The 72,089-nt window shown below is 37.4% G+C and overlaps 1 protein-coding gene, 1 long non-coding RNA gene and 1 other non-coding gene across 4 annotated transcripts; 2 read left to right on the forward strand and 1 right to left on the reverse strand.

The window, feature by feature from the left end:
* Window positions 1–3,588: 3,588 nt before the first annotated feature.
* On the reverse strand, window positions 3,589–3,695 carry LOC116143024. The gene has a single exon (XR_004130076.1). It is a non-coding gene; the product is annotated as a small nucleolar RNA R71 (small nucleolar RNA).
* Window positions 3,696–22,888: 19,193 nt separating this feature from the next.
* LOC116142959 lies at window positions 22,889–25,667 on the forward strand. Of its 2 annotated transcripts, none has more exons than XR_004130067.1 (4): window positions 22,889–23,144; window positions 23,782–23,876; window positions 24,316–24,420; window positions 25,401–25,667. It is a non-coding gene; the product is annotated as an uncharacterized LOC116142959 (long non-coding RNA). The 2 variants fall into 2 exon arrangements; XR_004130068.1 differs by having other exon boundaries at window positions 24,359–24,420.
* Window positions 25,668–31,305: 5,638 nt separating this feature from the next.
* On the forward strand, window positions 31,306–56,633 carry LOC116143001 (putative disease resistance RPP13-like protein 3). Its single transcript, XM_031428419.1, has 3 exons — window positions 31,306–31,428; window positions 31,509–31,632; window positions 54,370–56,633. The coding sequence occupies exons 1-3, from the start codon at window positions 31,306–31,308 to the stop codon at window positions 56,529–56,531; spliced, it is 2,409 nt and encodes an 802-aa protein (XP_031284279.1). The 3' UTR covers window positions 56,532–56,633.
* The last annotated feature ends 15,456 nt before the right edge of the window (window positions 56,634–72,089 follow it).

Here is a 72,089-nt window from a genome sequence, read left to right on the forward strand (position 1 = left end):
AAAAATAAAATCAAAAGAACAACCTACGAAAAGATCGTCCCTCGATGTGTTGAACGCCACTGCCGTATGCGAAAGCAAGGTTGCCGCTTCACACCAAATGCGTGCACCCCAACTCTGCACACCAAAATTCAAATGGGGATTTTAGAAGCAGTGCACAATAAACCCCGACCCAAAATGCATAGTATTTTATTTTTTACTATTTTCCAAAGTTTTTATCTTCGAAAAATCATTAAAAAAATCCGCTCGTCCAAATCGCTTTGTTTTTGTTGCGTTTTGTTCCTTGTGTTTTTCCCCACTACCATTAAAAAATTAGATCAAAACAACAACCTACGAAAAGATCGTCCCTCGATGTGTCGAACACCCCTATCGTGCGCGAAAGCAAGGTTGCCGCTCCACACCAAGCGTGCACCCCAACTCTGCACACTAAAATTCAAATGGGGTTTTTAGAAGCACAACGCAATAGACCCTGACCCAAAATGCATAGTATTTTATTTTTGACAATTTTCCAAATTTTTAATTTTCAAAAAATCATTAAAAAAAAATCGACTCATCCAAATCGCTCCATTCTTATTGCGTTTCGTTCCTTGAATTTTTCCCCACCACCATGCAAAAAATCATATTAAAACGAGAACCTAAGAAAAGATTGTCCCTCAATGTGCCGAACGCCCCTACCATGTATGAAAGTGAGATTGCTGCTCCACACCAAAAGCGTGCACCCCAACTCTATGCACAACAATTCAAATGGGGATTTTAGAAGCACAACGCAATAGACCCTGACCCAAAATGCAGAGTATTTTATTTTTTACGATTTTCCAAAATTGTAATCTTCGAAAACTCATTAAAAAAAAAATTTGCCCGTCCAAATCATCCGTTCTTGTTCCAATTCATTCCTTGCATTTTTCCCCACCACCATGCAGAAAATCAGATTAAAACCACAACCTACAAAAACATCGTCTCTCGATGTGCCGAACGCCCTTGCCGTGCGTGAAAGCAAGTTTGCCGCTCCACACCAAAAGGGTGTACCCTAACTCTGCACACCACAGTTCAAATGGGGATTTTAGAAGCACAACGCAACAGAACCCGACCCAAAATGCATAGTATTTTATTTTTTACGATTTTCCAAAGTTCTAATCTTCAAAAAATCATTAAAAAAATTCCGCTTGTCCGAATCGCTCTGTTATTGTTGCATTTTGTTCCTTGCGTTTTTCCCCACAACCATCCAAAACATCAGATCAAAATGACAACCTACGAAAAGATCGTCCCTCAATGTGCCGAACGCCCCAGCCGTGCGCAAAAGTTAGGTTGCCACTCCACACCAAAAGCATGCACCCAAACTCTGCACACCACAATTCAAATGGCGATTTTAGAAGCACAACGCAGCAGACCCCGACCTAAAATGCATAGCATTTTATTTTTGTCGATTTTCAAAAGTTTTCATCTTCGAAAAATCACTAAAAAAAATCCGCTCGTCCGAATTGCTCTGTTTTTATTGCATTTCATTCCTTGCATTTTTCCCCCCTACCATGCAAAAAATAAAATCAAAACGACAACCTACGAAAAGACCGTCTCTCGATGTGTTGAACGCCACTACCATGTGCGAAAGCAAGATTCCCGCTTCACACCAAATGTGTGCACCCCAACTCTGCAAACCACAATTCAAATGAGGATTTTAGAAGTAGTGCGTAATAGACCCCGACCCAAAATGCATAGTATTTTATTTTTTACGATTTTTCAAAATTTTAATCTTCGAAAAATCATTAAAAAAAATTCACTCATCCAAATCGCTCCGTTCTTGTTGTGTTTTGTTCCTTGCTTTTTTTCCCACCACCATTCAAAAAATTAGATCAAAACAACAACCTACAAAAAGATCGTCCGTCGATGTGCCGAATGCCCCTATCGTACGCAAAAGCAAGGTTGCCGCTCCACACCAAAAGCGTGCACCCCAACTCTGCACACTACAATTCAAATGGGGTTTTTAGAAGCACAACGCAATAGACCCCGACCCAAAATGCATAGCATTTTATTTTTGACGATTTTCCAAAATTTTAATTTTCAAAAAAACATTAAAAAAAATCAACTCTTCCGAATCGCTCCGTTCTTGTTGCGGTTCGTTCCTTGCATTTTTCCCCAGCACCATGCAAAAAATCAGATCAAAACCACAACCTACAAAAACATCGTCCCTTGATGTGCCGAACGCACTTGCCGTGCGCGAAAGCAAGGTTGCCGCTCCACACCAAAAGGGTGCCCCCCAACTCTGCACACCACAATTCAAATGGGGATTTTAGAAGCACAACGCAACAGATCTCGACCCAAAATGCATAGTATTTTATTTTTTACGATTTTCCAAACTTTTATTCTTTGAAAAATCATTAAAAAAATTCTGCTCATCCAAATCGCTCCGTTCTTGCTGAGTTTCGTTCCTTGCATTTTTCCCCACCACCATGCAAAAAATTAGATCAAAACGACGACCTACAAAAAGATCGTCCCGAACGCCCCTTCCGTGCGCGAAAGCAAGGTTGCCGCTGTACACCAAAAGTGTGTACCCTAACTCTGCACACCATAATTCAAATGGGGATTTTAGAAGCACAAAGCAACAGACCCCAACCCAAAATGCATGGTATTTCATTTTTTTTACGATTTTCCAAGGTCTTAATATCCGAAAAATCATTAAAAAAAATCAACTCGACCAAATCATCCGTGTTTGTTGCGTTTCGTAAATTGTGTTTTAGTCTTAGTTTAAATTGCTCCTATTAATCCAAGAGAATTTGATTGCTCCAACTTGAGAACAGTAGGAAACTTAGTGCTTAGCGAACAATCCTCGTGGGAACGATAATCACTCATCACTCTATTACTTGAGCGACTAGTATACTTGCTACATATTGCATGTTGTAGTAACAACGCATCAAGTTTTTGGCGCTGTTTATGGGGATTGAGTTTTAAGTTAACATTGAGTTTTTCTATAGTTAGCTAGATTGGAGTTTTAATTTTTGTTTTCATCATTGTCTGTTTTACTCTTGTTTTTAATTTTCAGTTGGTTTGTGATCTCACTTTCTTTCGTTTTATTTTGTGCAGTTTATGCGAAGAGCGAGACGTCAGCCAGTGGTTCCTGTTGATCTTGAGATTGAGAGAACCGCTAGACAACTTAACAGAGAGAGAAGAGAAAGAGAGGATATAGTGGTTGAATCAGAAGACATAGCTGTTGAAATGGCAGAACCAGAAAACAGGACAATAAGGGAATTCTCAGTTCCCACAGTTAATGGTAGTGGGTCGAGTATTACTAGGCCTACGGTGCAAGCCAACAACTTTGAGATTAAGCCGGCAATCATTCTGATGATCCAGCAGTCGGTAAGGTTTAATGGTGATTTGAAGGAAGATCCGAATCAACATATTGCGAACTTTTCAAAAATTTGTGACTCCTTCAAGTCGAACGGAGTGTCAGATGACGCCATTAGGTTGAGGTTATTCCCATTCTCATTGGGGGATAAAGCAAAGGTTTGGTTAATGGCACTACCATCGGAAACTATCACAACATGGAATGATCTAGCACAGAAGTTCCTGACCAAGTTCTTCCCTTCAGCAAAATCAGCAAAACTGAGAAATGATATCACATCATTTCTACAAGATGAATCTGAGTCATTGTATGAGGCTTGGGAGAGGTACAAGGAATTAATAAGGAAATGTTTGCACCATGGGTTGCCAGTTTGGCTTCAAGTCCAAACATTCTACAATGGACTGATGGGTAACGTGCAAACCATGGTGGATGCAACATCAGGAGGAGCCTTGCAGAATAAGACACCAGAGGAGGCTTATGAGTTGCTTGAGGTTTTGGCAAGCAACAACTATCAAAGACCAAATGAGAGAGCAATATCAAGAAAATCTATGGATCTTCATGAAGTTGATGCCTTCACAGCCATCTTAGCCCAACTCACGGCACTTCAGAAATAGTTGGGAAGTATGCAGGTAAACTCTATTCAAGCACCTCAACTGACTTGTGATTTTTGTGCAGGAAACCATGTGAGCAGCGAGTGTCAAGTGGGGAACACATTTGCTTAGCCATCTTCATCATCAGAGTAAGTGAACTACTTGGCAGGAAATCAGAGGCAACCAAACAAACCGTACTCCAACACATACAATCCGGGGTGGATAATCATCCAAATCTGGCTTGGGGCAATCAGAACCAGCAAAATAATCAATAGAACCAAAGGACATTGCCAAATAACCAACCAGGGATGAATAATCAACCGGGAGATCCAAGAGTGACGAAGTTGGAAGACATGTTTGGAAAATTTATGCAGAAGACCATGGGTTTTATGAATGAGACGAGGATGAATTTTAGAAATCAAGGGGCGTCCATTCAGAATCTTGAGGTACAGATAGGCCAATTGGCCGAGACGCTAAATGAGAGACCGCAGGGTTCTTTACCAAGCAACACAGTGACTAACCCACGTGAGCAAGCAAATGCCATAATGTTGAGGAGTGGGACAGTTTTGGAAGAAGTTGAGCAAGCTGGAAAAGAAGAATCTAAAAAGGAAGTTGATGAAGAGATAGTGGTTGATGAGAAACCAAGTGGTTTGGAGGAAGAGAACAAGAAGAACGAAGAAAGGCAAAAGAAGAAGGAGAAATTGCTATTCCCCGAGATACCACCAGAGTTGGCGCATCACACCCCACCCATGCCTTTTCCTCAGAGACTAAAGAAAAAGAATTAGTATAAGCAGTTTTCAAAATTTATTGAAATATTTAAAAAATTGCATATTAACATTCCTTTTGCAGATGCATTTCAGCAGATGCATTTCAGCAGATGCCGAGCTACGCGAAGTTCCTTAAGGAAATCCTATTGAACAAAAGGAAGTTAGAAGATGAGGAAACGGTGATGCTTACGGAGGAGTACAACGCCATTCTCCAGAAGAAGTTACCCCCGAAGCTCAAAGATCTAGGGAGTTTTACTATTCCTTGCATTATATGAGATATTACTTTTGATCATGTTTTATGTGATTTAGGTGCTAGTATTAATTTAATGGCCTTTTCTGTTTTCAGGAAATTGGGAATTGGTGAAGTGAAACCAACGACCATGTCATTGCAACTAGCGGATAGGTCCATAAAACACCTGAGGGGGATAGTGGAAGATTTGTTGGTGAAGGTGGATAAGATAATTTTTCCGGCAGATTTTGTTGTGTTGGACATGGAAGAGGATAAGGAAATTCCACTTATTTTGCGCCGACCATTCTTGGCCACGGGGAAAGCACTTATAGATGTGTAAGAAGGAAAGTTACTGTTGAGAGTTCAAGATGAAACAGTAACTTTCAATGTCTTTGAGGCGATGAAATTTCCATCCGAATCGGATTCATGCTTTAGTGTCGATGTGGTGGATAAATTGGTTGTATAATCTATTGAAGAGAACACCTTACAATTACCTCTAGAAGCGTGTATAGCCAAATAAAAAATAGTAAAGGTAGATGAGTCGGCGAGTAATGAATGTGCTAGGTTGTTAGAAGCACTTCAACCAATTGATGAGAGTCAAGATATAGAATTTGAGGAGTTTGATTTTGAAAAAGAGAAGGAAAAGGAAAAAAATCAAGAACTTCCAAAGCTTGAGTTGAAACCTTTGCCTTCTCACCTCAAATATGTATATCTTGGGGACTCAGAAACCTTCCCGGTGATCATTAGTTCAGGTTTGAGTAAATTGGAGGAAGAGCGGTTGATTAGGGTGTTGAGGGAACATAGACTAGCAATTGGATGGACTATTTCGGACATTAGAGGCATCTTGCCATCATTTTGCATGCATAAGATACTCATGGAGGATGATATTAAGCCTAGGGTACAACCACAACGGAGATTGAATCCTTCGATGAAGGAAGTGGTGAGAAAGGAGGTGGTGAAACTCCTAGATGCAGGGATTATTTATCCTATTTCCGACAGTCCATGGGTGAGCCCGGTACAAGTGGTTCCGAAGAAGGGAGGTATCACGGTAGTAAGGAATGAGAGTAACGAATTGATACCAACTAGGGCAGTGATGGGCTGGAGAGTGTGCATTGATTACCGAAAATTGAATGAGGCGACAAGGAAGGATCATTTTCCACTACCTTTCATTGATCAGATGTTGGAGAGGTTGGCAGGACATGCCTATTATTGTTTCCTAGATGGGTATTCAGGATACAACCAGATTATCATCGCTCCTAAAAATCAAGAGAAGACGACCTTTACTTGTCCTTATGACCCCTTTGCTTACCGAAGGATGTCTTTTGGGTTATGCAATGCACCAGCAACATTTCAGAGATGCATGATGTCGATCGTTTGAGACATGGTGGAACGGTTTATAGAAGTCTTCATGGATGACTTCTCAGTTTTTTGTTCGTCTTTTGATAGTTGTCTAACTAATCTTTCTCTTGTTTTGCAGCGATGTAAGGAGACGAACTTGGTGCTCCATTGGGAGAAGTGTCACTTCATGGTCTAGGAGGGAATAGTGCTCGGTCATAGGATTTCAAAGGACGGAATAGAACTTGATTGAGCAAAGATATAAATGATTGAGAAGCTGCCACCACCATCAAATGTCAAAGTGGTCCGAAGTTTCTTGGGGCATGCTGGGTTTTACAGACGCTTCATCAAGGATTTTTCTAAGATTTCTAAACCCCTTTGCAATTTGTTGAATAAGGATGTTGTGTTTGATTTTAATGATGAATCCACACATGCCTTTCTAACTCTAAAAAAATTATTAGCATCTGCACCTATTATTACGATTCCCGATTGGGGACTGCCATTTGAATTAATGTGTGATGCTAGTGATTTTGCTCTAGGGGTAGTATTAGGACAGTGGAAAAACGAAGTGTTGCATGTAATTCAATATGCTAGCAAAACACTCACTGATGCACAATTGAATTACACCACCACTGAAAAAGAATAGTTGGCTGTGGTTTTTGCTTTTGACAAATTTCGTTCGTATTTGTTAGGTGCAAAGGTAATCGTCTTTACCGACCATTCGGCACTCAGGCACCTATTGGCAAAGCAAGAAGCGAAACCTCGGCTGATTAGATGGATCCTACTGTTGCAAGAGTTTTAGTTGGAGATACGAGATACGAGATAAGAAAGGGTTGGAAAATGTGGTGGCAGATCACTTGTCGAGAATTGAGAGACCACTCCAGGAAAATGAGGAGGAAATCCCAATTAGAGAAACCTTTCCGGATGAGAAATTGATGAGAGTGGATGAAGCACCATGGTATGCAGATTTTGCAAATTATTTGTCATCAAGGGTACTCCCAAGTGGTATGACATTCCAACAAAAGAGAAAATTCTTCTCAGATTTGAAGTACTACTTTTGGGAAGAGCCATTTCTTTGCAGACACTTTGCTGATCAAATATACGGAGATGTGTCCCGGAGGAGGAGATGGAAAGCATTCTACGGCATTGTCACGAGAGGGAAGTAGGTGGCCATTTTGGAGGAGCTAGGACAACAGCCAAGGTTTTACAATCAGGGTTTTATTGGCCAACCCTTTTTAAGGATTCCTCCCAGATGATTTAGGAGTGCGACCAATGTCAACAGAGTGGTAATATTTCAAAAAGAGATGAGATGCCGTTGAACAAAATCCTGGTGGTTGAGCTTTTTGATGTGTGGGGGATTGATTTCATGGGTCTCTTCCCAAATTCTTTTTAGAACACATATATCTTGGTAGCGGTGGATTACGTGTCGAAGTGGGTAGCAGCAGTTGCATTGTCAACTAATGATGCTAAGGTAGTGGTTAAGTTTGTGAGAAATAATATTTTCTCAAGGTTTGGGGTGCCACGGGCAATTATTAGTGATGGAGGATCCCACTTTTGCAATAGGCAATTAGATGCACTGTTGGGTAAGTATGGAGTGACACATAGAGTTGCAACACCTTACCATCCACAAACGAGTGGGCAAGTGGAACTGTCAAACAGAGAACTTAAAGGAATTTTATAAAAAGACAGTTAATGCATCTAAGAAGGATTGGTCACAGAAATGAGATGATGCGTTATGGGCGTACAAAACTGCATTTAAGACTCCTATTGGTATGTTGCCCTTTAGGATGGCTTATGGGAAAGCGTGTCAATTGCCAATAGAACTCGAGCGTAAAGCATATTGGGCAGTCAAGCAGCTAAACATGGACTTGAAAGCTGCTGGGGAAGAAAGGATGTTGACTTTGAACGAACTCGATGAGTTCCATCTCGAAGCATATGAGAATGCTCGGATATACAAGGAGAAGACCAAGAAGTGGCATGATAAGCATATTAGGAAGAACTTTGAAGTAGGACAGAAGGTGTTGTTGTTCAATTCTAGACTTAGGCTTTTTCTGGACTAAGTCTAGATGGTCTGGACCATTCATAGTTACAAGGGTTTTCCCATATGGAGCGGTGAAGTGTCACATGAAGAAAAGGGCACCTTTACAGTCAATGGATAGAGACTGAAGCCATACATTGATGGGATGTTGAGTTGCAAATCCATCCCAATACGGTTTGACATTCTTACTTGAAAGATCGAGAGAGTCGAGCTTTCCAACTATAAAAAAGTGCTTCTTGGGGGGCAACCCAAGTGTTCAATTATTTGTCATTTTATTATGTTTGAATTTATTTGATTTTCATATGATTTGAATGATTTTTAATTTGTGTGTTTTTGGGTGTTTCAGGTGAATTTTTTAGCTTGAAGAAGGAAAGAAAATGCTCCAGACTTCGCCAGGGTGAAGCACATTGTATGAAATGAGTTTTTAAAAATCCCAGACTTCGCTGCGGCGAAGATTGTTCTTCGCCGAGGCGAAGCAACTCGAAGAATTTTGCAGCTCCTGTAAGTTTTTGGCCTGGTGAAAAATTTGTGTTCGCCGTGGCGAAGAAGGTTGGACGAAATTTTTTCTAAGGCAATTTTGCCGCGGCGAAGAGTTTTCCTCACTGGGGCGAGTAGCCACGGTAAGTTTTCACCGCGGTGAAGTATTTTTCTTCGCCGCAGCAAGACTTGGGTTTTGAATTTAGGGTTTTGAACGAAGAACTTCGCCGCGGCGAAGACTGTTTTTTATAAATACCCACTTTCGTTTTTCATTCTTCACGTGACTTTTCAAATCCATTTGAGAGAAAAATTTTCCAATTTCAATCCTTTGCCTTCTAAGTGTTTTCCCAACCAAAGTTCTCACTCCTTAACCCTCCTAAACGCCAAAACAACTCATTTCAACAACAATTTTTGCAAAAATTTCACGAAATTTTTAGGTTCAAGAAATTTGGCCTTTCCAATATGGGGTGATTCTGGGTAAATTGGTGGCAAATAATCCTTTGTATTGGTAAGATCTCAAGTTCCCTAAGCTTTTTATCACACAATTTCGAGTTTGATTTGTAGATCTGAAAAAGTTGATTATTGGTTGAGTTGTGAATTTTTCGGTGCTTGTGAGTTCGATTTTGTTTGAGGAAGGGTTGATTATGCATGTTGTGATATTGAGGAGTGTGGGTTTTGAGTTTTGGAGTGTTTTGTTGAATTTGGAGAAATCGAAGTTTCGGGGTCTAAGTGCGAATTTTTGGAAGTGTGGTAAATTTTTGCAGAATTGAATTGGTTGTTATGGGGAACCTAGGTTTGAATTTTTGGGTTGCACTGTGAGTTGAATTGTAGAAAATGGCACCCAAAGTCAAGGTACCATCCAAGGCCAAGAATAAGGGAAAGAAGGTTAACGACCGTTTCATTAATGATGCAGCAGGAAACACTATGAAGGGGCAGCCCAAAGGAAAGATAAAGGCTTTATCCCTGAGTGTGGATTAACTACAAATGAGGCCGATGATTGGAGTCGAGGGAGACAGTAGGAAGGTTTTAAGAGCGAACCCGAGCATGCGACTGTAGGACCTCTAGTGAGAGAGTTTTATGCTAACCTCTCTGATTGTGGTGAGCTATTTATGTGAGGGGTACTGATGTAGCTTTTGATGCGGATGTCATAAATAAGTTTTTCCATTTACCTTAGGTTGACCGAGATGAATATGAGGAGGTTAAGAGGTCACAAATAAGGGATGAGGTGATCCTTAGTACCATAGCACGACCAGATGCCTCTTGGGATATTTCAAAGAAGGGCAAGAAAACTATTAGGGGGACTAGTTTAACACCAATGGCTCGATTGTGGCAGTATTTTATTTGTGCTAGAATGATGTCGGAGACACACTACAGTACAGTGACGCGTGATAAGGCAGTTTTGTTATATTCTATTGCCACAATGAAGAGTATGGATGTAGGGAACATCATCCTGACAAGTATTCAAGCTACAGCCAAATCGGGGCGAGGCGGTTTTCCGTTTCCCCAACTTATTACCCAGTTGTGCACTAATGCAGGAATCGAGGTCAATAAGGATGAGTCACTGATCCATGCTACTCCAGTCCTTGACATAGCCTACTTCCGCAAACACCTTGCATCTCCACCAAATGAAGGGCCTAGATCAGGTAGGGCTGTTCAAAAAAATCTGATATCCGATCCTGATCCCCTCCACTCCGATCCGAAAAAATACGATATCTAGAAATTGAGATCGGATACAGATCGTAATTTAAAAAAATCTGAATATTCGGATCGGATACCGGATCGGGATTGTTAAAAAAGCGGATATCTGTATCCGATCCGGATTTTACTAAAAGTCTAAAACTACGTCGTTTTGATTTTTAAAATAACCCTAAACTAAAACTACGTCTCTCTCGCTCGAACACGCACAGACACAAACACAGACACACAATCACTCAAACTCTCTCAGACTCAAATCACAGTCTCTCTCGGCCTCTCGCTCAACTCTCTCACTCTCAGTCTCTCTCGCTCGAACACTCACAATCACAGACACAGTCACTCAAACTCAACTCTCTCAGATCTCAGTCTCTCTCGCTCGAACACTCACAGACACAGTCACTCAAACCCAACTCTCTCAGATCTTAGTCTCTCTCGCTCGACACTCGACAGACACTCAAACTCAACTCTCTCAGTCTCTCGTCAACAACCCCAAATCATCAGTTCCTCTCCTAAATCCCTAATTGAAGCCCCAAATCGATCGTAAGTAAATTTCTTTAGATTTGCTGAATTTTCTTTTTCCCTTTCGAAATTGTAGTGTTTTCCATTATAAATTGCTGAATTTTCTGCCTTGTCTTGTGATGGATGCTTTGACTATGGATTGTTTGTTGGATCTTCATTCATGGTTTGTTTGCTGAATTATCTTTCATAATAGAGGGATTAAGTTAAAGCTTGTACTTTTTCGTGGGAAATTTGATGAATTTTATGATTAAGTTTTTGGTTCAAATTCCGAATTGGTCACATGAACCGCCCAGATAACCTTATGCAATTAATTTTGTTGTTAATCTTAAAAGTTGTTTATTGAAATGGTTTATTTGTTTTGTTTTGTTTTGTTTTGTACAAGAGGATGATGACGAGTAGGAATTGGCAATGAAGATAGCATAGTCAATATTTAGGCTGTGACAGTGTTTGGACAACATATGTTAAATGTTTTGTGCTTCATGTTAATTTTTTTAGATACTTTTATCATGTAAGGATGAAGATAGCATAGTCATTTAGGCTGTGACAGTGTTTGGACAACATATGTTAAATGTTTTGTGCTTCATGTTAATTTTTTTAGATACTTTTATCATGTAAGGGAATTATAATTTCAATTTTATCGCTAGAATTATTTGATTTTAATAAGAAAATTTTAAAATTCGGATCAATTTCGGATATCCAATTATCTAATCTGAATAATCAGATATCCGTAAAACCAGATATCTACATAATTCGGATCGAATTCGGATCAGGATATAGCCTGATCCGAAAATTTGGATCGGATCAGAAAAAGCCCTATTCGGATCGGATATCCAGATTCTAACAGCCCTAAGATCAGGTACCAAGAGGAGGAGAACCACAGCAGTTGCCACCCCATCCGGTTCAACAGCCCCGATGAGAGAGATGATGCAGAAGATGATGGGTGAGCTAAAACGGATGGGGCGACGCCAAGATTGGTTAGCAGAGCAGACCCAAAAGACACATGATCTGCAAATGAGCTGCTGCAACAAGTTCGGGATTGATACTTTAGGAAACCAGTGGGAAGACTGGGATTCAGATGAATGGTTAGGCTCCGATTCAGAAGAGGATGATGCCGAGGAAGAGGAGGAAGTGGAAGATTGAGCACCTGAACACTTGTTCTGTTTTTGTTTTTATTTTTCTTTGTGTTTGGTTGTTTTTGTATTTCATTTCGAACTTTGAACTAATTTGCTGCTTTTTGGTTTTGGTTTGTTTAGTTTTTGTTTTAATTTCTAGTTGATGTAAAGACGAGATTAGGGTTGTAATATTTTCATATTAGTTTGTGAATTTTTCTAACACAGTGGACACCACAGTTTCAATTGTTTTTACAGATGTTTCGATAGAGGAAAAAGTCAAAGACCGGGTATGCACTGTGGAGCAATACTTCACGGATTAACCAGGGAACTATCTCGTACCTTTGTTATTTTTAATTTTCTATTCCTAATTTATGCGTAATGGGACATTGGGGACAATGTCACCTTTTGTTTGGGGGTAGGAAAATTAGAAATTTTTCAACTTTCGTTTATTTTTCCTTAGTTTGATTGTTTTTGCCGATGATGAATTGTATAAATCAATGATGAGAATAGGGTTGTTGCGATTTTATTGTTGGGAAATGTTAAGCATTGCTTCAAGTTTATGTTTATTGACTGGATTTTGATTGAAGTTTGTTGAGTGGTTCAACCACCATTTTCACTTTTTCGGCATGCTTAGATTCATTTTATGTACTTAGGTAAAGCTTTGATAATGTTGGTGGACTTTAGAACCTAGTAGAGAAGTGCTTGAGGCGAAATTCTAGGATTAGACATGGTTGAGGAGATGATTTAGGAATTCTTTTTGGAACTTTTGAGCCTTTCTAGCCGACCCATGAATGAAATTGTCCCTAGTCACCCATTTGAGCCGTATGAATTATTATGACTTTATTTTTCTTGGCAAACCAAAAATTATCTGATCCTTATACCCTAAACACTTTGTCATACCCTTAGGAGAATTTGATCTTAATGCAAACACAAAGAACGGGAAGAGTTGTATGAATAAACTAAAAGAATAGTTTGGGGGTTGTGAGAAGGGCAATAAAAACAAAAGAGGTATTCCACCTCAATTCAATTGATTTGTTTTTTTTAACCAAAAAAGAAAAAAAAACACTGCCTAGTTTAAGGGTATCTCGGCTGGAAACCAGTAACTGCTTTAAAAACTGCCTAGCAGTACTTGGCGACCTTTGGTATAACAACGCCACGTACACCTTAGACACACTTCCGCTGCCGCATATATGGTTTCAGAAATAAGAAAGATACAAGTTTGAGGGTTGTAAATTAGTGGACACGTTGATTAGTGGTTGAGAAGAAGTGGAGTTCGATTTGATTTTAGTGTTTGCGTGAGGAAAATCGGGTTCTCTTACTTTGTTATTCCTATCCTTTTTCTTGGAACCCACTACCTAAGCCTAGTGTTACCAGCTTATAAAGACCTTTTGATTCTTATCTTTGTCTAGTCCTCATTAGTGGAGAGTAGTTTAATATTTAGGCTTATGAAGTCTGCCACCATTTGATAAACTTTGCATTCCTGTATAAAATAATCCGGGAAGTCGAAAGGTGGATTGAAGTGGGGATTACCTACTCGGGGGACCAATTGAGAAAGAAAGTCGATGTAACTTTTAACTTCTTGGAGTGTTAAACATTTTTCTAATAATAATTTTGCAACAACTTTTGAGATTGGTATAAATTCTAGGCAGTTGTTTTGTGAGTCGACCCTTTCATTTTTCTTTTTCATTTTTGTTAATTGTTATTTTATGTTTTTGAACGTTTGTGTTTTTCTTTTATCTTGTTTTGTACCTGATGCTCGGGGACGAGCATGTCTCTAGTTTGGGGGTATTTGATAATCCGAGGATTATACTATATTATTTAAGCTTTTAGGCTGGATTTTAGATACTTCTTAGTGCATTTATGCCTGAATCGCTACTTAATGTAATATCCCGCTTGAGGTATGTATTTAAGATTTACTGTATTAGTTAAAAGTTTACTGTTTCGGCTTCAATTGAGTTTGTTTGTTACATGTATGTTGAGTTGGTTGAATGGTTGCCTTGAAATTGGTTGAATTTTGGTGAAGTTTGGAAATCCAATCTTCGCCGAGGCGAAGAAGAAGCTTCACCGCGGCGAGGAAGAGCTGTACCCACGGTTAGGTTCTGCCCTTTTTCGCCGGGGCGACGGAAAGTTCTTCACCGCGGCGACAAGCCTAATACAAAGTTTCTTGAGTTTTCTAGAGAATTCTTCTTTTGGGGCACAATGACCATTCTACCCCTAATTAGTAGGAAAAGTGGGGAGTAAAATGTAAGGAAATTTAGTAGAGATTGTGTTTGGATGGGGGTGTAGTTGTAAGGAATCAAAGGATGTAGATGGAATTTCCAAGGAAGGGCAAGGGCGAAATGGGAAATGATGCTTATAATATGAGCTAAAAAGGGTTAAGTGTAGAGAAACCCTTTAGTCCATCCATTCCACCGCCTCTTCCATTTGCCTAATTTCTCTCAATTTCTCCATCCAATCTTCCAAGATTTCTAAAGGATTTAAGAGGGATTTTGAGTAGAGATTTCATCTAAAGCATCCTAAGGTAAGGATTCATGCTTTAGATGTGAGTTTTCTTATAATTATAGTGAAGGCTTATTTGGTTGTTGTTGTTCTTGTTGTGGTTTTGAGTTGTAGAGAGGAGACAAGACAACAAAGGAAACGAAAAGTGCTAAAGAAGTCACCTTTTGACAAGGTAAGTAAATCCAACCAAGTTAATATTTGAATAAGCTTTTGAGTAGAGATGTATGCAGGATCAGTATGTAGTATGATTAATGAGAAATTGAGTGGAGATGAGTAGCCATTTTGTAGTTGTTGGATAGATTCCATGTATGAGAAGTGTTTTAATGTGTATTGAGAAATGGAATTTGAGATGAAGTTTGAGAGATGTTGTGTGAAGCTATTTGGAAGTGCTTTTCTTGACAGGGATTATGAGTATTTGAGGGAGTTTTCCCCCATTTTGGATGGCTAGAGAATGAAGTATAGTAGTAATTATAGTAGAGTGTTTATATGCACATGAGTTGTTTGAGGAAATGCCTAAGTGAAATCTGCCCTATCACAGCCGTGACTTTCTAAGTACTTTTTTGGCATCTTACGGATTGAACTGGGCTGAGACCAAAACATAGAAGTTATAGCCCTGTTTGTAAGCTTTAAAATGAGACCAGAACCGTAGCAATCCGAGGTGTATAATGCAAGTTATGGCCTTTTTAGTGGAACTGTACAGAATGACTGTTTTGAGGATATCTTGTATTTGGCATTTCATTAGTGCATTAGTGAGCATGAGCTAGCTATACACAATTGTTTATGCACTTAAGTAGTAAGAAGTAGCTTGAGATATAGTAGAGAATGTGAGTATAAGCTACTTTAAGAGTTAAGAGAAAGAGAATAGAGTAGGTTGTGCGATGAGGAACCCGTGAGTAATGGGTAGAGTATTCCCGCATGTACACCGCATTGAGAGAGCGGCGTGTAGCCCGTGAGAGTGCATGCGGATGAGGGCTATACCCTAGTACCCGAGAGAGAGATTATATACTCACATGGCCAAGGGTTCCGAATCCATGCATAATCGAGTCCGATCGGCTAGAATGAGTAGAGGTCACGTAGAGTGGGAGCGAGTCCCGGTCGTGCCCCCGGTAAGATGGGGCCGTGACTTACGAAAGAGTTACTAGAAAAGAGTTCTTAGAGAAAGAGAAAGAGAAAGAGAGAGAGAAGTACCCAAAGAGAAATTGAATGAGGAGTTGTAAGGAAAGAATTAGAGAGAGAGAGTTACGGGGATAGATGAGTAGAGGATTTACTTACTGAGCATTATTTTAGTGCTCACCCCGTTGTTTTCCTATGTTTTGCAGGATCCAGGTGAGGACACAGTCAGATGGACGTCGACACACGAGAGGAAGCGGTTACACTATCCACCATGTTTTAGTATCTTTTGTATACATTATAAGTTTGTGTAAAAAAATGTATATGTTTGTAAAAGAATATATGTATATATTTAATAAAAGAAAATTTTGGGCCCAATTTCTTTATATTATTTTATATGTATTTTATTATGAGTATTTGAGTAGTAGTAGCTATTACACTTAATTCCTTACATTTTGTGTTTCAGGTTAAAATGGGCAATTTGAGCGAATAAAGATGGAATTGGAATTTCTGGACTCAGAAGTAAGTGGATCTCAGAAGTTGGGAGAGTTCTGAAGCAGAGTCAAGCACGATGAAGCCTTTTCCCAAGGGAGAGCATCGAAGATCGAAGATTCAAGCAAAGAAGCAAGCGGAGGGCAACTCTGTAATTTTAGAATTCTTCAGGTTTGCTGCGGCGAAGGTTGTTCTTCGCCACGACAAAATGAGCCAGTCACGCACCAGATTCAGCTTCTTTTGTCGCCGCGGCGAGATTCCTTCTTTGCCGCGGCGAAGTCTGCATTTTCCAGTTTTTGTAAAACGCACAGTTTTACTTTTTAGTGTTTTCTTAGGATTTTGGGCGAGGTATAAAAGAAACACTTAGTCTTTTTGCCAGAGGTTCGTTTTCGAGTAGGGTTTTGAGCTGTTTACAATTTCTTAGATTCATATTGGGCGAACTTAGATCTAAAGAGGGTGAAGATTCGAGATAAGACCAGTGGATTCGTCAATTGGGGAGATTTCTTTTCTTTTCTCTTGTTTGCATTATGTTGAACTTCGGTATTTTCGTTTCTTTTGTTTGTATTGTTGATTTAGCCATGAACTAACCTATTTTGGGTTAGGGTTTTGATTGTAATTCGGAATTTCATGGGTTAAGTAATAGATTGTTTTCTTTTCATATGATTTTGCTTTGATTGTGTGTTTACTCTGAATTTACTGTTTATATGTGATGAACATGATGAGATTGAGAAATGAATCATGTTAGGCTTCTTGGGTAATCACCATTGTAGTATTGGATGCTAGAGATAGATTCAAGAACCAATGAAATCATTATAGGATTCTTGTGCTTAATAAGCTTAGATTTATTTACCTTCAATTTGTTGGGTGCGGAAGGTTAATAGGGAAGAGTAAGAAAACATAGCCTGAGAAGATATGTTTGACACTTGAGAGAATTCAATTTACAATCACTGCATGTGAATATGAATTTAGTTTAATTCTTTAGGTTTAACCCATAGAGTCCGAATGAAGTCAAAACCCTACCCGTTTGTTTGAATTGATTTTATCTATGGTTTACATCTTGCGTTCATAGTTAAATTTTAGTTTACTAAATTGTGTTTTAGTCTTAGTTTAAATTGCTCCCATTAATCCAAGAGAATTCAATTGCTCCAACTTGAGAACAGTAGGAAACTTAGTGCTTAGTGAACAATCCTCGTGGGAACGATACTCACTCATCACTCTATTACTTCAGTGACCAGTATACTTGCTACATATTGCATGTTGTAGTAACAACGCATCACCTACGAAAAGATCGTCCCTCGATGTGCCGAACGCCCCTTCTATGCGCAAAAGCATGGTTACCGCTCTACACCTAAAGCATGTACCCCAACTCTACACACCAAAATTCATATGGGGATTTTAGAAGTACAACACGAAAGACCCCCCACCCAAAATGCATAGTATTTTATTTTTAACGATTTTCCAAAATTTTAATTTTTGAAAAATCATTAAAAAAAATACGCTCATCCGAATCGCTCCATTCTTGTTGCATTTCGTTCCTTGCATTCTTCCCCACCCCCATGCAAAAAATCAGATCAAAACAACGACCTACGAAAAGATCGTCCCTGGACGTCCCGAACGACCCTCCCATGAGCGAAAGCGAGGTTTCCGCTGCACAACAAAAGCGGGCACCCAAACTCTGCACACCATAATTCAAATGGGGATTTTAAAAGCACAACGCAACAAACCCCAACCCAAAATGCATAGTATTTTAGTTTTTACGATTTTCCTAAGTTTTCATATTCGAAAAATCATTAAAAAAATCAGCCAATCCGAATCATCCGTTTTTGTTGCGTTTCGTTCCTTGCATTTTTCTCCACCACCATGCAAAAAATCAGATAAAAACGACAACCTAAGAAAAGATCGTCCCTCGATGTGTCGAACGCCCCTTCCGTGCGCAAAAGCATGGTTACCGCTTTTGGGGATTTTAGAAGTACAACGCAAAAGACCCCCAACTCAAAATGCATAGTATTTTATTTTTTACGATTTTCCAAAATTTTAATTTTCAAAAAATCATTAAAAAAAATCATCTAATCCGAATCGCTCCGTTTTTGTTGCGTTTCGTTCCTTGCATTTTTCCCCACCAACATACAAAGAATCAGACCAAAATGAAAACCTATGAAAAGATCGTCCCTCGATGTGTCGAACGCCCCTGTTATGTGCGAAAGAAAGCTTGCTGCTCCACACCCAAAACGTGCACCCCAACTCTATACACCACAATTCAAATGGGGATTTTAGAAGCAAAACACAATAGACTCCGACCTAAAATGCACAGTATTTTATTTTTTACGATTTTCCAAAATTTTAATATTCGAAAAATCATTAAAAAAACTCACTCATTCGAATCACTTTGTTCTTATTGCGTTTCGTTCCTTGCATTTTTCCCACCAACATACAAAGAATCAAACCAAAATGAAAACCTACGAAAAGATCGTCCCTCAATGTGTCGAACGCCCCTATCATGTGCAAAAGAAAGGTTGCTGCTCCACACCCAAAACATGCACCCCAACTCTGTACACCACAATTCAAATGAGGATTTTAGAAGCACAACGCAACAGACCTCAGCCAAAAATGCATAGTATTTTATTTTTCACGATTTTCAAAAGTTTTAATCTTCGAAAAATCATTAAAAATAATCCGCTTGTCCGAATCGCTCCGTTCTTGTTGTGTTTCGTTCCTTGCATTTTTCCCCACCACCATGCAAAAAAATCAGATCAAAATTACGACCTACGAAAAGATCGTCCCTCGACGTCCTGAACGCCCCTACCGTACGCGAAAGCGAGGTTGTCGCTGCACACCAAAAGCGTGCACCCCAACTCTATACACCACAATTCAAATAGGGATTTTAGAAGAACAACGCAATAGACCCCGACCCAAAATGCGTAGTATTTTATTTTTTACGATTTTCATAATTTTTAATTTTTGAAAAATCATTAAAAAAAATCCGCTTGTCCGAATAGCCTCGTTGTTATTGCGTTTTGTTCCTTGCATTTTTCTCCACCACCATGAAAAAAATCAGATCAAAACGACGACCAGCAAAAAGATCATCCTAAACGCCCCTTCCGTGCCTGAAAGCGAGGTTGCAGCTGCACACCAAAAGCGTGCACCCCAACTCTGCACACCACAATTCAAATGAGGATTTTAGAAGCACAATGCAATAGACCTCGGCCTAAATGAGTAGCATTTTATTTTTTATGATTTTCCAAAGTTTTAATCTTCGAAAAATCATTAAAAAAAATCCAGTCGTCCGAATCGCTCCTTTTTGCTGCATTTCATTACTTGCATTTTCCCCACAACCATGCAAAAAATCAGATAAAAACGACAGCCTCCAAAAAGATCGTCCCTCGACGTCCCGATGTTGCCGGTGCACACCAAAAGCGTGCACCCAAACTCTGCAAACCACAACTCACATGGGGATTTTAGAAGCACAACGCAATAGAACCCGCCCCAAAATGCATAGTATTTTATTTTTTACAATTTTCCAAAATTTTAATCTTCAAAAAATCATTAAAAAAAATTCGTTCGTCTGAATCACTCCATTCTGCTTGCGTTTTGTTCCTTGCATTTTTGCCCACCCCCATGCAAAAAATCAGATCAAAACGACGACCTACAAAAAGATCCACACCATAATTCAAATGGGGATTTTAGAAGCACAACGCAATAGACCCTGACCCAAAATGCATAGTATTTTAGTTTTTACGATTTTCCAAATTTTTAATATTCGAAAAATCAGCTCGTCCGAATCATCCTTTTTTGTTGCATTTTGTTCCTTCCATTTTTCCCCACCACCATGCAAAAAATCAGATAAAAACGACAACCTATGAAAAGATCGTCCCTCGATGTGCCAAATGCCCCTTCCGTGCACAAAAGCATGGTTACCGCTTTACACCAAAAGCGTGTACCTCAACTCTACACACCAAAATTTATATGGGGATTTTAGAAGTACAAAGAAAAAGACCCTCGACCCAAAATGTATAGTATTTTCTTTTTACGATTTTCCAAAATTTTAATTTTAGAAAAATCATTAAAAAAAATCCGCTCGTCCGAATCACTCCGTTCTTATTGCATTTTGTTCCTTGCATTCTTCCCCACCAACATACAAATAATCAAACCAAAATGAAAACTACGAAAAGATCGTCCCTCGATGTGTCGAACGCCCCTACCTTGTGGGAAAGAAAGGTTGCTGCTCCACACCTAAAACGTGCACCCCAACTCTGCACACCACAATTCAAATGGGGATTTTAGAAGCAAAACGCAACAGAGTCCGACCTAAAATGCATAGTATTTTATTTTTTACGATTTTTTAAAATTTTAATCTTCGAAAAATCATTAAAAAAAACCCACTCATTCGAATCACTTTGTTCTTATTGCATTTCGTTCCTTGCATTTTTCCCCACCAATATACAAAGAATCACACCAAAATGAAAACCTACGAAAAGATTGTCCCTCGACATCCTGAACGCTCCTACTATGAGGGAAAGCGAGTTTGCTGCCACACACCAAAAGCGTGGACCCCAACTCTATACACCACAATTCAAATGGGGATTTTAGAAACACAACACAATAGACCCCGGCCCAAAATGCGTAGTATTTTATTTTTTACAATTTTTCAAAGTTTTAATCTTCGAAAAATCATTAAAAAAAATCCTCTCGTCCGAATCACTCCATTCTCTTTGCGTTTTGTTCCTTGCAATTTTCCCCACCACCATGCAAAAAATCAGATCAAAACGATGACCTATGAAAAGATCAACCTGAACGCCCTCGCCGTGCGCGGAAGCGAGGTTGCCGCTGCACACCGCAATTCAAATGCGGATTTTAGAAGCACAACGCAACAGACCCCAGCCCAAAATGTGCAGTGTTTTATTTTTCACGATTTTTCAAAATTTTAATTTTTGAAAAATCATTAAAAAAAATCCGCTCATCCAAATCGCTCCATTCTTTTTGCGTTTTGTTCCTTGCATTTTTCCCAACCACCATACAAAAAATCATATCAAAATGATGACCTACGAAAAGATCATCCCTCAATGTCTTGAATGCCCCTATCGTGCGCAAAAGCGAGGTTGCCGCTGCACACCAAAAGTGTGCACCCCAACTCTGCACACCATAATTCAAATGGGGATTTAAAAAATGCGCAGTATTTTATTTTTTACGATTTTCAAAAGTTTTAAGTTTTCAAAAAATCATTAAAAATAATCCGCTTGTCCGAAACGCTCCGTTCTTGTTGCATTTTGTTCCTTGCATTTTTCCCCACCAGCATGCAAAAAAATCAGATCAAAATGACGACCTACGAAAAGATCGTCTCTCGACGTCTCGAACACCCGTGTCGTGCCGGAAAGTGAGGTTGCTGCTGCACACCAAAAGCGTGCACCCCAACTCTGCACACCACAATTCAAATGGGGATTTTAGAAGCACAACGCAATAGACACCGGCTCAAAATCCAAAGTATTTTATTTTTAACGATTTTCCAAAATTTTAACTTTCGAAAAATCATTAAAAAAGATAAGTTCATCCGAATCACTACATTCTTTTTGCGTTTTGTTCCTTGTATTTTTCCCCACCACCATGCAAAAAATCAAATCAAAACGACGACCTATGAAAAGATCGTCCCTAGACGTCCTAAACGCCCCTACCATGCGCGAAAGCGAGGTTGCCGTTGCACGCTAAAAGCGTGCACCCCAACTCTGCACACCACAATTCAAATGGGGATTTTAAAAACACAACGCAACAGACTCTGACCGAAAATACGTAGTATTTTATTTTTTACGATTTTCCAAAGTTTTAACTTTCGAAAAATGATTAAAAAAAATCTGCTCCTCCGACTCACTCCATTCTTGTTGCGTTTCGTTCCTTGCATTTTTCCCCACCACCATTCAACAAATCAGATCAAAACAATGACCTACGAAAAGATCGTTCCGAACACCCCTATCGTGCGTGAAAGCGAGGTTGTTGCTGCACACTAAAGGCGTTCACTCCAACTATGCACACCACAATTCAAATGAAAATTTTAGAAATACAACGCAACAGACCCTGGCCCAAAATAAGTAGTATTTTATTTTTTACGATTTTCCAAATTTTAATCTTTGAAAAATCATTAAAAAAAATCCGCTCGTCCGAATCGCTTCGTTCTTGTTGCGTTTCGTTCCTTGCATTTTTCCCCACCGCCATACAAAAAATCAGATTAAAACAACGACCTATGAGAAGATCGTTCCTCGACGTCCTGAACGCCCCTGCCAAAATGTAGCAGCAACAGCACCCTGGGTTGGTTGGTGGTTGCACGTGGTGATGGGTGTTGTAGGCAATGTCGGTGGTGGTAGTGGGAGTGTGGGCAGTGTTTGCTGGTGGGCAGTGTTTGGGCGCCATTGTTTGCAAATATCAGCCAATGAAAAAGTTACATGCATAATAAAAATTTGCGCATCTGCAACTTGAACCTCTGACCTTGGAGTCAAAATCTAAGTAAAGCTCTGAACCACTTGGACAACACCATAGTTGTCAGATTACTCCTACCTTATTACACGTATCAGTTATTTGTATTTCAAATAACTCCGATTATCCTAAAATTACATCCAATACCATATTTGGATACGAGAGATATGGTTTTGCTTGTCGAATCGAAATTTTAATTTATGTCCTTGAAGAAAAAATAAGCTTCGAAAATTTGATTTTAAGAAAAAGTTTATTTTTTACCTGAAAAACTCATTTTTTGGGCTCGTCACAAGCCCCCAATCTCCTTTGGAACCCGCCCATCGTATCCTATGTCCAAATCCGTGTGGTTTAAAAAAAAAAATCACCCCGATCTGATGCCAGATCGTAAAGTTATCGCCTTCCGAACACTCTCCAACAATCCAAACCCCCCTCACGCCTCTCACAAACAAACCAGTTGGGCACTCAAACAATAATTTCTCACACTTGAATCGGTAAGTTCCTATTTAGATTGCTGCCTATATATGGTTTGTATAGTTGGTGAAGAAGCCATATGTATATATTTCCTTTCTAATTATTTATAACTTTTCCTATTTAGATTGCTTCTTCGTTTGGTTTCTCTAAAACTCTAAAGTACCTGTAAAAAATAATACCCATCTAATTAAGACTTGTTCAGCGAGAGGAGAAATGGATGCTATGCTGGGTTTAAGTAATATTAATTATGAAGTACTGCAGTCACGCTTTGTTTATCACTTTCCATTAGGTGAAATCCTTTTCCTTTTATCTGTTAGATTGCGAAAGTGGGTTATGCATACCTTTGAAACAATATTTTGTAATTATTTGGTGGTGCGACCATTTGCTAGTTTTCTTCTGTTGACAGTGAATGAAATATACGGTTTCCTTGTGTTGACAGTGAATGGAATCCTATCTTACATGAATGTAACAAAATAAGGAGAGAGTGGCTAGAGAGTTGTTTCATAAGTATTAACATTTCTGATGAATGCATAGGCATTTCTTGATACTTGTGGTGGATTGCTCTGATCCAAAGTTAATGAAACCATTAGATCTTTTCTTAGTGGACATGAAGTTCTAAAGTGTTACATATTGCTGTTTGGTGAAATAAATTTACAGAGGACACAGTTTGGATGGTGGAATGATTGAGCTACATTTGGATCCCCATGTAAATAAAACCGGAGACATCTGGCACATGCACATATTGCTGATGGGTATCTTATATCTCTATCTATGTTTATGGGTTATGTTAATCTTGCTTTTTAATGTTCAATGATTAGGTTTCAGTTATATAAATTTTTATTAGCATTTATCCCTTTCAGTTCATTGCAATATCATGGATTGAGTTTGCAATATTCTAAGATTTGTAATAAAGTTGGAAAAAGGTAACTCAATCGAGAAAATTCTGAGGGCCAACTTTAGTTTAATTGGCAGGAACCATTTTTGTTTAAATTACAAACACCTATTTTACTGGATTATTGTTAATGCTATTTACATAGGTCTTCAGTTGTGTGAAGATTCTTTTTTCTTTTTGACAAATTTTTCTATGAGATTAAAATTTGAAAATGCAAACCTGTCTCCCTCTCTCTCTGTTTCTCATATATGTGTTTTGATGGTGAGCTGATAATGGTACACATTTCAAATTATTTGTAGAAAGATCTTGTTGTATATGAAATGAATGTTCGCACGTTTACAGCTGATGAATCTTGTGGGTTGGATCCAGACATACGTGGCAGCTACCCAGGTTTGATAGAAAAGGTAATACTTTTGTGTATCGAACCAATAACTTAAGGCACTTCATCCATTATGTAACTAAAGATTGTTGTTTTAGAATATTATGGCAACTCTGTATCTCCTATTAAGCAACATCCAATAGATTTCTAGTCAGCAGGCCTAACTTTGAAATTCTAATGGGTATATAAGGATGTCACAAGCATGGGTGCGGGTGTTCATTGTGGACACAGGATTTAGTTCAGTGACTAAATACAAACCATTAACTGAAATGGGTTATGAAAATGGAAGTAGATGGGAACTTGATCCTGCAATCATGTGAGTTCTGGACTGGAAGGTTATTAGTAACCAAGACTTTCAAACTCCTATCTGGATGACATCTAGTTTTAAACTGTCACTGAATAAAAGGAATCAAATTTTGCAAAGCTGAAAGATCTTTGCTCAACTAATTTTTTCTTTGACTATTTGGTTCATCGGTGTTTTAGAGTCTTAGAAGACAAATTTCTTTATTACTTGCTCAAAAACACGAATTTTCCTATCAAAAAGCTGAAGTCTTATGTGATTCATTTTTATACTTCTATTTTTTTTATTGAAATATTAGTATCCTTCTTTAAGTTACACGAATACCATTTTGTTGTACCAAATGAATGAATACAATTTTGAATGCACTTCACCATAATTCCGCAATTTTAATGCTGGTACTACACTCTGTACTGCTGGAGTACAAGAATTTCTTTTTAAAGCTTATACCGACATCTAATTGCTTCGTTCACATTTATCCTATGCTTTATCTAGATTTTGTCATTGTGCTTGAGACTTAAAAATTCGAGAACATAATTGTATCTTCATGTCTTCACACGAGAACTACATCCACTGCTCACTCTTAGTGCTTGAAATAAGATATTATCAGTAGTTTACCGCAAACTCAAATTTGTCCAGCTTTGAACAAATATATTGAATGTTTCAGCTGAATTTGTTTTCCAATTTTTGTTCATGTCTTCTCACAGGTTTGAATGCATCGGTCTTATTCCTGGTATCGACACAGGTTTGCGTCGGCCATTTCTATAAAGTTCCTATGTTCTGAGAATATGGAAAAGTTGGAGAAACATATATTATATTTCAGAACATAATCTAGATTAGTGTATTTTATTAATGGTTTAATTAAATCTGTGCTCAATAGCTTAACAGGTTCAAAGACATCTGACAAGGCCTGAAAATTTTATATTACAACTGTTTAATGTAACATAGTCAGGGTTGCTGGTGCAATGGATGATTCACATTTCAAACTACATATGCAAACAGCTATGTATTTGTATATTTATATGTGCACAATCACATACAAAGTTATCCTATGTGTCCAGAGAAATCATATTATTATGTAAAAGTTAAATAAAGAAACGAAAAGTAACCTTAAGAACCAGTCCAAACTTTGGCCTTTTCTCCCAGCATTTCTCTTGTTTAAGAAATCAGCACCAGAAGATTGTGGACTATCAGCACCAGAAGATTGTGGACTACTTTGTATCATCTTTAGCTAAGAACAAGCAACATAGTTCACAGTTCTTTATGAGCAATATAATTTTAAAAAGTTCCTCTCCTCGGTTCCTACAAAACAATAAATTTTAAATCTTGGCGAAGTACATGCTAAGGTATTCTTTGTGAGCATCATACTCAATCTAGAAAATGTAAACAAACGTAAAAGCAAGGGCATTGCAATTAAAATATGCAAAGATATCACATGCATTCTACCGACTATTTTGTCACAAACTTCATGGGTTTATTTATGCAGTGCAAATCTTTTGAGTAAAGAGTAAACAAGTGCCTTATGCTCTATGGTTTTGGCCTTCGTAATAATGACACGAGCACCATATTAAGCATGATTCATCTATGATCTCTAGAACAAATAATGGCACTCTCAGCAGCCAATCAAGAAGGGCAATGCCATCAGCTTATAATCAATTCTATACCTCATTAATCATTTCAAAAGCTCTGCCTATAATTATTGCCACCAAACCTGGAAACAATCCAACTTAGTAATTTGTATCTCTAGAAACATAACATAATTGCAGGATTCAGCTAATATGAACCTAAACAGAGGCTGCTCTGATATCAATTTGAAAATCAACATTTTAAGTCAAACATAGTAGGCCTGGTTTATCTCAAAACCGTTAGCTACAACTTTCTGGACCTAAACTCTGTCTACATCTTGCTATGAACTTTCCACTATCCCATTATTTGTTTATACATATTTTTTTCTACTTTATTTATCCCTCGGCGGATAATTAATCCTAGTTTACAAGAATGCACTCTACTTTTCATCCCTTTGTCTGAGGTTTCAAAAAGTTGTCACTACCTCTTTTTCTTTTTGTAAGTTAACGAGGATTGGCTGATTGTCATCTCACCTCCCAAAACAGAATAAAAAATTAAGGTTAGATATGCAAGTACATGTTTCCTTTAGAATCATGGTCATCGATAAATATAAATAGTATAATGAAACAGCGATAGAATATATAAATTCTGCAACTTCAATAAAAACCTTGTTTTCTAGATGGTTTTCAAAGTTAAATCTGCAGAACCAAGAGACTATTCCTCATTTTTTTCTTGCTACTTCTGCATTAGGCCCACATCAAGAAAACTTGACAAGCTACTTTCTGAGCCTACCAGCCAAGCCAACCTTAGGTTTACATTCGGCCCAACATTCTGTTGAATATATGATTTTGCAATCTGTCTTTAGAAGTTCCATAATAATATTTTGCTCTTAAAATTTGTCAGTGTAAACAATTGGAATAATGAGCAATAGGGAAGTTTCATCTACATTTCAAATTAATGATCGACTAAGAGGATGCATAACTAGCATACCATGTTCAAATATCATAAGAACAATATTTTATATCCAACAAAATCTAAGAACTTCAGGACCTTTAATCATATTCTTAGACAAGCGAACATGAAATATAATATATGTTTCTTCAGCTTTTTGACCTATGTATATGTTTCTCCTAAAGTGAAGTTTCTAGCTTTCTGGAATTCTGAACTTGGGAGATCTCTGGGATCTTCAAGTCTCTAAGCATTGGCATTGCATCTTGATCTACATGCCACTCCTCCAATTCATAGAAATCAAACTGTAGAATTTCAAGTCGAGGGAAATCATCTGCCGGCCACTCATCCAATTCATAGAAATCAAATTGTAGGATTTCAAGTAATTTTCCTCTTTGTAGAACTTCACGAAGAGGAACAATTTGCTGATTTTTATTACTAAAACATCCATCAATCAAAATATTATTTGCTTTGGGTTCAAACTCGTACAGGCTAATATTATTATTGAAACACTTGATCTACTATCAAGATATTATCTATTTTGGGTATGAATTTGCTTTTGACTTTCACCAAAAAATAGCCTTGGCAACTTAGGAGCTCATAGAATCTTTTACTTCTTCCCAAGTTACTTAATTTGAAGGCCATAGGAGATTAAGAGAAAAAACTGAAAGAGAATTTATTAACACAAAATTAATAATCAATGAACCAGATCAGGATTAAAAGTAGGTTGAGTTATTTATAGGTACTCTGACATCTTAACATTCAAAATCGGCAAGGGCGGGATTGATGTTTGGGATCTGCAAGCCTCCAAGTATTGGTATAACATCTTCATCTACTTAGCCACTCCTCCAATTTAAGGAAATCAAAGTTGTAGCTCAGGGAAAACATCTACGAAGCAGATCTAAAATGAAAATATGAAAGAATTTTATGTGATAGTCATACGAATGACATCATATCTTTACCGTAAACTAAAACTAACGGCTCAACAATTTTAAGAAAAGAGAAAAGAGAAATTGATTGAAAGGAACAGCACATACATGGCACCGGAGCTGCAAAAGTAGAATGCCTATCACAGAGAATTATTACTACAAGACAATTGGTGGTTAAGAGAATAAAGAGCTGGGGCCATGCATATTCCGTTCACATCATCTTTTACGTTTTTTCTTTGAAATATAGCTATCTATCTGCAATTTTTTCACTGTGAAAACTCTGTGTCTTAAAGAATTCAAAGGGTCATCCTTTTCATTTTCACAGCTACAAACACTTACAATCTCACGAGTCTCACGTCTATTTCAATCTCTCGATCTCGTTAACTAATCACCATTATTACATCTTTCATCCAACGCTTAGAATTAGGGATTTCATTACAAAATAGTGTGGGTAGCCGTAGTCAAGAAAGTAACCAATCAGAGATTAGATGGGTAGCTCCGCATATGACAAAGAGAATGTGAATGTGAATGTGAATGTAAAAAACATCACTTTTCAAGAATTTGAAATTATATGGAAAGGTTTAGATGGCTTCAGCTTTTTGACCTATGTATGTATTTCTCCTAAAATGAAGTTTCTAGCTTGTTACTTGGAAAATCATTGTGACTTTACTTCACTTTATTATCAAACGAAGTCAAGTCACATTTATTTTATTTTTAATTTTCCTCTGTCGGTTTTTTATTAAAAAAGAAAATTATATGTAATTTATATGTATAGTATTTTTTAATTTTTTAAATTTTATTTTTCTGAGTCAGTCAATCATATATATCATCAAGATAATGCCTTTATTTGCAATACACCATAATTTAGGCTACCGGAACTGAAGACTCAGATCTAAAATCTAACCACTTTAGAGAAATAATAATAATAATAATAATAATAATACAAGGCATTTGTGATCCTTATTCAAAAAACTGATCCAAATCAAGTCCAGTCTCCGCCAAAAACTCCCTAACCAGCAGCAAGCTATTGCCAGGGGTCCCTCTTCTGGAGCTTTGCTGCCCCAATAACTTTAAGCAAAGTCAAATTTCAATTCCTAGATCCTCTAAACCAAGCCAAACTACACTTAGATACAAATCAAGTTCAAAATCTAGCTTTCAAAGTATGGTTGATGCAGTAGTATCATTTGTAGTGCAAAGGCTTGGGGACTTTATCATCCAGGAAGCAGTCTTCTTATTAGGAGTGAACTGGAATGGATGCTTAAGAAAAACAAAGCAACGATCCCATGATATGCTGGTGGGTATCTTCATTGATGAAAAATGGCCGAGTCTATGAATGATTATTTTTGTAATTGGATGGAAATTATGAATCGTAAACGAGAATATGATGAGAATTATCTGATGAAAAAGTTGTTGAAAAAAATAATTTTCATACGAGCCTGTACAATTTAAGTATGTTTCCTAATTGCATACTCTTATTCAATTTGAGTACTTAAAAATAATTAGTTCCATATAACATATTTCAAATGAAAATTGAAATACTTTTAGCATTTTTTTAGGTAAATGGAAATTTTACGAAGAATAAAGAATTACAACTTAAACGTAACTGACCGGAAAAGCATGCCTCTAAAACAAGAAGGGATGACGCCTAAACAAAGCAAAACAGCTCGGAAAAACACCTTTATCACACCCAAAACACGTCTCATGGATGACGACAAAGAAACCGCCCAGGAAGGCAAAGCAGAGGCCCTTTACACGGCCGAGAGAGAGAAAAAAAAATATAAAAAAAAAAAATAATAACAGCAACCACTAACAGGAGACCAAAACAACCTGGAGCATGGGAGAACAAAACCCAGAAAACGAACCAGCCAAGCCACCACACAACCAGCAAAAATAAACACAAGCAGCCCTAGTCACAGAGTTACATTTTATCATAGAGTTACATTCATTTTTAAATCTATCATACACAGGATGTAGTCAAGATTCTAAGTCAATGGGTTCAAAACATTAAAATTGATAAATTTACAATAAAATATATACTGGAGTAATAAACACAAAAATTTAATTTTTAAAAGTTATACATACTAAATTATCAATTCTATAATTGTGTTCGAAGATTTTTCATATTTTGAAAATATTGCATAATTGTTTCATTGACAATTTTATCAAATTTCTCTCTCTTAATATATTTAATAAGACAATCGTTTGATAATTGATCTCTCGTTTGATGTATTAGTCGGTTTTCATAATCTTCATTGTAAAAAATACTCTTTCAACCCTTGCAATAATTCATTTTGTATTAAAAAAATGTTAAGTAATAATTTTTTTGTGGGGTTTACGTGAAGTTAAGTAGGATTAAATTTGTAAAACTTCATAAAACATTAAGTCTTTTTTGATATTTTAAAAAATTGAGTGGGTTGAAATGCTTGATACATTATCAGTTTCTAGACTCTAGTCAATGGTGAAACTTGTTCGAAATTCAATGAAAACTGAGATAAGTCCTACCCAGTACCCACATAATTATTCAGCAGATAACTCTACTTTGTGGATGCAACACGCTTTACTTTTGATAAACAAAGGAAAAAAGAAAAGAAAAGAATAAGCTTGAAACGACTCAATAATTTGTAATCTAAATTATCATCAAATTAATTCATAAGATTATTAAGATCATATGGTTAGTGTTAAAGGAGAAACTGAGACCAACAGTTCAGTTAAAGTGAATTTAGAAGGGTGATTCAGCAGCTATAAGAGAAGAAGTGCAGAAACGCAACTGCTCAGCAGCTAGTAAGTAAAGAAGAAGATCTACAGTATTTGTTTCAAAAATCCTCAACGTTCAACGGTTATATTAAAGCTACAGTACTTTAACGTAACCACAGTGCCGATACAGTATTTCTACAGTATTATTCACTGTTCAACGGTTATATTAACAGGGATACTCTACTTTAACGTAGCTACAGTACCAACGCACTACTTTTTTAATAAGTTCAGATCCTACGGTCTGGAAATCTTCGTTTTGTGTTGTATGAGTGTTGAAGGGCTGGGATCTTTTTTCTTTAGCAAGTCACATGGATTGCCACCTCAGAAGCTGCTGTTCTAGGATCAAAGTTGCTGGGTTTTGGCTGAAGAACGAATTGGAATGGATGCAATGTTGGATTAAGGATGCAAGGATCTCATGATACGCCCGTGGGTATCTGGTATCATTGATCTTGCTTATGATGCTGAGGATGTCTTAGATGCATTTTCGCTCAAGGTGCAACATGGAGGGATTTCGAATACGGTCGACGTGGATGAAGGAGTAACACTGAAAAGAAGGCTAAGATTCTTTTCTTCTGTGATAAACTGCTCTTGCGCATTCAAAATGGTAAATTCGTATAGCACAAAGAGATTGAAAAACTCAGAATGAGAATCAGTGATCTCTCTCGGAAGCGAGAAGCATGCAAACTTCAAGATACTCGTAGCATGAGTGAAGGTAACAGCAAAGCTCTTGGCAAATTGAAAGATGAAGAGGACGTTGTCGGCTTCCATGCAGATGCTGACCAACTGTTGCCCAAACTTCTCGGAGGCGAGCCTGGGCGTATTGTCATTTCGATTTTTGGTATGGGTGGTTTGGGTAAAACTACTCTTGCTAAAAAGTTTTACCATAACAATGACGTTAACAAACATTTGATCATTGTGCTTGGGTTTCGATATCACAAGATTCCGATAATCGTAATGCTCTTCAAAGAATTATAGAGTCATTCAAGATGATCAAAACCAGAGAGGAGATGCAGGAGATAAGGAAGATGAGCAAAGAAAATTTGGAAAGAAAGCTTCACGAGTTTTTGCAAGAACAACGATATTTACTGGTGTTGGATGATGTATGGCAAAAGGAAACTTGGGAGAGCCTGAAACGAGCTTTCCCAGACAACAAGAATGGTAGTAGAGTAATTATCACCACACGCATCAAAGAAGTAGCGGAGCGTTCAGACGAGAAAACTTATCCCCACACGCTTCAATTGTTGAGTCCACAGGAGAGTTGGCAACTATTTTCTGAGAGTGCTTTTCAAAACGCAAATATCGTAGATGATGGATTGAAGAAGTTAGGAGAAGAGATGTTGCAAAAATGTGGTGGCCTTCCTCTTGCGATAGTTGTGTTGGGTGGGCTCTTGTCCACGAAGAAGCCTCCGGAATGGCGTGCGGTGTATGACAGCATTTGGCGACATTTAATTGATGATTCAATTCATATTGAATATTTGCTAGCTTTAAGTTTTAATGACTTACCTCATAAGTTGAAGCTGAGCTTTCTCTATATGGGTCTTTTTCCAGAGGATTTTGAGATCAACGTTGAAAAATTAATCCGATTGTTGGTGGCAGAAGGCTTTATACAGGAAGATGGAGGTCAAATAATGGAAGAAGTGGCTGCGGATTATTTGATAAAGTTGATTAACAGAAGTTTGGTACAAATAGACAAAAGATATTGGGGGACGGTTGTAACATGTCGAGTACATGTTCTTTTACGAGATCTTGCAATTAGGAAGGCAAAAGAACTGAACTTTTATCATATGTATGATCAAATCAGTGATTCATGTACTCGCTCATTATCATCATGTCGACGTCAAGCTGTTTATTCGGAAAGGAAGAGGTTTCTGTGGCTTCGACATTCTAATAAGCTCTCTCGTTCCTTTCTGTTCTTCAATAGACAAACTAGCCAGCAGCTTACACCATTGTGCAAAAAATTTAAATTTCTTAGAGTGCTCGAAGTCGACCTTTTTGGAATGAGTTTACCTAAAGAGATAGGAAAGTTGATTCATTTGATGTATCTGGGGTTACGGGGAGTATTTGCCTTACCATCATCCATCGGCAACTTGCAGAGGTTACAATCTTTGAAGATAGAAGGAGCTCAATCGTGTGTTTCTTTACCAACGGAAATTTCAAAGTTGCAAGAATTGAGGCATCTAATTGGATTCTTTTCAGGGTCTTTGCCGATAGCAAATTTGAAAAAGCTCTTGACTCTAAAACATGTATATCATTCAAGCTGGGGGAAGCTCAACGCTGAAAGTTTGGTTGATCTTCAAGAGCTGCAAATTGAATCTGATGATCTTCCTATTTCAGAGTTCAAATTTGAGACTGTTGCAAAACTTAGAAGCCTTCGTGTTTTATCAGTTTGGGCCCATGGGTCATTTCCTTCTCTACAATTACTCGGTCATTGCCGATGTCTTGTAGATTTGAGACTAAGTGGGAGAATAGAGAAACTCCCAGAAAACTTGGACGAAATCTTTCCAAATCTTGAAGGCCTTAAGTTAGCGGGTTCGTTGCTAGAGGAAGACTCGATCCCTTCATTAAGAATTCAATTACTATATTACCTAAAATTTGACAAAAGGTGAAAATATTTTACTTTTTATTTATAATTTTTGAAAAAAAAAAGAAAATAGAAAAAAGAAAAAGCAAAGCTTGAACCGACCGTATAAATTGCAATCTAAAGTATCATCAAAACTGGAAATACCATAATCTAATCCCTGAATTTCGAAAGAAATGCTAGGAATAACAAAAGCATCTCTCTCTCTCTCCAATTTGCATAATTAATGCATGTTTTTTAATTCCCTAATTTAGATGCAATTTCAACAATTGAAATGCATTAATTTAACAGTTCATTGTGTCAAAAAATGGTGATCCTGAACCTTCCCATATATATATATATATATATATATATATAAAAGCTTAATTTGACTTTTATATTCTTTGATGGCTAATATATATATGACCTACTAGCTTAATTTTACTTTTATATTCTTTAATAGTTATCATAAATGAAACGGCTAGCAATTTACCTTAATGTTGACTAGCATGTTGGATTCAAAATTATTAAGAAACTATACAAGACAGCAAGCCATTAATCCAGATTCAAAAGCTTGATCTATGTTGGATTCAAATATAAATATTAGGCCCTGACCCATTAACTTAACCTTTTAGATGGAATGACAAACTTTAAAACAAAAAAGAGAAGAACAAATTGAAATGGATGCAACAATTTATAAAAGATGCAGAAGAAAAACAAGTTGAAGATGTCATGATTAGCAAGTGGGTATTTGACATCAGGGAGCTTGCTCATGATACTGAGGATATCTTTCATGCTCAAAGTCCATGATTAAGGGACTTTGATTTCGCTAACACTCGGTGAGGGAGGGACTTCAAAAAGAAGGGCCATATCCATTTCTTCCATCAATGGTGTCTACAGAAAATTCAAGGAAACGGTTAATTTATATCGCATTGGCAAAGGGATTAAAGAACACGGAAAAAATAATCGATGATCTCTCTCTCACGCGTGAATCATACCATCTTGAGGATATTGGTTGCACGAGGGAAGGAAGGTGCAAAACTGTGGAAAGATTGAATGAAGTAAGAAGAGCCAACTAATGTGTTTTAAGATAAGAAAAAAATAATATACATTTAAAAAAAGCACAGTTATTATATTAGTTTTTAGGAAATAATTTGTATAAATAGTTTATATATGTAATTTTATTGAATAAGATATCATGAAAACTGATTTACGAAACTCCAATAACAATAGGGAAGATATTAACAACGGGGAAAGTAGGAAAAGAAAATAATGAATGTCAATTCTTTAAAATATTTAGAAATATTGATTTGAATTTTTTTGGGTAACATATATACTATAGTAGGATTGAAAAACGAACCGAGTTGTTCGTGAACAGCTTGATGTTCGTTCGATAACAGCTCGATAACAAACTATTCGCAAACATTTTGATGTTCGTTCGATAATGTATTCAATTCGAGTTCGAACATGGGGTGTTCGTTTGATTATGTTCGCAAACATACTGCGTTCAAGTGATCCATCCATTCGCGAACACCCTATTCGCTTATTTGTTCGTTTATGTTCGAAAACATGATATACATTATTATGTATATTTATATGATGCTAAATTTATATGATGCTAAGTTTATCAAGGATTTTATATGACTTAGTGTTAAAAATGCAATTCTTTTAACTTTAACGTCCTTAGTTCAAGTTGTAATAATATCATATTTATATTTTTTTTTCTTTGTTATGTAATGTTTGGCATAGTTTGGATATTTTTTTTTTTTTTTTATGAAAATTAATAATAAAATATTATGATGCTTTTGTTATATATATATAATTATCTTATATAATATGTTTGGATTTTTTTTTCAAATGTCATAAATAATAGTATACAACATTTTAATTAATAAATATAAATTATTATGATATATAGCATGACAAATTTAATACATAATGATTGTAATAAGTGATATACATAACAAATCTAATAACTAATAGTTTTATATTTTCCAAATATAATTACTAATTAAATATTAGATAGCATTTCAATTAATAAATAATACTACAGTATGATAAATTAATGAACATAACATATTGTTAATCAAGTGATATATATCATGACAATTTAGTAATATAATAGCTTAATAAAACCTAAGTTTTACATATATTAACAAATTAATCACACATTTGTATTGATCATAATTACAATAAACCCTCATATTACTATAAATTTATGGGTATTGATACAAATATATATGTACCATTTAAAATATTTATGTAACTTATGTAATCATAATATATATATATAACCTATAATTTTGATAATTTAATAGCATATTAAACATATCTAGTCTATGATTAATATATGTATGATAATAATTTTATATATACATAATTACACATTATATATATATAAAATAAAAACCCAATAACCAACAAACTAACCCGGCCACGCCCAAATTTGGTATATATGTTTTATTCGAACAGGTATTCGAACGAGTTATTCGAACATGTATTTACAAGTTATTCGAACGATTAATTGAACGATTAGTCAAATGATAATGAACAGCTTGTTTTGTTAATTGAACAAACTCGAATGGCTATTTTGTGTTCGCTCAAGTTCAAATATGATTTCGAGCAACCCTTTGTGTTGATCGAACGAATTGACACGGTATAAATGGGCCTTAGTCGGTCCAAGGCTAGACTTGAATGGGTTGTCACGAAGGACAACGCCATAACCATAGGACAATACTTAGAATTCAGTAACATGATGTCACGTGTCTGCATTATGGTCCTTTTAGATTTCCATTATTTTAGTTGTTAAGTCATCTTGTATATACCATAAGTAGAGTCAGTCAAATGTTTTATTTCTTTAAGTTGAGTTGGTCAACATTTAGTTATAATAGTGGGCTATAGTTTAGCTATTTTGAGGTATTCTTTAGCCATCCAATCTTTAGTTATTTAGTTGGGTATCTGATAGCTATTTAGTTGCTATTAATGGGTATCTGATGTTGAGTCGTGCTTATGTTTGTAAGTTTATAAATTCTACATATCATGAGTAATAAAAAGATTAGAGAAAATTCCAAAACTTGTTCCTTAAAGTATACTGTCCTTTTTTTTTTTCCTTTTGATTAAATCTTGATCAACAACATAGCTCGAGATCGAGGACAGGGTCGAGGTAGAGGACGGGGTCGTGACACATAATTACATAGCAATGGATGCAATTGACTATTGAAAAATAGCAGCTTAATTTAGTGGCAAACGAATGTGCAAGAGAAGTGCATAAAGAAAACAATCAGCTGTGAGACAATAAAAAAATCAAGGAAGAAAACTTAAACGGAAATTGATACACAATAATCAACGAACAAGATTAGAATTTAAAGTAGCTTTAGGCATCTTCACATCACCATTCGGCTAGGGCGGAATTGATCTTAGCCTTTTTGGAATTCTGAAATTAGGAGATCTCTGGGATCTTCAAGTCTCTAAGCATTGGCATTGCATCTTGATCTACATGCCACTCCAATTCATAGAAATTGTTACACCTAAAAATATAAGGGCTGACATCAAGACCCTTTAGCCCGCAAAAGTCAAATAATTGGAACAGCTACCGCATGTGTCTGTCAGGATAGTGGGCACGCATCAGGCTAGTCAAGAGGCTGTGGTCCTCCCACGTGTCCAACCCCTGCTCTAAATCGCGCAAATCACTCTGGAAGGTGGGCAATGTGACATAAAGAAGGATTTGCACGGATAATCCCACAAACTTGCAGATTTAGTGATCATTGCCCCAGGGCATCTGACTATAAATTAGGAATTCATCTCTCATTAAAAGGATTCGCACACTTTTCGCTTGATAAAATATACTCTCTTTTCTTATCAATTGATACCTTGTATTATTATTATTGTAAAGTCAGTCAGCTAATAGCGACCTGACCCCCATCATCAATACAAGCATAAATGGACGTAGGACTTGCTATCTTAGCATCCGAACCACTTTTAAAACTGTCTCCGTTGCATTTACTATCCTGTACCCATTACTTTCACGTGCGATTTCTTGGCCCTTACAACATTTCGTACGTGCGTTGCGTTGGTGCAAAATCTCGCATCAACAGTTTGGCGCTAGAAGGGAGGCTTGATTTAGTGTTCATCCTTCATCAGGAGAGTCTCCAACCTACCGGTTCTACAGCAACGAATGGCCCGCCAACTAGAACATGAGCAAACCAACCAGGGCACTCAGGGTTCCCCCCAAGCTTAGGGGGATACCTCCTCTAAAAAACCTTCAGCCCCGCAGAATGCTATGGGAGATATCCCGTCAAGCTCACAGCTTGACCCCGCTATAAGGAGCTACCTGGAGAGGTTTGACAATACTCTCCAGACGGTCAACCAAAGGTTGGACCGTTTGGACTAAGGCGTGCCATCCAAGTCAGCTGCGGCGGTACAACAGCCAAAAACGCCTGCAGGTGCGCGAAAGCATGGCAAAGGGAAATAGCTAGTGCCACAAGCACTGCAGCGCGAAGGCAAAAAGGTAAGCAAGTGGCAAAAAGCAAGCCCACGGGCTCCAAAGGGCCAGCAAACACCAATCACGTCCCAAGCAGAATACTGGTCTCGCTGAGACTCGGTGAAAAGACACAACCTAAGTCGTCCCACGCCACGTCGCAGGTACCTACCCAAAAAAGTGCTGGACGGGTCGATTCTTATCACTGTCAACAAACCAATCCTGGTCGTCATCGTGCGAAGGGATCACACACTTCGCAGGGCGGTTCCTACCACCGCGAAGGTCGTGAGAATACCCTACACCTCCCATCGCCATCGCACGCCTCTGGTCAACGTGTGTCGAGAGTGGCTAGAACCGCCAGCCGAGGCGAAGAAGAATCCAACCTCCAGGCATTCCTCAATCGTAGCCGCGAGAACCGAACTCGCGTGGGTGAAAGCAACCCCAAGCGGCTCCGTTGCCCCAAAATGAAGAGTTGCAGCGAGCTCTAGACAGGCTAAGGGCCTAGCAAAATGAGCAAGGACAGGTCACATCTGCGTCCCCCTTCTCTCCCAAAGTGTTAGCCGCTCCACTCCCGCACGGATTCAAGATGCCCGACATGTGGGCGTTTGATAGAAACTCCGATCCGTAGGATCACCTGTATGAATTTAATGATCTGATGGAGCTCCACCAGGTCTCAGACTTGGCAAAATGCCGCTGTCTGGCAGTAACATTGACCTCCCATGCCAAGCGATGGTTCAGGTCGTTCCCAGCAGGGTCGGTCAGTTCGTGGCCTCAGATGAGCACGACGTTCCTAAGGCATTTTTAAGTGAATTGGAATTTTTTAATGCCTTTGAGCTACCTTAGCAACATAAGGCAAGAAAGGGATAAATCCCTCCAGTAATACATTGACCGTTTCCACAGGGAACTCAATAAGGTGGCTCACACTCTCGAAGAGTCTGTTCAGACTCTCATTATAACCGGGGTTCGCCCGCAAACCGACCTGTGAAGGAATTGCAAGCTGAGGACGATGTCTCCCTCACAGGATTCTACAATCTTGCAGAGAAATACCTTCGAATAGAAAATTCGTTGGCGGCACTATGCCGTCGTGACCCTAGCGCATTGAGCAGTATGTCTGATCAGGGGGAAAGTAGAAGAACTAATCGTAGAGGGGACACTGACGATCAACGAAAAGGGAAGAAACCCCGCTACGAGCACAAGAAATCTTATGCTCCTCTCCTCATCGCGACCGGGACAGGGTTCAATATACTCCACTGAATGTGTCTGTGTCGGCCATTCTTGATAAATCCGAGGAGTCCAATCTGCTCGGTGAGCTATAACCCATGAAAACTCCTACGACAGCTAGAAATAATAAAAAATACTGTCACTTCCATCGGGACAACGGGCATCATACAGATGAATGCCAAGCTCTAAAGCAAGCAATCGAAGAGCTCATTAAAAAAGGGCACTTCAAGGAGTATATTGACGACTCCACTCTTGCGAAGGGGAAGAACCAAGAAGAACAAGGAAGAAAGCGTCGTGATCACAGTGGGTATAGCAGCGTTAACATAATCTTTAGAGGATTGCACCTCGCAAGAAACACGCGAGGCGCGCAGGAAAGGTACGCTCGCGAAGCTCATCATGACCCGATCAAGGTGATGAGCACATCACAGCGACCGCAAAAGGCTCGAAAGGAGGAGCCAATTGCCTTCTATGAGAAGGAGGCAACTCGTTTGCATCACCTCATGACGATGCTCTAATGATCACGCCCCTGATAGGGTGCCATAATGTCTACAGAATGGTCGTAGACAACGGAAGTGCTGTGAATATCTTGTTCCTGCTTTCGAGAGAATAAACTTGGACAAGGCCAACCTGAAGCCCGCTTCAATCCCTCTTTATGGCTTTACAGGGGATCGCCTGATGTCCAAAGGAACAATCCAGCTCCCAGTCACACTCGACGACTACGACGAGGTGACTAGGGTTACTGAATTCCTGGTCGTGGATTGCCCATCGGCCTTCAATGGAATCTTGGGGCGACCTCTGTTGAGAAGCTTCAAGGCTGTCACTTCCATATACCATCTCAAGATGAAGTTTCCAACTCCAACGGGGATAGGGAAAGTGAGCGGATCGCAAACCGCATCTCGCGATTGCTACATAAGATCAATACAGATGGCATGTAAAGGAAAGGGCATTTCGCGATGTGTGCCTCGCCAGGCTATGACGATCAGCCGGATCGAGCCATAGCCTGGCCCAACAGAGGATAATATAGATCCTCAAATCTAGGAAATCCCTCCCAATGGCTCGGTTGAGGATCTGTCCAAGGTTTCGATTGATCTAAAAGAGCCGAGCCGAGCCGAGTGTTAAGAAATGGAAGCTGTCTCAACCCCCAAGTCGCGTTCGAGCTGATAAGCTTCCAGGTTGAACCTAGTCGCATGCAGATATGGTCAGGATCAGCTCGGACGTCATTTGCCATGCATTAAACATCGACAGTGAAGCCAAGCCAGTTTGCCAGAAAAGAAGAGTGATGGATCCAAAGCGGTATGCAGCCTTGAAATTAGAAGTGGACAACCTCCTCCAAAATGGGTCCATCCGAGAGTCACTCTACCTGACCTGGGTTGCCAACCCGGTTCTGGTAAAGAAGCCAAATGGTAAGTGGTGAACCTGCGTCGACTTCAGCGACCTCAATAAGGCTTGCCCTAAAGACAGCTTTCCCCTGCCAAGAATTGACCAGCTCGTGGATGCCATCTCGGGGCACGAGCTGCTCAGTTTCATGGATGCATACTCGGGATACAATCAAATTCCGATGTATGGGCCGGACGAGGAGCATACATCCTTCATTACAGACCGGGGGCTGTATTGTTACAAAGTTATGCCTTTCGGCCTCAAGAACGCTGGCGCAACCTACCAGCGATTAGTTAACCGAATGTTCTCTGACCAGATCGGAAGAACAATGGAGGTCTACGTGGACGACATGTTGGTAGAATCCCAAGCCGCCTCAGAGCACATTGCGCATCTCGCTGAGATGTTTGATATCCTTCGGCTGTATGGGATGAAACTGAATCCTCTCAAGTGTTCATTCGGAGTGTCATCAAGAAAGTTCCTAGGGTACATGGTTAACCAGCGGGGGATAAAAATAAACCCCGAGAAAATTTAGGCTCTGCTCAACATGGAGAGTCCGACCATCAAAAAGCAGGTCATGTGCCTTAACGGGTGAATATCGGCACTTAGTCGCTTCATATCAAGATTAACAGATCGCTGCTTGCCATTCTTCAATGTCCTAAAGGCCAACAAGAAGTTCGAGTGGACACCCAAATGCGAACAGGCATTCCAAAGCATAAAAGAACACCTCGGGAAACCACCTCTCCTGTCCAAGCCTTTTCCGCAAGAAATCCTACTTCTTTACCTGTTCGTTTCTTAGTTCGCAGCCAGTACAGCTTTGATTCGGGAAGAGGAAAAGGCACAGTGGCCAGTGTACTATGCGAGCAAGCGCCTAACAGATGCCGAAATGCGGTATCAAAAAATGGAGCGATTGGCCTATGCCCTACTGATCGCCTCCAGAGAGCTGCGACCTTGCTTTCATGCCCATATGATCCATGTGATGAATAATTACCCACTCAGACAAGTCCTTCAAAAGCCGAAAGCATCGGGTAAACTACTTAAATGGGCCATGGAATTAAGTCAGTTCGATCTTAAGTATAAGCCGAGATTGACTGTAAAGGGGCAGGCGGTTGCTGACTTCATCTTAGAATTCTCCTATCTTCCGAGCGAGCAACAGCCTGGCAAAGCCATTTAAGAAGATATTAAGAACCTGTCGACCTAGAGTCTCTACATCGACGGGTCATCGAACAGAAAAAGGGTCGATGCCGATCTTCTCTTTTAAGCCCTGAAGGGGCTCGTATTCATGGTATTCTTCGGTTCGAATTTAAAGCGACCAACAACGAGGCTGAGTATGAAGCTCTACTCACTGGATTGCGGTTGGCCAAAGAAATGGGCGCAACCACGATCAGTGTGTACAGCGATTCCATGCTGGTCGTCAACCAAATTTTGGGGGAATATCAAGTCAAGGAAGAGAACATGGTCCGTTATCTGAAAGAAGCCAAGGCCGCACTCGAGTCGTTCAAACATTTTGAAATTACTCAGATTCCCAGAGACAACAACTCTGTGGCAGACGCCCTGGCAAGGATAGCCTCGTCGTTAGACTTAGAGGCACCAGATAGCATTCCTGTTTGGCTTGTCGAAACCCCAAGTATCAGCCCGATCGAACAGGCCGTGAATGTGACTCATTCCGATTCCTGGATGACTCCCATTTTTCTGTATCTCAAGAATCGAATCTTGCCGGATGACAAGGTCGAGGCAAGGGTCCTGCGAACAAGATCTGCTCGCTATAACCTTATCGGGGACCAACTGTATAGGAGAGGATTTAGTACCCCTCTCCTTCGATGTGTAACCAGCGAAGAAGCAGACTACATTATGAGGGAAATTCATGAAGGGATCTGCGGTAATCACACCGCCGCACGATCTCTTGCAAACAAAGTTGTTCGTCAAGGGTACTATTGGCCCCGAATTCAAGACGACGCTTACGACTTTGTCAAGAAATGTGATAACTGTCAGCGGTCCGCAAGCATACCGTGAGCTCCCTCCCACGAACTGATAACTATGACTAGCCCCTAGCTTTTTTCCATGTGGGGGATTGATCTTATTGGCCCTTTTCTAATTGGAAAAGGGGGAGTCAAATATGTCGTGGTCGTGGTCGCGGTAGATTACTTCACTAAATGGGTAGAAGCCGAACCGCTAGCCGCGATCTCGACCAGAAAGCTGAAGGACTTCATTTTCAGAAATATTGTGTGCCATTTTGGAATCCCTCATACCCTTATTTCAGATAATGGAAAATAATTCGACAATGAGGAATTCAAATAGTTTTGTGACGAGCTTGGCATCCATAAAAAATTCACCTCTGTGGCAAGACCGCAAGCAAATGGCCAAGTTGAAGCCGTTAACAAAACCATCAAGCACACTCTGAAGGCAAAGCGCGCAGCTAAGGGGAATTAGGCCGACGACCTCCCCGAAGTTCTATGGGCATACTGAACAACTCCAAGGACCTCCACCTCGTAGACACCATTTTCGCTGGCATACAGGGGCGAAGCAATGATCCCCGTCGAGGTAGGAACTGGTTCGCTTTGGAGAGACTTGTACAATGAGGCCGACAATGATGCACTCATAAGGGCAAGCGTTGACCTTATTGAAGAACACCGCAGCAAGGCTTCGCTAAGGATAGTAGCCTATCAGCAACGCATGAAAAAGTTCTTCGATTCAAAGGTCAGGCGAAGAGACTTCCAGGTCAGCGACCTGGTATTAAAAGAAGTTCTCCTCGGAACCAGAGAACCAAGTGTGGGAGTTTTAGGGCCGAACTGGGAAGGTCCGTACCGCATTGATAAAGTAATCAGACTGGGGACTTATATCTCAAAAGGCTAAATGGTTCTAAGGTACCTCGGGCTTGGAATGTTGAACATCTTCGGCCATACTATCAGTAATTCCGAACTCAGCTTTCCTTGTAGATTAATTTTTGATTTTTGTAAGTCATTTTTTTGTAAAGTTTTTATCTTGAGCATTTGTAAACAATCTCTATGTATAATCCGTTTCGTGTAAATAAGTTATGTTATCTTTAACTCAATGAATGTAAACGATCAGAAAGAACTTATGTATCATAAAGCGAACAGACAATTGTAAAGGCAAAAATGTATTTCATTACTATGGAGTATAGCAGGAAAGAAAACATGACTGCAAGATCTAATCCATCCCCTACAGGACCGACCTCCTTATCCTAGGGTTGATCAGTTGGGGGCTTGTCCGCCGCGTGTCCAGAACCTTCTGGTTGGAAGGTGGCCGCTTTATCGTCCTCTCGAGCCATGGACATGAGTGTTTCCTGCCAGTCTGTCAGGAGGTCGGACATTTCAAGAAGAGGATTCTTTGGTCGCAAGGCATAAATGGAGTCAATTGCCCATTCGGCAGCCTTCTCCTCGAGCTCCTCTGTCAAAGAAGCAACTTTCCTTTCACTCTCCTGAAGTGCAACTTCAAGAGCCTGCCTTAGCTTCTCAGAGGTCTCTCTCTCCTTTTCAACTCACGCGACCTGTAAGGAGGTCGCTTTCACTTCTTGGTCATTCTCCCCGACCGGTTTGGAGAATCGGGATATGGTCCTCTATAGCTCCTTTATCTCATCTCCCTGCTTCTCAAGCTGCGCTTTCTGGAAATCCACAGTGCGAAGATCCACGTTTCTTTCGTTCAAATAACTGTTCACCGATTCGAGAGACAGGTTTCTCTCTGCTTCGGTAACTTCTAAGTTTTGCTTAAGCCCTGTGTTCTCCTCCTACAGGGTAGCACCCTCCTTCGCAGCTCCCAGTTGTGCCTTTTCCATGGACATTCTCATGGAAAGAAGAGCCTGCAAACAGAAGAAGAAAGAGTTAGGTAATCAAAAGAAGTTAAGTCCTCGTCAAGGACAGTTCGCTCACCTTGCTTATATGCTAGATCGATGTGGACATTAGGTCCACGTTGCTGGAACATGCGAACTGCTCGAAAGATTCTGAAAGTCTGCATTCCTGCAGGGCATACACCACCGGCTGCAGGTACTCCGACAGGTTCCCCAGCGAGTCCAACACTGTAGGACCCTTCTTCGCGGCCTCAGCGACCGTCGTGTCATCCATAGGCGCCTTGCCCGACTTGCTCACGTCAGGTCATGACCTCTTTAGCTGCTCGCCTTTAGATTCAGTCTCCGATTCCTTGGCCTGAATCTGATTCCTCTTTTTCCGCTGAGCCATGGTTTTCATCCTCAACTGGGCAAACGATGGCTGGGCAACCTTCGTGGTTCATGTTGGTGCGTCCTCTACCGGCTGTGGCTGGGACGTTCCGAAAGGTCGCGCCGATTGGCTTGGGGTCGCGCCCTCATCCTGGGAGGCTGTTCATGCAGTTTCGGCCGCCTTAGCTTTCTTCATCTGAGGAAAGTTGATGGGGCTTCGAAGAGGTTGCTCTGTTTCCTTCGGTGGCATGGTTGTTGCTGCATACAAGGCGAGGTTAGTGAAGACATTCTGTTCCACGACCAAGAAAAGAACCAGTTAGGGAAACTTACATGGTGAAGGTGGTGGAGGCTCTAACGACGCGCTGGTGTTGAAGAAACTGTACTTCCGCAAATTTGAGATTGTCACAAGTGTCTTCGCGCCGTGCTTATCCTCAAGAAGGGAGCTGAACTGAAAAATTCTCCTCCTGTCGTGGAGCAGCCCTATTTCAGTTGTCTTGTTAACTATTAAGAGATAAAAACCTGGTCGTTAGAGCGAGCGCAATGAGTTCGCCAAAAATAAAACAGAAATATGAACAAAGAGAAAGATGCCTACTCAGGTCCTGGAAGTGGCAATGGCCATCATAACGAAAGAAGAAAAACTTTGTTTCGTACCCCGCGTTGCTGGGATAACTGTGTATCCCGTCAGCAATGGTAGGTCACCTAGACAAGTAATACGAATCCTTGTCCTTGCTCTTCTTTAGATAATACGAGCAGCCGAGCTCCAAGGCTGTCAGCTTGCCTAGTCCATTTTCCTGGCAAACGATGTACATTGCAACGGTAATGACATATGCGTTCGGGGTCAGCTACATCGGTGCGACCCCAAAGTGGTCCAAAAACGACCTGATGAAAGGGTGCAGGGGGATAAGTCCTCCACCCTTGATGATCTCCTCGGAGATCGCGGCCAGGCCTTTTGATGGGTATCGCGACGAGTGCGTTAGGTTGTGGAATATGTCCACTTTGATGTCGAACTGGTTTATTACCCTCTCAAGTTCTTCCTCGGTGAGTACCGAGAAAACCTCAAGAGGGATGCTAGGAGCACCATGCGGGGACGAGCTGGTTCCTTGCTCAGGTCTGGTATTCGAGGGGTCCATTTTGCCAGTCTGCAACAGCGACAAGCAGAGGGATTATTTGGTCTCCGTACGCTATATCGTACGATGACATGGGAGGAAATAAACTCCCTAAACCCTAAATAAATACCCTAGCAACATGGTTTGAGTCGCCATTCACAGCTCGAACCCGGCACAGACGACTAGTCTCCGATGGGTTACCAGAAGACCGACGCCATTAACTGATGAAAAAAATGAGATGACGACAAGAAGACTCTTACCTCTCGAAGTACAACGACGGTGTCCGCTTCAGATGCCGGAAAAATGCAAGTTTGGAAGACAAAGGTTCTTGGCCTGCGAAAATCTTTTGTCCTCTGTGAAAATGGCTTTGGTGACATTGCTTGAGAACGATTTGTGATTTTATAGCGCGTGGATCGGCGTTTGGATTTCCCGGAATTGAAACAACGTTCGAGCGGTAAAGGTTTCTTACCGTTGATCTTGGCCACGTGTCACTCATCAGCGAGGAAGGGTGAGCAAAACGACTGGATGAGGTCAGACTTTCGCCTTTCCAGTTGAAAAGCTTAAATGATGGCCATATCTCTCTCAGTGCATTAATTGCACCTCAAATCTTCATTTAATGCTCTGGTAAGGTGCACTGTTCCAATACATATTGCATTTAATGCCCTGATAAAGCACACTGTTTTAGCATGCAAGGCATTAAATGTGATTGGTTGACATTCCCCACGCAAGAGGTACACCTGTCAACGCAGGGATGGCTTCATTAAATGCCTTCCTGTCACCAGAATGAACGGGCAATGTCAAATGGAACCAGGTCGCTCGTCCTTGAGCATGCAAGGTCACGCTCATGCATATGCCGCTCCGACCTACTTTCAAACAGATTAAAGTTTTCGGAAATCATCTAACTACGGCACAACCTGTAGTTTCCAAGGTTCAATCCTCAAACCTTAAAAACTAGAGGGCTTCTGTTACGCCTAAAAATATAAGGGCCGACGTCAGGACCCTTTAGCCCGCAAAAGTCAGATCATTGGAACAGATGAGTTAGATCATTGGAACAGCCACCGCCTGCATCTATCAGGATAGTAGGCGCGCGTCAGGCTAGTCAGGAGGCTGTGGTGCTCCCACGTGTCCAACCCTGCTCTAAATCGCGCAAATCACTCTGGAAGGTGGGCAATATAACATAAAGAAGGATTTGCACGGATAATCCCACCAACTTGCAGATTTAGTGATCATTGCCCTAGGGCATCTGACTATAAATTAGGAATTCATCTCTCATTAAAAGGATTCGCACACTTTTCGCTTGATAAAATATACTCTCTTTTCTTATCAATTGATATCTTGTATTATTATTATTGTAAAGTTAGTCAGCTAATAGCGACCTAACCCCCATCATCAATACAAGCATCAGTGGACGTAGGACTTGCTACCTTAGCATCCGAACCACTTTAAAAATTGTCTCCATTGCATTTACTATCTTCTACCCATTACCTTCACGTGCGATTTCTTGGCCCCTACAACGTTTCGTATGTGCGTTTCGTTGGTGCAAAATCTCGCATCAACAGAAATCAAACTGTAGAATTTCAAGTTGAGGGAAATCATCTACTTGCCACTCCTCCAATTCATAGAAATCAAATTGTGGAATTTCAAGTAATTTTACTCTTTCTAGAACTTCACGAAGAGGAACAATTTGCTGATTTTTATTGTTGAAACATCCATCAATTAAAATATTATTTGCTTCGAGTCCAAGCTCGTACGGGCTAATATTATTATTGAAACACTTGGTCTATTGTCAAGATATTATCCGTTTTGGGTCCAAATTCGTACAAATTTGCTTTTGACTTTCACCGAAAAATAGTCTTGGCAACTTAGGAGCTCATAGAATCATTTACTTTTTCTTCCCGAGTTACTTAATTTGAAGGCAATAGGAGATTAAGAGAAAAAACTGAAAGAGAATTGATTAACACAAAATTAATAATCAATGAACTAGATCCGGATTAAAAGTGGCTTGAGTTATTTATAGGTACTCAGTACACTGCCATCTTCACATTCAAAATGGGCAAGGGCGGGATTGATGTTTGGGATCTGCAAGCCTCCAAGCATTGGCATAACATCTTCATCTACTTAGACACTCCTCCAATTTAAGGAAATCAAAGTTGTAGCTTAGGGAAAAGATCTATGGAGCAGATCTAAAATGAAAATATGAAAGAATTTTATGTGATAGTCATATGGACGACATGATATCTTTGTCGTAAACTGAAAACTAACAGCCCAACAATTTGAAGAAAAAAGAGAAATTGATTGAAAGGAAACGCACATACCAAAAGGAGACATATACTTGAAAGTTCAAAGGAGCTTGAGTGACAAATGACCACATCGTTCCTCTGGGAACTCCCGACAATTTTTTAGTGCATTGAAGAATTTGTGGTCGCCAAAATCTGTAGTTGTCGTGATTAACTTGGTATTCACTACTTGAAGACTGGAAAGAAACACTAGGGTATACGAATTGGACAAGCTAGAGAATTTTTTAACTGCTTTCTCCATGTTATGTACAATTGATTAGAATCAGAAATTTTTGCCATTAACATTAGTCTTAGGCTCTGATACCATGTGAAATTGAGAGAGAGACAGAAGCAGATTTTGAGAGGAAATTTAGAGGGAATCTTTTACTGATTATTTCATTGTTTGATCACAAAAGAACTCAGCTCACTTTTATATGAAAGTAATGAGTGAAAAGGAAATAGAAACTGTAAGCTTAAGCAGTACAAGATTGTAAAGAGAGAACGACATCGTTTAGTCCTTAAGTGGTAAAGTCAGCATTGGTCAACATAAGCTGGAGAGTCAACACTGGTCAACGCACACTACTTGACCAATAAATATTACAAACCCAAAGTTGAGTGGGGGCCCTGGGGGGTGATGAAGATGAGATATTATATTTAACTAATATTAAATATTCAATAAAGTTCCTATGTTCTAAGAATATGGAAAAGCTGGAGAAACATATATTATATTTCAGAACATAATGTAGTTTAGTGTATCTTATTAATGGTTTAATTAAATCTGTGCTCAATAGCTTAACAGGTTCAAAGACATCTGACAAGGCCTGAAAATTTTATATTAGAATTGTTTAATATAACATAGTCAGGGTTGCTGGTGCAATGGATGATTCACATTTCAAACTACATATGCAAACAGCTATGTATTTGTATATTTATATATGCACAATCACATACAAAGTTATCCTATGTGTCCAAAGAAATGATATTATTATTTAAAAGTTAAATTAAGAAAGGAAAAGTAACCTTAAAAACCAGTCCAAACTTTGGCCTTTTCTCCCAGCATTTCTCTTGTTTAAGAAATCAGCACCAGAAGATTGTGGACTACTTTATATCATCTTTAGCTAAGAACAAGCAACATAGTTCACAGTTCTTTATAAGCAATATAATTTTAAAAAGTTCCTCTCCGCGGTTCCTGCAAAACAATAAATTTTGAATCTTGGCGAAGTACATGCTAAGGTATTCTTTTTGAGCATCATACTCAATCTAGAAAATGTAAACAAATGTAAAAGCAAGGGCATTGCAATTAAAATATGCAAAGATATCACATGCATTCTACCGACTATTTTATTTATGCAGTCTTTTGAGTAAAGAGTAAACAAGTGCCTTATGCTCTATGGTTTTGGCCTTCGTAATAATGACACGAGCGCCATATTAAGCATGATTCATCTATGATCTCTAGAACAAATAATGGCACTCTCAGCAGCCAATCAAGAAGGGCAATGGCATCAGCTTATAATCGATTCTATACCTCATTAATCATTTCAAAAGCTCTGCCTATAATTATTGCCACCAAACCTGAAAAGAATCCAACTTAGTAATTTATGAACGAAATAGAGACAACAGCATGAACAAAATAATAATAGTTAAACAAAACAAACAGTAAACAAAGAAAATAATACGCGTGATTTACCCTGGTTCACCCAATGTGGGCTACGTCCAGCTGAGTCAATATTATTGCAATATGCCTCACCTCTCTCGTTTACAATGAATGAATTGCTCTCACACTCATAACAAGAGAAAAGTATGTTTATATACTAGGTTTAAGAGATTAAACCTAGTTTTACAAGGATTCTTATTCCTAAGCCCAACCCAAAAAGGAATTAATAACTTAAAAGAAATCCTACAGCAGGACCCCCGAGTGCGTCTCCGTTACCCATTACTGCTGAAGTAGTCGACAACGCCAACAATTTATATCTCTAGAAACATAACATAATTGCAGGATTCAGCTAATATGAACCTAAACAGAGGCTGTTCTGATATCAATTGGAAAATCAACATTATAAGTCAAACATAGTAGGCCTGGTTTATCTCAGAACCATTAGCTACAACTTTCTGGCTCTTTGTGTTTGGAACAACAAACAATACCTAAAATATGTCTACATCTTGCTTAGAACTTTCCACTATCCCATTATTTGTTTATACATATTTTTTCTACTTTGTTTACAACAATGCACTCTACTTTTCATCCCTTTGTCTGAGGTTTCAAAAAGTTGTCACTACCTCTGTAAGTTAACGAGGATTGGCTGATTGTGATCTCACCTCCCAAAGCAGAATAAAAAATTAAGGTTAGATGTGCAAGTACATGTTTCCTTCAGAATCATCGTCATCGATAAATATAAATAGTATAATGAAACAGCGATAGAATATATAAATTCTGCAACTTCAATAAAAACCTTGTTTTCTAGATGGTTTTCAAAGTTAAATCTGCAGAACCAAGAGACTATTCCTCATTTTTTTTTTTCCATCACGCTAAAGATTACTTGCTACTCAAAACTTCACATTACCTCTCTTGCTACTTCAAATTATATGTAATTTGCATGTATAGTATTTTTTAATTTTATTTTTCTGAATCAATCAATCATATATATCATCAAGATAATGCCTTTGTTCGCAATACACCATAATTTAGGCTACCGGAACTGAAGACTCAGATCTAAAATTTAACCACTTTAGAGAAATAATAATAATAATAATATTAGTAATACAAGGCATTTGTGATCCTGATTCAAAAAACTGATCCAAATCAAGTCCAGTCTCCGCCAAAAACTCCCTAACCAGCAGCAAGCTATTGCCAGGGGTCCCTCTTCTGGAGCTTTGCTGCCCCAATAACTTTAAGCAAAGTCAAATTTCAATTCCTAGATCCTCTAAACCAAGCCAAACTACACTTAGATACAAATCAAGTTCAAAATCTAGCTTTCAAAGTATGGTTGATGCAGTTCTATCATTTGCAGTGCAAAGGGTTGGGGACTTTATTATCCAGGAAGCAGTCTTATTATTAGGAGTGAACTGGAATGGATGCTTAAGAAAGACAAAGCAACGATCCCATGATATGCTGGTGGGTATCTTCATTGATGAAAAATGGCCGAGTCTATGAATGATTATTTTTTTAATTTGATGGAAATTATGAATCGAAAACGAAAATATGATTAGAATTATCTGATGAAAAAGTTGTTGAAAAAAATAATTTTCATACGAGCCTGTACAATTTAGGTATGTTGCCTAATTGCATACTCTTATTCAATTTGAGTACTTAAAAATAATTAGTTCCATATAACATATTTAAAATGAAAATTGAAATACTTTTACCTTTTTTTTTAGGAAATGGCAATTTTACGAAGAATAAAGAATTACAACTTAAACGGAACTGACCGGAAAAGCATGCCTCTAAAACAAGAAGGGATGACGCCTAAACAGAGCAAAACAGCTCGGAAAAACACCTTTATCGCACCCAGAACACGTCTCATGGATGACGACAAAGAAACAGCCCAGGAAGGCAAAGGAGAGGCCCTTTACACGGCCAAGAAAAAAAAAAAAACAGCAACCACGAACAGGAGACCAAAACAACCTGAAGCAAGGGAGAACAAAACCCAGAAAACGAACCAGCAAAGCCACCACACAACCAGCAAAAATAAACACAAACAGCCTTAGTCACATAGTTACATTCATTTTTAAATCTATCATACATAAGGATGTAGTCAAGATTAGAAGGGAGTGTGTTTATAACATAAAAATTGATAAATTTATAATAAAATATATACTAGAATAATAAACATAAAAAATTGATTTTTAAAAGTTATATATACTAAATTATTAATTTTATAATTATCTTCAAAGATTTTTTATATTTTAAAAACATTATATAATTATTTTATTGACAATTTCATCAAATTTATCTCTCTTAATATATATAATAAGATAATTATTTAATAATTGATCACAGTCGATTTTTCATAATTCGTCATCTAGCAAAATGCTCTTGTCATCGTTCATTTTGTATTAAAAAAATGTTAATTAATAATTTATTTTGTTTAGTCGCGTTAGTTAGGTAGGGTTAAATTTGTAAAACTTCATAAAACATTAAGTCTTCTTTTTAATATTAAAAAAATTAAGTGGGTTGAAATGCTTGATATATTATCAGTTTCTAGACTCTAATCAATGGTGAAACTTGTTCGAAATTCAAAGAAAACTGAGATAAGTCCTACCCAGTACCCACATAATTATTCAGCAGATAACTCTACTTTGTGGAAGCAACATGCTTTACTTTTGATAAACAAAGGAAAAAAGAAAAGAAAAGAATAAGCTTGAACCGACTCAATAATCATCAAATTAATTAACAAGTTTATTAAGATCATATGGTTAGTGTTAAAGTAGAAACTGAGACCAAAAGTCCAGTTAAAGTGAATTCAGAAGGGTCATTCAGCAGCTATAAGAGAAGAAGTGCAGAAACGCAACTGCTCAGCAGCTACTAAGTAAATAAGAAGATCTACAGTATTTGTTTAAAAATCTTCAACGTTCAACGGTTAATTAAAGCTACAGTACTTTAACGTAACTACAGTACCGATACAATACTTCTACAATATTATTCACTATTCAACAGTTATATTAACAGAGATACACTACTTTAACGTAGCTACAGTACCGACCACTGCTTTTTTGATAAGTTTAAACAAATTCAGATCCTACGGTCTGGAAATCTTCATTTTGTGTTTGTTGTAGTGTTGAAGGGCTGGGATCTTTTTTCTTCAGCAAGTCACATGGATTGCCACCTCAGAAGCTGCTGTTCTAGGATCAAAGTTGCTGGGTTTTGGCTGAAGTTCATTATTTTGCAATCTACGGCTAAAATGCGTACTTTTGTGTTTCTTTGTAAATAGTTGGTGTTTCTCTGCTGAAGTCATACGGATTGCCAAGTTAGTATAGAAGCAGTTCAATAATTCTTTGTTAGCTAAGTCGAATGAAATTAATTAAAGATCTGTGCTGCTTGTGATTTGCCACGGTGGAAGTCAGCACTTTGTTTTTAGAGAGTTAAAGAAGCATGCCGCGTCGTTTTTGTGGTGGACCAAGATGAATATCGTGTCCTCCGATTCTTGACTGTTGCGAAGCTTCTCATCTCTCTCTTTTCCTCACACAACGCATGGCTGAAGAATCTTTTGGATTGTTGCTCATCTCACGGCTATGAAGAAATCAAAGATAGGTGGAGGCTGATTTAGAGAAGGATGATTGTGTATTTAGTGTGACTGCTGCAGAAGAGGAGGTAGATCTCAATTGCGAAGCTTAGGGTTTTCAATTTGGGTGTGTTCCTTCCTTTGTATTCTTTTTTGTTCTTTGTTCATCTATTGTACATTCTTGGTGATTGAGTAGTGAAAATACCCTACAGTGAGCCTTGGAGAGTGGATGTAGACTGTGAGCCTTGGAGAGTGGATATAGATTGCAAAGCCGAACCACTATAATCTGTCGTGTTCTGTGTTCTTCTTTGCTTACTTATCTCTTTGCTTTTGATTGATAAATTCGACTGTTGATTGTGTTATTGGGCTGTAAGTGTTAATTAGTAAACCCTAGGATCCTAACAAGATCAGTTCTGGAATTTTTTTCTGTTTCTCGGGAAAGTATAACAGCTTTCTAGTTTCTCTTTTTCATTTGATCCTAGGACTCTTTCAGTTAGTAATTTACCTTCTGATCCAAATCAAGTCCAGTCTCCGCCAAAAACTCCCTAACAAGCAGCAAAATCTAGCTTTTAAAGTATGGTTGATGCTGTAGTATCATTTGTTGTGGGAAGGCTTGGGGACTTTATCATCCAGGAAGCAGTCTTCTTAGGAGGAGTGAAGAATGAAGTGCAGTTGCTTAAGAACGAATTGGAATGGATGCAATGTTTCATTAAGGATGCAGAAGAAAAACAAAGCAACGATCCCATGATACGCCAGTGGGTATCTGATATCATTGATCTTGCTTATGATGCTGAGGATGTCTTAGACACATTTTTGGTCAAGGTGCAAGATGAAGAGAATATTTCGGATACGGTCGACGTGGATGAAGTAGTAACACTGAAAAGAAGGCTAAGATTCTTTTCTTCTGTGATGAACTGCTCTTGCGCATTCAAAATGGTAAATTCGTATAGCTTCGGCAAAGAGATTGAAAAACTCAGAATGAGAATCAGTGATGTCTCTCGGAAGCGAGAAGCATACAAACTTATAGATACTCGTAGCATGAGTGAAGGTAACAGCAATGCTCTTGGGAAATTGAAAGATCTGAGAAGACAGAATTCCATCACAGTTGAAGAGAACGTTGTTGGCTTCCATGCAGATGCTGACCAACTGTTGCCCAAACTTCTCGGGGGCGAGCCTGGACGTATTGTCATTTCGATTTTTGGTATGGGTGGTTTGGGTAAAACTACTCTTGCTAAAAAGTTTTACCATAACTATGACATTAACAAACATTTTGATCATTGTGCTTGGGTTTCGATATCACAAGATTTCGATAATCGTAATGTTCTTCAAAGAATTATGGAGTCATTCAAGATGATCGAAACCAGAAAGGAGATGCAGGAGGTACGGAAGATGAGCAGAGAAAATTTGGAAAGAAAGCTTCACAAGTTTTTGCAAGAAAAACGATATTTACTGGTGTTGGATGATGTATGGCAAAAGGAAACTTGGGAGAGCCTGAAACGAGCTTTCCCAGACAACAAGAATGGTAGTAGAGTAATTATCACCACACGCAACAAAGAAGTAGCGCAGCGTTCAGACGAGAAAACTTATGCCCACGCGCTTCAATTTTTAAGTCCGGAGGAGAGTTGGCAACTATTTTCTAAGAAAGCTTTTCAAAACGTAAATATTGTAGATGATGGATTGAAGAACTTGGGAGAACAGATGTTGCAAAAATGTGGTGGCCTTCCACTTGCGATAGTTGTGTTGGGTGGGCTCTTGTCCACAAAGAAGCCTTCGGAATGGCGTGCGGTGTATGACAGCATTTGGCGACATTTAATTGATGATTCAATTCATATTGAAGATTTGCTAGCTTTAAGTTTTAATGATTTGCCTCATAAGTTGAAGCTGTGCTTTCTCTATATCGGTCTTTTTCCAGAGGATTTTGAGATAAACGTTGAAAAATTAATCCGGTTGTTGCTGGCAGAAGGCTTTATACAGGAAGGTGGAGATCAAATAATGGAAGACGTGGCTGCGGATTATGTGATAAAGTTGATTAACAGAAGTTTGGTGCAAATAGACAAAAGATGTTGGGGGACGGTTGTAACATGTCGAGTACATGATCTTTTACGAGACCTTGCAATTAGGAAGGCAGAAGAACTGAACTTCTATCATATTTATGATGAAATCAGTCATTCAAGTACTCGCTCATCAATTGCATCATCATGTCGACGTCAAGCTGTTTATTTGGTAAGGGAAAGGTTTCTGTGGCTTCGACATTCAAATAAGCTCTCTCGTTCCCTTCTGTTCTTCAATCGACAAACTAGCCAGTTGACACCCTTGTGCAAAACATTTAAATTTCTTAGAGTGCTCGAAGTCGACCTTTTTGGAAAGACATTACCTAAAGAGGTTGGAAAGTTGATTCATTTGATATATCTGGGGTTACAGGATGAAGCGATAATTACTTTACCATCATCCATTGGCAACTTGCGGAGGTTACAAACTTTGCATATGGAAGGAGCTCATACGTATGTTCCTCTACCAACTGAAATTTCAAAGTTGCAAGAATTGAGGCATCTAATTGGATTCTTTTCAGGGTCTTTGCCGATAGCAAATTTGAAAAAGCTCTTGACTCTAAAATATGTTTATCAATCAAGCTGGGAGGAGCTCAACCCTGAAAGTTTGGTTGATCTTCAAGAGCTGCAAATTCAATGTGATGGAGATCTTACTATTCCAGAGTTCAAATTTGAGACTGTTGCAAAACTTAGAAGCCTTCGTGTTTTATCCGTTTGGTTGGATCCCGATCTGTCATTTCCTTCTCTACAATTACTCGGTCATTGCCGATGTCTTGTAGATTTGAGATTATGTGGGAGAATAGAGAAACTCCCAGAAAACTTGGAAGAAATCTTTCCAAATCTTGAAGGCCTCAAGTTAGCGGATTCGTTGCTAGAGGAAGACTCGATCCCTTCATTAGAGAGGTTGCCAAATCTCATGTTTCTTGTTTTAGCCAATGCATCTTATCTCGGAAAGAAACTGAGCTGCAGGGCAAATGGGTTTCCTCGGCTTGAAGTTCTACTTCTTTCAAATTTAATTCAGTTGGAGGAGTGGGAAGTAGATGAAGATGCCATGCCAATGCTTAGAGGCTTGAGTATCACAGGATGCTCCAACAAACTGAGAATTCCAGAAAAACTGAAATCAATTCCTCTTCCAGGCAAATGGGAATGCTCAGACAATCTACGTGGTAATTTCTCACTCAAGCTACTTTGAACTTTGATCTCATTTGTTGTGGTGGTTGCGTTGGCTTTGAGTCTCACTTTATTATTATTTGCTTTGTTTTTGTTTTGAAATTCCTCTATGAGCTGTGTAATTCCATTTCAGTAATAAGAGAGAGTGTTGTGTATCATGGACATATATGTATGTATATGTCATCAAATAAAAATCTATATATGCAACTCATCCATATTAAATACAAGAATGTTTTATATACAAACTTTAGCATAGGAACTGATGTGTTTTAAGATGAGAAAAGAAGCAGTTTACATTTAAAAAAACAGGGTTGTTACATCAATTTATAGGAAATAATTTGTATCAATATTTTGTATAAGTTTATTAAATAAAATGTCACAACAATTGATTTGTGAAATTTCAATAATAACTGGAAAGATATTAACGACCAGGAAAATAGGATAAGAAAAGAGTGAGTGCCAATTCTTTTAAATATATAGAAATGTTGATTTGAAAATTTTTTCTCTTTTTTTTGGGGTAAAAAATATAGTACATTGATTTAATGTAAGTAGCTTTATGACAAAATATGTTGCAAGACAAATAAACATAGTATTGATTGATACCAGAATTTGTATATTTTACATTGAATTCATCTTAGAAGAATGTGACTATATTGAGATTTAATTTTATAATGTACTTGAAATCACAACAACTACTAATTTCTCATTTGGTTATATTGTAAAGTTCTATAATAGATAAATTATCGGCAAAACAATTATGATATCGTGAGCAAGTAAACTGTACACATTTAATTTACCTTAATAGTCTTAATTAATATTGTATTAAACAAATTTCATTGAATAAAGATTTTTGTTCTCTTCCTCCCATTAATTTATCTTAAGTTTGGAAACATAATCTTATCAAATTCGTGATGTTCACATCATTGATATGGTTTCACGAATCATATATATGTAAGATATTCATTTATAAATTCGGATACTTATATATAATCAGGACAAAGTAGGCACACTATATTATATGTTGTGGTCATTTTTAATTATTTCTTTATATAATTAAAATTAAACAAGTCAAATTCCAAAACCTAATTCGTAGCCCTTTCATAATTAAAATATGGTGGTTGGTAACCAACCATTTTAATGCCTAACAACTGTTGTAGGCACAAGAGTCAAGTGAAACTTTCCAACTGGGTTCTTGTTATAGTTATACAAGTACAATAAAGATCGAGTGAAAGAATTCAATTATAAAAAACTGGACGAAAGGTGGAAAATGTTTTACTTTTTTAGTAATATCATGTTTATAACTGAGTCATACAACTAAACATACAAATAGGCAAAAAATATAGGATAGAGTTGTTATTTGAATTTTGTAAATTTTTGTTTGTTTATGTATCTAATTGTATGACTCAGTTGTAAACATATCATTATTCTTACTTTTTAGTTATACTTTTTGATTAAAAAATGAATAAAGAGCAAAGCTTGAACCGACCGCATAAATTGCAATCTAAAGTATCATCAAATTAATTAATAAGACCATAATCTAATCCTTGAATTTTGAAATAAAGTCTCTCTCTCTCCTATATACATATGTTGTGTGTGAATTTTCAATTAAGTTCGGAGAAGCCAGATTTCTGCGAGGTTATAGCTTGACCGAGAATCAATTTGGCTCAAGACTTGTTCGACCTAGCATAAGCTCGTCAAGGTATAGTCGACCCAGCATAAGCCAATCGTGACCAATTTTAACAGTTGTTCAACATATCATAGATAAGCTCAAATCGCAGATATTTTAGAAGAGATCAGATCAATAGCAATGATAGCACGATCTTAGTGCTCAATCGCAAGAATATCGAAGTCGAACTTTCATCTTGATTGTAATTCCTTTAATTCTGCTCTTACCTTTTAAAAAACCTGTATATAAACTCCTTCCAACGATGCAAGAGAGGTTAACAAATTATTCTAGGCATTATAAGCTCTCTAAGCAATAAGAATTACAGTGGATGTAGGCTTGATAAGAGCTTGAAAATATACATTTACCTAGTGATTTAGGGGATTCTTGGTGAGAAATTAGGATTAATTTGGTAAAGTTGCTTAATATTTCATACTTCTTCTTTATGGGATCAAGGGTGTGTTTGAGTGTTTTTCAAGTTATTAGTGCTAAATGTTATGCTCGAATGAAGAATCATATTGGCAACGGAATGAGTGATGAGTAGAAACAAATGGATTGATAATCGAAGTTGAATTGAAGAAGTTATGGAGCTTAGAAGTAAAGAGGGGAATCTAGATTATACTCCAGTTTGAGCATGCCTCGATGTTTTGACAATATCTTGAGCTGTATATCTCAGATTAAGACGATTCTTTGATTGTTGGATAGATGATTCAAAGTTAGCCCAATGGTACACACCATACCCATTTGCCTATATCCCCTTGGGCATGGGTTTGAGTGGTGTGGGAGGCCAAGAAACCCGTTAAGGGGGAGGACAATACCTACCGCTTGTACCGGCGAGCTGTGAAGCAACCGAATAGTAGTACGGCCCACCATGCTATCCATTACATAAAAAGGGATACATTTCATATGTTTACCACTTCTCCATATTCCATCATGATAGTGCTAAAAAATCACCATCTTTGGAGTGCTAAGGAATGATGCGAGATTTGAACTAAAGAAGAAGAAGTTATCGCTGTGTTGCACTGTGCCGCACCACACTTTGTCCAGAATCGACCATGTGCAGCACATTGCTGGGCCACAATCACAATTGTTAGGAATTTTTCTTCCGTTTTTTATTAGGAAAATGGGGTTTAGAGTCCTAAACTAAATAGAATTAAGAAAAATAAAACCCTAACTCTTGTGGGATATAAAGGGAAGTCTTTTAGCATTATTTTGGGGATTCTTTGGGAGAATAAGAGAAGAAAAACCTGTAGAGAAGAAAAATGTCAGAATTTTTGGAGCTTTGATTCATAATATAGAGAAGTTCTTTTTATTTCTTTCTTATAAACTCATATTGATTATTTTAATAAATATGATTGTTTCTTTCATGTTTATTATGAACTAACTTTATTTTCTAGGGCTAAGATGTAGCCCAATCTCTTGATTATGTGTTGATTTATTTATATTGATTTTTATTAAGATTTCTTCTAAGTTTTATTATTATGCCTAATGCTTTTGATTCTTAAGGGCCAAAGAATTGAATGAATTAATGGACTAAGTTGAGATCGAGACATGATACTTAGTTGGTCTACGGTAGTAAAATCATAGGTTGAGTGAACGCTAGAGATAGGTTACCGCGACTTATGAGGTTCTAGCAAACTCCATAGAGCGTAATGATCTCCAATTGCTTAAATCTGATTAAAGATAATTTGGGTTAGTAATTAAGAGTTAATTCGATAATTGTTCGAAAGAAATTTATTGGAAATTTAGAGAGTTTGACCTTTAGAAAGAGCTTAATAAAATTAGCATAAGTGATCAATGCATATGAATAAGAGTTGGTGCGAAATCTATGCCCTAGGTCTTGTCATCTTTCTTTAAACCCAAAGATTTATTTTAATTGTTTTCTTTTCAGTTTTCTTTTAATTTCAACTGTTTTTTTATTCCTTTATGTTTTCCTTGATAAAATTTGGATTAATCAAATAGTAATAGGATAGTTTAAATTGGTAATTGATAATAGTAATTCCCTTCTATTCGACATTTGTATTCTTATACTTTATTACTTGCACAATTTCTGATAAGAGCTCGAAAATATATATTTTGCTAGTGATTCAATTGGATTATTTGTGGAAAAATGTGTTTTTAATGTGAAATTTGAGTTAATTATTTCATAAATACATTCTACAGGATCAAATGTGTATTTTGAGTATTTTCAGGTTAAAAATGATATTGAATGAAGAATAATGATGTCGATGAAATTTATGACGAGTTGGAACAAACGGGACAAGAATTGGAGTTGAAACAAGAAAGTTGTGACGCGTTGAAGATACGACGTAAAACCTGGAAATCCTTGAAGATGATCATACTTCGATTTTTCGATCATAACTTGAGCTATAGAAATCGTAATTCAATTATTCTTGGGGCATTGGAAAGCTTATTCATATAGCTACAAAGTTTATGTTGATAACTTTTCCAAATTTTGAAGATTCCCAACTCATGGGATAGAAAGAACGATCGCTACAGCGACTGTTCCTTGAATTTCGAAGGAAACGTTAGGAAAAGAATAACAAAGTCTCTCTCTCTCTCTCTCTCTCTCTCTCTCTCTCTCTCTCTCTCTCTCTCTCTCTCTATATATATATATATATATATATATACACACTCAAGAATCTTCAGTCTTATATCTTCAGTCTTATATATATTTATATATATATAAGACTGAAGATTCTTGAGTGGATTTGAAAAAGAAATTAACAAAAATAAATAATTTGAGAGAAAAACAGTTGTGCTAGCTGAATGGGTCTATTGAATTTTCGTTAGCTGATTTTGGTACAGAGAACCCTTGCGTTTTTATATCAAGAAGATGATTATAAAAATGCACCGTATTGAGCCAATATACTGACACATACAAAACACATCGTATTGGCCTAAGACCCCTTTCTTTTTACATGGAAACCCAACCTACTTTGATCTTAACACTTTAACCGAAACTACTATACTCCTTAGCTTTTGCCTAATATTTCCCCTTGAACAAAACATCTCTTGATCTTAGTCTCAACTCTTTCTAATATTTCCCTGTAAACAAAACTATCCTTAATGCCTTAACTTTTGCTGATTACAAGATCTCCTCTTGTTGAGTATCCACGTCTCCTTCTTATTTATTTTTCTTCACATGCAGCACCTAACACACAGCACTGCCATTCCTGTAGGCTTCCAATGAAATGAACACCATAACAATACTTACCACAATAACACACAACAACTGCATTTGCTACGAACTTAACTAGAGTACTTCACCAATTTTTATCAGCTATTTTTATACTCACAATACATCAGAGAGAAGCATCCCATAGCAGCTTCATTGTTAAGTTCCATTCTTGCTTCTTATATTCACAGCTCTTACAACATAGCAGAGGAATAAGACACACCATCTCCATTTCTGTTGAAAAAAATAATTTTCATACGAGTCTGTACAATTTAAGTTTGTTTCCTAATTGCATACTCTTATTCAATTTGAATACTTAAAAATAATTAGTTCCATATTATAACTTATTTAAAATGAAAATTGAAATACTTTTAGCATTTTTTTAGGTAAATGGTAATTTTATGAAGAAGAAATAATTACAACCTAAATGCGACCGATTGGAAAAGCATGCCTCTAAAACAAGAAGGGATGACGCCTAAACAAAGCAAAACAGCCTGGAAAAACACCTTTATCACACCTAAAACACGTCTCATGGATGACGAAAAAGAAACAGCCCTGGAAGGCAAAGGAGAGGTCCTTTACACAGCAAGAGAAAAAAAAAACAGCAACCACTAATAGGAGACCAAAACAACCTGAAGCACGGGAGAACAAAACCCAGAAAACGAACCAGCAAATTAAGCCACCACCCAACCAACAATAATAAACACAAACAGCCCTAGTACAGAGTTATATTTTATCATAGAGTTACATTCATTTTTAAATCTATCATACATAGGGATGTAGCCAGGATTCTGTGTTAGTGGGTTCATAACATAAAAGTTGATAAATTTATAATAAAATATATACCAAAGTAATAAGCATAAAAAATTGACTTTTAAAAGTTATACATACCAAATTATCAATTTTACAATTATCCTCGAAGATTTTTCATATTTTGAAAATGTTGTATAATTGCTTCATTGACAATTCCATCAAATTTCTCTCTTTCAATATATGTAATAAGACAATTATTTAACAATTGTTTTCTCATTTGATTCAATAGTTGGTTTTTACATTTTTCATCGCAGAAAATGCTCTTTCAACACTTGCCGTAATTCATTTTGTACTGAAAAAATGGTAATTAATAATTTATTTTGTGGGGTCAATATGAAGTTATGTAGGGTTAAAATTGTCAAATTAATAAAACATTAAGTCTTCTTTGAAATTTTAAAAAAGTTAAGTGGGTTGAAAATGCTGGATATATCATATATTATTAGTTTCTAGACCCTAGTCCATGGTTAAACGCTTAAAACTTGTTTGAAATTCAATGAAAACTGAGATAAGTCCAACCCAGTACCCACATAATTATTCACCAGATAACTCTACTTTGTGGATGCAACATGCTTTACTTTTGATAAACAAAGGAAAAAAGAAAAGAAAAGAATAAGCTTGAACCAACTCAATAATTTATAATCAAATTATCATCAAATTAATTAATAAGATTATTAAGATCATATGGTTAGGTTAAAGGAGAAACTAAGACCAACAGTTCAGCTAAAGTGAATTTAGAAGGGTGATTCAGCAGCTATAAGAGAAGAAGGGCAGAAACACAACTACTCAGCAGCTACTAAGTAAAGAAGAAGATCTGCAGTATTTGTTTCAAAAATCTTTAACGTTCAACGGATATATTAAAGCTACAATACTTTAACGTAACCACAGTACCGATACGGTACTTATACAATATTAACTGTTCAACAGTTATATTAATAGGGATACACTACTTTAACGTAGCTACAGTACCAAAACACAACTTTTTTAATAAGTTCAGATCCCGCGATCTGGAAATCTTCATTTTGTGTTTGTTGTATGAGTGTTGAAGGGCTGGGATCTTTTTTTTTTTAGCAAGTCACATGGATTGCCACCTTGTGGATTAAAGTGTCAGAATTCAGAAGATAAGGGCTTAGTTGATATTTAGCTAAGTAATAACAAAATACTGTCGTTTTGTGTCTCTCTTAAAGTGGTCGAATATCTTCATCTTCTCTGTATCTATTTCCTTCTCTTCACTCTTTGTTTTGCTGCTGTTTTCATTTAAGTAGCAAACCGTCATTGTATAATGGCTCATTCAATCAAATATAGAAATTGCAGCTTTAATTCCTTTTTAATTTTCTCTCAATTTATGATTTCCACTTGGTATCAGAGCTATCGACTAACGTCAATAGCAAATATCTCAAACTCAAATAAGTCTGGAACCAGTCTTGAGAAGATGATTCTCAACTCCTCCAACTCAATCAGCTCGGTATTTCCATCAAGCCTTCAAGTTGTTACTCCGAAGTTGACCAGAGACAACTACCGTGACAATTATCGATTCTGGAAGTCACAAGTTTTGTCAGCGGTGGGAGCTCACGATCTTGAAGATCACCTCACAGGTCTTGTCCCTTGCCCTCAACCTTTAATTACTGCAGATCTTGAATCTTTGAATGAGTTAGGAGAAACTAGATCAAAGGAGAAAGTTAACCCTAACTATATTTCTTGGAAAAGAATTGAAAAATTTCTAATGACATGGTTGTTCGCGTCGATCTCAAAATGTATGTTTGCTTCTATGTCGAAATGTCAATCATCTACATCAATTTGGCTAACCCTAGAAAGTGGGTTCTTAAATGACTCTAAATCCAGAGCACTTCACCTAAAAACCTTACTCCAAACCACTCAAAATGGAAACCTAGGCATTAGTGATTATGTTAAAATGATGAAAGGAATAGCCGAAAGTTTATCAGCTAGTGGCCAAGTGATATCCGATGAAGATTTACCGCAGTTTATTTTAGATGGACTAGGTCCTGAGTTTGATGCAGTAATCGTTAATCTCACTTCAAGAATTGAGTCCAAGTTCGACTCAGTAACCTTACAAGAAGCACAATATTTGCTTCAAAAGTATGAAATGCGAATAGAGAAGTTTAATTCAATAGATTTTCTCAATAGTTTTGTCAATAGTTTTGTCAATATGGCTGCTATAAGTACTCCAAGGTCTCACACATCCACACCTATACCTATGATGTCTACTAGCACTTTTCCTTTGGCATATAATTTTTCCTCTGTCCAAACTACTGCTGGTTCACAAATGTATAACCAATATCCTACTCATTTAAGCTATTCAGTTCCTTGTAAATACTTTAAGTGATCAGTTTAATGACTCAGCCAATATTGGACAGTATGGAGTTTCTGTGCAAAACTATAGACCACCTAGTATTCCTCCTTTTGGTAGAGGTAGGGGAAGGGGAAATCCTAAAGGAAAACCCATTTGTCAAGTTTGTAACAAAATGGGTCACACTGCTATGTAGTGTTACCATCGGTATAATTCCACCTACAATGGAACCCCTTCACATTTTGGGAGTACAAATTATGGCAGTAATCAAGTTGGTGTTGGTTCTTCATCATCAAACCAACAAGTTCATTCCCTTGTCTATGGTCCTAACCTGGCTTACAATGGAAATCAAAACTATGAAAACAATGGTGGTTATCAACAACAATAGCCTACTTCACACTTTACCTAACAACAGCCTGCACCAACCATTATCCGCACACTCTCAGCCTTTAACTTACCCAGCCAACAAACATATCCCTCATACAGCTTACCTGATCAACACACACCCAATGAGCAAACACATTCCTCAGTTCCCAATTAGCAAAAACATTCTTCAATTCCCAGTCCAACTTATTCCTTAGTTCCCAGTCAAGCTTATTTTGTTGTTCCCCATTCCCTGACAAATAACATGTCTCTTGCTTTTCCCACTCATATCACATCAACTCCTATCCAAGATTCAGCCTGGTGTATGGATTCTGGAGCAACAGATCATGTTACTTTAGACTTGAACCAATTAGGTGCAAGTAGGAGGTATGATGGAATAGAACAGCTTCAGATTGGCAGTGGTGAGTTCCTTAACATCTCTCATGTTGGTTTTTCCCTTTTACCTAGTACATTGCAATCTAAATCCTTATATTTGAAAAATGTGTTGTGTGTTCCTCGTATTACGAAAAATTTACTTAGCATTTCAAAATTTACCAAGGATAATAATTTTGTGGTTGAATTTTTTGCTGAATGCTTTGTGGTTAAGGACAAGGTTAACAATCAAGTGCTGCTGCAGGGAGATCTTAAAGCTAGGTTGTATCAATTGAATTTTCCATCTGCCCTATCTTCATTGTCTCCACCAATCAATACCTCTTTAGCCTGCTCCAAGTCTCCTACTCAAATCACATCTAATAAGTCCACTAATGAATAGAGTACATTAGATAGTTTAGATTATGTTGAAGTTTCTCCCAAAAACAGAACCATCACTAAATTTTCCAACTATGTCCAGCCAAAAATCAGTTCTAGTTAGTCCCCTTCTATTACATGTGTTGAGAATAAAGATGAATCTAATGTAGCTGATTCCACATCTAATAATTGTACTTCTTTACTGAATAATAAAAATACAGTTCAGTTCAATTTTGGTCCCTTACATTCTATTATCTTGTGTACTGATTCTGATTCTTTGCATTCTTTACATGTTGCTCAATTACATGCTAATAATTTGGATGATACAGCTTCTAATAATTCTAAAATAAATGCACTGCATTCTCAATCACATGCTGATACTCTACATTCTCTTGATAACACTAATATTTCACCTGTTGATCTGTTGCATGCTAATCCTTTGCATCACTCTGATTCAATACATGATACCTTACAAATAGATACATTACATTCTCAGTTGCATGACTCTAGTTTACCATGTTCAGCTGCCCTAGTATCTGCATCTAGTAAAACCAGTACCACTGCCTTAGTTTGGCACAGAAGAGTTGGTCACCCTTATGCTAAGGTGTTTCACAAAATTATGAATCAACTTCCCAAATCACCGTCATCCTTTAAGAACTCCAGTATATCATCTACATTGCCTTTTTGTGATGCATGTCACCTAGGTAAAATGCATAGGAATAATTTTCCTCTCTCTCACTCAAGAGCCACTTCTCCCTTAGAACTTATGCACAGTGATGTTTGGGGACCAGCCCCTATAATGTCTCTTGAAGGATTCTGATATTATGTTGCATTTATAGATGATTTTAGTATGTTTACCTGGCTCTTCCCTTTAAGGACTAAAGGTGAAGTTAGGTCTACCTTTATTAGATTTCATCACTTAGTTGAGAGACAATTCAACACCAAACTTAAGTGTCTACAGTCTGATCAAGGAGGAGAATATAAAGGACTTATTTCTTATCTAACCAATTGTGGAATTCAGTGTAGACACTCTTGTGCCTATGTGCATCAACAAAATGGTAGGAGTGAGAGGAAGCATAGACATGTGGTGGAAACCGAACTAACTTTGCTTGTACATGCTTCTATGCCTTTGCAATTCTTGTGGAACGCATTTGATATAGCAGTATTTTTAATTAACAAAAAGCCTTCTTTTGTTTTGAATTTTATTTCTCCCTATCAAATTTTATTTCATAATTCTCCTCTTTATTTTACTTTGAAAGTTTTTGGTTGCACTTGCTATCCTTATTTAAGAGATTACCATCAGCATACTGCAAGAAATATATTATATTGTGACAAAATTAATTTTGTCAAATGTTATTTTGTCACAAGTAATATAGGTATTATAACAAAATAAAGAAATATCACATTAAGTATGACAAAAAGAATATATAGTGACTAAAAAAAAATATTGTTAGAATATTTTATCAAAATAAAAAAGCCCATAAGAAATATAGTGAAGAAAAACATTTTTATCATAATATTTTGTAACAAATTTTTGGCGCCTAGGTAAATTGTTTATTGTGATAAACATATTTTGTCATAATACATTTTTGTCACTAGATTTAGTTATACATGCTATAACTACAAATTATTTTGTCACATAAGAATTTATTTATTATTACAAAAAAAAAAAAAAAATTGTCATAATATATACTGAAATGAAGGTATTAATGACAAAATGTTTGAGTCAAAATATAAGCGCCGAGATAAATTATTTATCGTGACAAACATAGTTGTCATAAAAAACTTTTGTCACTATATTTAATAATACATGCTATAATTACAAACTAATTTGTCACAAAAGAATCATTTATCATTACCAAAAAATAAATAAATTATCATTTGTAAATATTAAAATCGAGGTATTAATGACATTATATTTGAGTCAAATTAAATGTGATATTTTGTGGCAAAAATTTGCTAAAAAAACATAATTAATATGTGTACAACTATTTGTCATTCCTCTCAACTTTTTAGCAATAACTAAAAAAAAAAAAAAAAAAAAAAAAACTCATTAACACATAGGATCAAGTACGAGGTTAGGGGCTAGGAAATTTGGTTGCGATTGGGGGGTGACAGGGGCGGGTCGAGTTTTACTATATCTAGCTAGATCAAAGAAATTTGTTCTCAAACAAATTACCAACAAATTAGCGATGAAAAAAAAAAACTTTTTGTTAATCGTAGCAACACATTTCAGTCCGTTGCAAATATTTGTTCCCAAATTTCAGTTCCTAATCTGTTGTTAAATTATTACTTTTTTTTTATTTTTTATTTTTAAAAACTTGAAAAGGCCAAAAAATTGTAAAAAAAATACAAAATCATTAATAATTTTATAAATGTAAATATTATGTACCTTTTTTTACTTTAATGATAAAAGAATACAAATCAAATTCAAACTAAATACAAATTACACCATAAAATTCATAAACTGCTAATGCGTGCCTAGTGCAACCAAAAATTAAAGTTCTCTACTTACAACTTGTATTAACAGCAAGCAAAGGTTGATCCATAGAGAGCAATTAATCATATTACCTAGCTTAAGATCATAGCAAATTAATGAAAAATGGGTGGGGTGGGGTTAGAGCCAGCAGTGGGTTGTGGGATGCCTAAAAATTCAAGGCTCATCATGCCATGAGTCGTGCCATGCCAAGGCCTGCAAAAATTCGTGCCCTGTCGTGTTGTGCTAGCCCACCAAATTTGAAGGCCCTCAGCATGGCCCGTTATATATCATGCCATGACTTGGACCATGCCATAGGCCATGTCGTGGGCTAACCAGCCCCATGCTTTTTAAAAATATTTAATTTTACTATTTATAAATTATGGTAATTTCGATTTATTATTAATAATTATTATAAAAATATTTTCTATATTATATTTAGTGACATTTTGTATTTATATTAATTAAGAAATATATAATCACTATGAAATGTAATAATATAATGAGACATTGAAATATAATTGAATTTCAACACTTTTTATTACTTATAATTATAAATTATAAATACAAATTTATAAATTAGGATTAATAATTATTATACATCTTTATTTTCATTAATTTCTAAATTCTTAAAATCTTCAACTATATTTTTACCATAGAATAAGCTCGCGAGCTTAAATGGGCTCGCGTATTTTCATTACCCAAAATCTCAAAATCCCAAAATCCTTAAGTCACTCATTCTATTCTTCGCATCCCAAATCGCGATACCTTGTCTAGGGCTCATTCATCTGACCTTAGCAAAACTAATTATCTTTGCATTCTTCACCTATTCAAGCATTCTAGTCGAAGAAATCCAATTTCGTTTGTCGTTCAAGAGGATTAGCCAAGCCATTTCTTCTTATCTCTCAACTCTCAAATAGCCCCTACTTTGTTACAATCAGACCAATACTTCGAAGCCTAAGACTGAGTTCGCCTTTTGTCATCTCCATTCGTTTGTATCTCGTCTGAGTTGACTTCTGAGTTGTGAATGGTGAGTTGTTGGGTTGGTTTCAATGTCTCTGTTGAAGTGAACGCTCGAAACGACTACGTATTGGAGATTAGTGGAACGGTGTCGTTTTGGACAGTTTTGAGTTGGATCCTGACCATTAATCCAACCCTAATCCGACGGCTGAGATTACTCTACAAGTCAACACTATAAAAGGGCAAAACAATTTCAGTTACACCCCAGCCTTCTCAATCGAAAACATCGTGTTTCTGTGTTATGTGTTCACAGTTAGGGTTTGTGCTTTTCTGATCTGATTTCTTGTGTAATTTGGGTGATTCTTGAGTGATTTGGCTTAATCATTTGAGGAAGGGTAAGGTTGTTCTTACTCCAGGGATTTCGTGGGTTAGAGTGTTCCTAGGGTCAGATTACGGGCTTGATTTTAGAGGTATGAGAGGTGCGATTTGGGCATATTCTTGATTAGGGCTGTAATTGTTTGATTCCTTAATAATAGTAGTGCAGCGAACTCCCTTTTTCCAAAGTTCAACATGGATGTAGCTTGCTCAAAATAGAGCAAGTGAACCATGGTAAATCGTTGGTGTTGTTTGTGTTTTGTTTCTTTTTGATTTTGTATATTGTGGTTCTTGGTTGATTTAGGATTACAACATTGTCTCCATTCGCCATTCGAGTTGTTAGGTTGGTTTCAAACTTTCAATGTCTTCATTCACCATTCATTTCAATGTTAGAAAATAGAAATTTTAAAGCCAAAGAAATGTATTTACTGGCTGTTTATAAATATTAGCCGAAATGGGTAAGAAAAAGATATTTGAAAAAGCTCTATTCTACTTTATTTTTCCCATTTGATACTTGTTGACTTGGAATTTTGAAGTCAAATTTCTTGATTTGATGGCTTCTGGCTTAAAAACTTGTAAATCCAAGTTTCAATAAAAGCTATAAAGCTCCATTTTATTGTTATCTTTTCAGATGTTGGTTTGAAGTGTTGGCATAGCTTCAAAGAGTTTAATATTTTTGTTTTTTGGGCTTCAATTTCGAAGTCAGATATATATAGATATTTTTAAATGTTTTGTGTGCATTAACTTGTTCTGATTACTGTGGTGCAGGTAGGTGCTCTTCAACATGTTCGATCTAACTTGACAGAGTTGCGAGGATTTGCATGCATATCTTTATAATAAGGGCGAATATAGGTATTCAATCATCTTGGGGATCAAACTTCTAACTATAATATTTGCTTTAAAATCCTAATTAATTGATTTGAACCTCCTAACTATATGTTATTGAGTTTGAAAGACAGGGGAAAATATTCACGTGCTTTTAAAATTTTGCAGCATAAATGGCATCAAGTTCTAATCCCACCCTTATTGCCACCCAACCTGAGGTGTCCTCAGAACTGCAACGGAGGGGTGAGTCGATTGCAATGGATAGTGATATTGAGGACTTAGAGACACGGTCCACCATCCCTAATGAAACTGATGAAACCATTGCAACTGTTGGTAATGATGAAGAGGGTGATGTTAACCCATTTGCAAGAAAAAAAAGAGCTGAGACGTCGGTGTGGAGTGATTTTAAGGAAGTTCATTGAACGAAATTTCTTTTATTAAAATATTAATAAGTTTTCGTTGTTGTATTCTACATCTCTATTTACTTGCTGATTGCTAGTGCATATTCTAAGATAAATGATGAATTGTTTTCTTTTGCAGGTTTGCTTTTCTCTAAGTTTTAGTTTTGGTGGAAACAAAGGCACTAGATATGCTGCTTGGTTACACATTCTTTGATCTTGTTTTGATTGCTCTCATGCTCTATGGAGTCCCTACTGATGTATGGTCCATTGGTTGAATTTATATTGCTTACTGTCATCTATATGGAGGTCCTTTTAATTTGTATTTAGCTTATTGGATTATCATATCCATATGAGCTATCTTTGAAGGGTAGCCTAGAATGAATGGCTCTTGAGGTACATCACATTGCACCAATTACTAAATTCATTTTATGTTTAATGCTATATTTTTCTTCATTACTGTTTTTTGTGTAGGTGATGAAGTCTATGATGCAAAAACATGACCATTTTAATCTTACTTTCTTCATGTTTGTCTGAACTGTGGTTAAGGATATTGTTTTCTTCATGGAGGATATGCTGACTTGTGTTCATTTTTGTCTCCATATAAGTGGAGCATGTGTAAATTTATAAGAGATGCCTTTGTTGAATTATTAACATTAGATCTAAATCTATTGCCTTTGTTGAGACTTCCATTTACTGTTTTGTAAGCTTTAAAGTTGAATGTGTTAATTTATATAATGCATTGCATTCAGCCTCAGATTATTTGATGTTGAATTCTCCCAATTTATGTAATCAGTGGTTTGAAAACGCATTTTGTGCTCTAATTCGAGCTCAAATTCTGAGCCCATCTTCGAACTCGAGCTCGAATTCGAGCCTGTCTTCGAACTTGAGCCCAAATTCAAGCTCTATATTTATGACTAAAAAATTATTTGTCATGCTATTAAATTTTGTACAAAATTATTTATGTCACTATAATTTTTGACAAATAATATTGTCATATAAACAAACATGTGACAAAATAAATGTTGTCATAATAAAGTCACTAAGAAATAAATTTTTGTCACTATTAAAATTATGAGAAAATAATTTAGTCACTATTAACAATTTTGACAAAATCAATTTTGTCATAATATATTATTTTCTCACCAAAAAGCTTATCATTTGGTCTTTAAATGTAAATCAATTGTGACAAAATATTAATTGTAGTGATAAAAATTGCATTCTATTGTTACAAATAATTTATCACAATAAATTAGTTTAAAGTGACAAATTATTATTGTCATAATAAATAATTAGGCTATGGTGACCAAATGCTATTTTGTCACTATATACTTAAGAGTACGAGCTTAATGTGACCAACCTGGCGACCAATACAATTCCTCACATTAGCGAAATGGTCACAATTTTGATATTTATAGTGACAAATTATTTTGTTGCAAGAAGCCTAAATTCTTGTAGTGATAAGTTCAATTTTCAT

Source organism: Pistacia vera, unplaced genomic scaffold, assembly GCF_008641045.1.
Source record: "Pistacia vera cultivar Batoury unplaced genomic scaffold, PisVer_v2 Contig423, whole genome shotgun sequence".
NCBI classification, from domain to species: Eukaryota; Viridiplantae; Streptophyta; class Magnoliopsida; order Sapindales; family Anacardiaceae; genus Pistacia; species Pistacia vera.

Bases quoted from the DNA above. Each gene is read 5' to 3' on its own strand.
- LOC116143001 (XM_031428419.1), top strand. From the start codon at position 31,306: ATGATACGCCCGTGGGTATCTGGTATCATTGATCTTGCTTATGATGCT. The intron at 31,429-31,508 runs GTAACACTGAAA...AAATTCGTATAG, and splicing joins CGGTCGACGTGGATGAAGGA to CACAAAGAGATTGAAAAACT. The intron at 31,633-54,369 runs ATGAAGAGGACG...GGAAATTGAAAG, and splicing joins AGCTCTTGGCAAATTGAAAG to ATCTGAGAAGACAGAATTCC.